The sequence below is a fragment of the Gorilla gorilla genome, chromosome 2, assembly GCF_029281585.2.
Source record: "Gorilla gorilla gorilla isolate KB3781 chromosome 2, NHGRI_mGorGor1-v2.1_pri, whole genome shotgun sequence".
Lineage (NCBI taxonomy): Eukaryota > Metazoa > Chordata > Mammalia > Primates > Hominidae > Gorilla > Gorilla gorilla.
In genome coordinates, this window is record NC_086017.1 from 82,397,986 (window position 1) to 82,470,074 (window position 72,089).

At 44.8% G+C, this 72,089-nt stretch overlaps 1 long non-coding RNA gene and 2 other non-coding genes across 3 annotated transcripts; 2 read left to right on the forward strand and 1 right to left on the reverse strand.

Moving 5' to 3' along the window:
• Positions 1-1,139: 1,139 nt before the first annotated feature.
• Positions 1,140-47,990, reverse strand: LOC134758067 (uncharacterized). Its single transcript, XR_010132873.1, has 2 exons — positions 47,956-47,990; positions 1,140-1,264 (listed from the first exon to the last, which is right to left on the reverse strand). It is a non-coding gene; the product is annotated as an uncharacterized lncRNA (long non-coding RNA).
• Positions 47,991-67,644: 19,654 nt separating this feature from the next.
• Positions 67,645-67,748, forward strand: LOC115934224 (small nucleolar RNA U13). Its single transcript, XR_004070045.1, has one exon. It is a non-coding gene; the product is annotated as a small nucleolar RNA U13 (small nucleolar RNA).
• A 3,643-nt stretch (positions 67,749-71,391) lies between these two features.
• LOC115934250 (U1 spliceosomal RNA) lies at positions 71,392-71,555 on the forward strand. Its single transcript, XR_004070066.1, has one exon. It is a non-coding gene; the product is annotated as a U1 spliceosomal RNA (small nuclear RNA).
• The last annotated feature ends 534 nt before the right edge of the window (positions 71,556-72,089 follow it).

The following is a 72,089-nucleotide window of genomic DNA, read 5'->3' on the forward strand; positions in this document are numbered from 1 at the left end:
GTATTGGCTTTATTTTCGCCCCACATCAGGACAAAGGAGAAGGAGGAAGGTGGCAGGAGATGGAAGGGGAGCCAGCAGTCACTGCTACCCAGAGCTACAGGCTGTCGTCATCGGTTCAGCAAAAGAACAAAAGAAGGTCTCTCTTCCAGCATTTGTGTCTAACATCTTAAGGAAGCACCTTGCCCATTCACATGCCCATGCTTTATTAGCCAGGCCTGGGCCCTGTTGAGGGCATGGCAGGGACAGAGTGGGTAATGGATATTACTGTGATGGGTGCCCCCACCAGAACCACAGGAAATAGGAGATGCTATTACCAGAAGATGGAAATTTTCTGGGCAGACAAAAAGAAAAAAAATCTGCATAGTATAATTTGCCCCATTTATAACAATAAATTGAGGCCCAGAGAAGTTAAGCACCTTACCCATGACACCCAGCAAGTAACTGTTGCAGTGGTTTAAGCCCAAGTTTTCTATGTCTGAGGTCTAGGCTCCTCCCACTGTACCTTGGTTCATCTTTGAAATTATGAAACCATTTTTTTGCTTTACTTTAAATGACAATTCTCTGTCTTTATTATCTTCTGAACTAGATCAAGAGACAACTTTTATTCATTTGTAGGTCACTTTCTATTACTGGAAAGCTCTTCTAATTAACCAGTAATATGCTCAACAAGGCATGGGAGGGGCAGAGATGTGGGGCAGGGCAGCCACTGAGCAGATGTTACCAACGGCATCACTTCATACCATACTTTAGAGGAGACAGAGAGGACGGAGAGCGAAAGGGGGGCTTCCCAAAAGAGCCCTAACAGCCTTTGGTTTGTAAAGTGCCCCAGTGGTCTGGAAATCAGGGAGTGTGATGATGAATGGGGTTTTTCAATGAAGACACTTCCCAAACCTGGTAGATGATTAAAAGGTTGGGAGGTGCTTCAGAGTAATGACTAAGAAGTCTCTGCTAATTGTGCTGAAGGCACAGAACTTGTCACCATGGCAGAAGGCGTTAGAGGCAGAGAGTATGTCCTGTGTGCCCATCACAACAGCTGCTCACAAAACAAGCATCCACGTGCCCCCATTATTGCTAAATGTCTGTTCAGCCCACATCGACTCTGATCTGGAAAACTGCCCCCTGCTTGTGTTCAGTGTTCCCACCTTGGTCACGACCTCTTGCCCTTGTCAACAAAGTCAGCCTTGGAGTTGGTACTTTCTCTTGGCAAGTGGGGAAATTTGAGCAAGAAGGAGAGAGTGCAGGTGGAACACGGTTGGTCCCTGTTCTGGAAGTGAAGAGAGAACAGCCCGGGTTTAGCCCACTACGTCCTTTAGTTGGTCCACACTTCTTTAAAAAAAGGATTTGAAGGTTTTGTTAACCAGGTAGCTCCTGCAGCTCTTCGTGGACATGGGAAGTTCTATCCCATTTAACCAGGCGTGGGAGAATCAGACCTCAGAGAGCTCTGTGTGCTCCTAGCTCAGAACAGTTGGGTTAGGATGAAGCTCAAAGAGGAACATTTCCTGGCCTCCTACAATGTGTCACTTGTTACTCCCTCAGTGCCCCAAATCTTCATCTCTGTCAACCTGAGAGGACCCTAAAGGGGAGGAGAGCACAGTCAGCTTGGCTCCTCAAGGCTTCTTGAGCTGTCCAGCATCACCCTTCACCCCAAAAGCCTCCTTTCCTAGTGTCTTTCTTTTTTTTTTTTGAGATGGAGTTTTGCTCTTATTGCCCAGGCTTGAGTGCAATGATGTGATTTCGGCTCACTGCAACCTCCGCTCCTGAGGTCAGGTGATTCTCCTGCCTCAGCCTCCCGAGTAGCTGGGATTACAGGCATGTGCCACCATGCCCGGCTAATTTTGTATTTTTAGTAGAGACGGGTTTTCTCCATGTTGGTCAGACTGGTCTCAAACTCCCGACCTCAGGTGATCCGCCCGCCTCAGTCTCCCAAAGTGCTGGGATTACAGGCATGAGCCACTGCGCCTGGCCTTTCCTGGTGTCATTTTAAGTCAAATCCCAAATTCCAGGCCTGGAACAGAAAACTAGCACAACTTCCAGAGCCTGAAAGGACAAAGCCCAGCCCCCCTGGACTGACACGAGCCTTTCACTTTCCTCTTCATTTCCCTCAGTCCCTTTTGATCCCCCACAGGGTTCTCTCCACATTCCTGCCCCTTGGGCATCCAGCCTCTGTTTGCATCCTGCCCTTAATGAGGAGCCCACTACCTCCAGTAGCCCAATCTATTTTCAGACAACTCCAATTGTACTGTTTCAAAGGGTTTTCTCTGGCAAACTAATTTCCAAAGATGCCCTAGGGGTGAAGAAAGAAAAAGATTGGTGGATAAACACATTTGGAAAAAGCTGCTTGTGATAATATCTTCCTAGAGATTTATTCCACAACAGTATATTCTGAGTTATGAGAAATACAGCAATTGAGAAACCTGTTTAACTTTGCTCAGCTGAGAATTTCTAAATTTATTTGATTACAGAGTACTTTCTTCAAGAATCATCTACCAAAAAGCTGGGCGCAGTGGCTCACACCTATAATCCCAGGACTTTTGGAGGCTGAGGCGGATGAATTGCTTGAGCTTGGGAGTTCAAGACCAGTCTGGGCAATATGGTGAAATCCCGTCTACACACACACACACACACACACACACACACACACACACACACACACTCTTACAAAAAATTAGCCAGGCATGGTGGTGCGCACCTGTAGTCCCAGCTACTCAGGAGGTTACAGTGAGCTATGATCACAGGCCACTGCACTCCATCCTGGGTGACAGAACAGGACCCCGTCTCAAAAAAAAAAAAAAAAAAAAAGAAAGAAAGAAAAATTATCTACCAACCCCCTGTACGTCTTAGAAATGCTGTGTCACAAAGTTTTTCTGGGGCGGCAATCACTCCTCCTGAGAGTCCCACCTACTGACTTCCTTTCTAAGTTCTGAGGTACGAAGAACACGGCTGGTCCCTTCACAGATTGGAATATTAAGATTTAACCCATATTAAGCACTTAGAAGGAGCCAGGTTGGCCAGGCGCGGTGGCTCAGGCCTGTAATCCCAGCACTTTGGGAGGCCAAGGCCGGCAGATCACGAGGTCAGGAGATCAAGACCATCCTGGCTAACACGGTGAAACCCCGTCTCTACTCCCAGCTACTCAGGAGGCTGAGGCAGGAGAATGGCGTGAACCCGGGAGGCGGAGCTTGCAGTGAGCCAAGATGGAGCCACTGCACTCCAGCCTGGGCGACAGGGCGAGACTCCGTCTCAAAAAAAGAGCTTTTTACAAGTGACCCCACACCTCTTGTCTAACAGAAGGAGAAACTGAGGCTTAGAGAGGTTAGATGACATCCCATAGCTAGATAGTGGCAGAGGAAAACAAACCCAGCATCTAATACAAAGTATACAAAAACAGGAGAATGCTTAGCACATGGTGAATGTTCGATAAATGTTATTTATGTTGTTGCTGTTATTGCTGTTATTATTATTATTATTTTCTTTTACCATCCATCTGGCTCAGAATACTGTTATTATTATCTGACTTAAGAGTAAGTGCTCTTAACCTTGTGAAAAAGTTTTCCCATGTTTAGATGATGTCTCTTTCCTATCCATTTCTCCACACTGTGCAAACCAGGAAGAAAGATTGAACACCCAGGACATCTAATCTTTTCCAGCTGAAAGCAATCTTCCATTTGCTGGTTCCTCAGAAGAAGGACCGTCTAAATCCTCAGAAATACAGTGGAAATGAATCCTTCAAAAAGATCACCGAGGGAGAGCAGAGAAGAACAGGGGACTGGGGAGAATCCATCAGGAGGAGGAGAATCTTCCAGACCAAGGTTGGCAAACCACAGTCCCCAGCCCCAATCCGGCCCAGTCCACTGTGTTTCGTAAATAAGGTTTTATTGGAACACAGCCACACTCATTCATGTATGTATTTATTACCTATGCTGCTTTCTGCACTATAACAACAGAGTTAAGTAGTTTCAAAAGACAGCTAAAATATTTACTATGTGGTCCTTTACAGAATCGGTTTGCCAACCCTTGCTCTAGGTTGTGGAGAGGAGAAATGTGGGCTGGAGAGGGTTTGTGATCAGCTGGGTGTCTGTCTGTCTTTTATTGTTTTCTGGATGCTCTAGGAAAATCCAGCTAAGAGTTGCTAGGGGCCAGAATGAGACACCTTACAAGAAAGTAAGGAAGCTACGGCTCTCCACCAAAGTTAAGGCTCTCCACCAAAGTTAAGCTTTACGTCTATTTGTGATGGCTCAGAGCTGAGACATGCAAAGTCCTCTGAAGGTCACTGCATCACTCCAAGGTGAGACGCATGTGACTCTCAGTGGATCAAGGTGATGGCCTATCTCAAGAGAGACTGACTAGTCAACAAAATGGGGTTTGGTCAGCCTTGTTCACTGAGACAGAGCAGAGGTTATTGTTGGCACGACTCCATTCGGGCACTGGTCCAGGTGAGGGGAGGCCTCCAGTGGATGGAATATCTCGAGTGGGAAGACCATTTCTACAAGGCCTTCTATGTTGAAGGAGCTCTTAGCCTATTGTCCTTGAACAATCAATCACCTACACAATGCCCTTGTTGCAACTCCACAATCTCGAAGCAACCTTCTGGTTATGACTTGGCTCCTTCCCATGTAGGTCTGCCAATACCCCATATGCCTGGATGGGTTTTAGGGTGACTGAGAACTCCTGAAATTGTGTGTGCAATGTTGGGTATATGTGAGAATGCACATTATTAAGGACGAGGTCCCCCATGTTTGTTAGAGTCTCAGAGACAATGAAAGTTTAGAAAAGAGACCCAGCATTTATCTGTGTGAATATTTTAATTAGGGCTTCCTTCCACCCTCCAACTGAGGGCAGGAACTCTGTCTCAGACACCATTGTTCCTCCAGCACTCAGCCCTGTGCCAAGCTCATAAGACATGCTTACTATTTGTTGCAGCAAGAATGGAAGGAAGAAAATAAAGAGGAGAGGCTGGGGACAATGGAGGATGGGAGGGAGGAAGGTTGGGGTTGGTCATACAAACATGAGTGTTCAGGTCGCTGGGATAGAATTTTCATTGTAATTTAGGAAACTGACCTTCTGATTTATACAACAGTCTCGTGAGCATGGTTAATGGATTTTCCCTGAGGCATAGACCTGTTCCTGGTGTGCTGTCAAATCAGGATTCTTAAGCCTGAAAAGTTTATGGCCAGAGCCTGGACCTGGGTGAATGCACAAGCAGGTCTCCTCAGGAGACAGACAGCTGGCTTTTTCCCAGGTGGAGAAGGAGGGCTTTAGTTTTCCCGTAATTGCATTTCTACTGCAATAATAGTGTCTGCTGTCTTCTCGCAGTGCTGGGGACATTCAAAGCCAGTGTGCCAGTGCCCAGGACAGTGCTGGCACCCAGTAGGTGCTCAGCAAACATTTACTGTGCAAAGGGATGTTGTGCTATTTTGGGTAACTGATAAAATATAGATTTGCACAATTGTTTTTGCAATTACAGCTAAAAACATGATTGAATAACCCACAAGCTATAGTCTGCAACTACAGACATTCTAAAGTAATAAGGCTAACAGGAATTCAAAAAACCAAATCATTACTAGTTTTGAAACACAGTGTCCCTAAACAGACACGAGAGCCTAATGCCCAAACCAGCCCTCCTGCCTATGGGGTTTTCCAGGCCTTGCTTGACACCTTCTAGATGGTAGCAGTTTACAACTTGGTAGGCAGCAGCATGGAGCCTTAAAAAAGAACAATTTCAATTTAAGATTTGGTTGAGGATTTCTAGATACTTAGTGAAAATTCATAAAGCTGCGAAGTACTGCTCCATGACAACTGAAAGATGGTCATGTCTCCCGTTGGTGACTTAGGTAGATCTGTATCTTATTCTCTCATTCCCTTCTCAGGGCACACACACACACTCATATACACACACATGCACATACACACAGCTTGATTTCTTCTGAAAAAAAAAAAAAAAGGAATACCTGTGTGGTGCTATATTATTTATCTATTTCTGTGTAACAGTTTACCCCAAAACTTAGCAATGCAAAGTAACAAATGTTGATTATCTCAAACAGGCTCTGACGGTCATGAATGCAGGAGCAGTTTACCTGGGTGGTAAGGTCTCCTGAGCTCTCATGAGGGTGCAGCCAAACTGTCCGCCAAGGCTGCAGCCTTAGCAACGTTCAACTGGGGCTGGAGGAGCTGCCTCCAAAACCACTCATGTGTTTATTGGCTGGCCTCAGTTTCCTGCTGGCTCTTAGCCTGAAGCTTTAGTTCCTTCCCGCATGAGCTACTATATAAGGTACTTATACATGGTTGCTTGCTTCCCTCAGAGAGGAGAAACAGATAGACTGACCAACAGACAGACACACAGATGGACAGGGTCAGAGACAGGAAAGAGAGAGAGAAGTTGCAGCTTTTTATGACTTAATTTTGGAGGGGCATACCATCACTTCTCTATAGGCCATTGGCCACACAGACCAACTGTGATACAGCACAGGGGGGAAATAAACAAAGGTGTGTCTATCAGGAGAAGGGGGCCACTAGGGGCCATCTTGGGGATCACTAAGGGCCACAAATCCCTTGACATTCCTCCCTGCAAAAAGTAGAAAACGGATTTCCTTCCCTTTGAATAAGAGCTAGACTCAGTGACTTTCTTGTTACAACAGGAATGAAGTGGAAGTGATTTTGCACAGATAAGGTCATAAGAAGCATCGCGACATCCATTTTTCTCTCTTGAATCACTCTTTCTGGGGGAAGACAGTGTCTGTGTTGTTAAGACACTCAGGCAGCCCTATGGAGAAGCCCATATGAGAGGAACTGAGGTCTCCTGCCTTACCAGCTGGCTGGTCATAAATAAAACATCTTAAAAGTGGATTCTCCAACTGGCCAGGCACAGTGGCTCATGCCTGGTAATCCCAGCACTTTGGGAGACGGAGGTGGATAGATCATTTGAGGTCAGGAGCTCAAGACCAGCTTGGCCAACATGGCGAGACCCTGTCCCTACTAAAAATACAAAAATTAGCCAGGTGTAGTGGCGCTTGTAATCTCAGCTACTCAGGAGGCTGAGGCAGGGGAATTGCTTGAACCTGGGAGGCAGAGGTTGCGGTGAACTGAGATCTCGCCACTGCACTCCAGCCTGGGTGACAAACTGAGACTCCATCTCAAAAAAAAAAAAAAAAAAAAAGCGGGGTGTAGGGGGGATCTTTCAGCCCCAGGCAAGCATTGAGATGATTGCAGCCCTGAATGCAACCTCATGAGAGACCCTGAGCCGGGGCCACCCAGCTAAGCTCATCCCAAATTCTTGACTTACAGAAAATGACATGATAAATATTTATTATTATATTAAGTCATTAAGTTCTGGGGTAATTTGTTATGCAATGATAGATAATACAAAATGCTAATTGAATTTCAGTGTTCTTAGCTGCAAATAACGGAATCTGCCCTAGTTAGTTTAAGTAGACAAGGAATGTGTTAAAGGATCTACGTAGTTCACTGAGTTCCTGGGAAAACTAAAGGATGAGGCTTGGAGCTACAAAGCCATGACTCTTCCAGTGGAGACCCTTCTGCTGCCATTGCTGGGCACAGACCCCCTATATTCTAGTGACAGAGTGCTGCCATTTTGCTTCTGTGAGCTGGATGTCTCCACCACCACCACTTGTAAAGAATGAACTCCGCATGGCACTTACTTCTAAACCAAAGCCTGTATAAGAATTTGGTCATATATCTGTTCCCTGGTGCAATGGTTCATTTTATGTGTCAACTTGGCTGGGTCATTGTGCCCAGGTATTTGGTCAACCATTATTCTGGATGTTTTTGTGAGGGTGTTTTTGAAGGAGATCAACATTTAAATCAGTGTACTTTGAGTAAAGGAGACTGCCCTCCCTAATGTGGGTAGGCCTCATCCAACCAATCGGAGGCCATAACTGAACAAAACCTGATCTCCTCCAAGCAAGAGGGAATTCTGCCAGAAGACTGCCTTTGGACTTGAACCGTAACATTTTCTCCTTCCTGATCTCCGTAATTGTGTGGGCCAATTTCTTAAAACAAATCTCTCCCTCTCTCTATCTACACATCCTATTGGTTCTGTTTCTCTGGAGAACTCTGATTAATACACCTAGTTACAAGGGAAGCTCATTAAGTGAGTTTCTGGCTTAAGCATGTTCAGACCCATAAGAAGAGAAATTCTACAGTTATTGGAAAGGTGTCCTAGTTGCTAGGTGGCCACAAAGCCTAGCTAATATCCACTATACTTGTTATGTTAATAGTCACACTGGCAGGGTGCAGTGGCTCAGGCCTGTGATCCCAGCATTTTGGGAGGCTGAGGTGAGCAGATGGCTTGAGCCCAGGAGTTCAAGACCAGCCTAGGCAATATGGTAAAACCCCATCTCTACAAAAAATTACCTGGGCGTGGTGGCACATGCCTGTGGACCCAGCTACTCAGGGGGCTGAGGCAGGAGGATTACCTGAGCCTGCAAGGTCAAGGTTGCAGTGAGATGTGATTGTGCCACTGCACTCCCGCCTGTGCGAGTGAGATGCTGTCTCAAATAAATAAATAAATAGCCAAACATCATAGCAATCTTTTATATCAAATTAAACTTATCCCTCAATACCACTTCTTTCCCCAATCCACAGAGAAAAGCAGATAATCATTTGATGTATATCCCTCAAGCTATTTTTTTCCAAGTTGTAGACTTTAAATATGTGTTTGGGGCATGTGCCTGGTGAGATCCCAGGGAGTTCACCTGAGATTCAAGCTTTTGCTCAACAGACGCTATGGTCTTTCTTCTGTATGTACCTTCTTCCTTTAATTATATACACTTGTAAATAATGAATAACATTTCCCTCAAGAGATTTTCTAATTTTATCTCTTGATCCAAATTAAAGTGTGACCATAATTTCTTCTCTAGAGATTGATATTGTGTGCCTGTAAGTAAAGTTATAAGCATTGCAGTCCCATGGGAAGAGGGTGGTAATTCTTTCCTGGCTAAAATTTCGTGAAATCTCATGAATTCAGATTCCTTAAAATCAGAATTTGCGATTATTCAACCTTACCTGGGTTGGAGTTTGCTTTTCATTTTCTCTGGGCAAAGCAATTAAATTTAAAAAAAAAAAAAGACAAATTACAAGAGGAATATTTCAGGAGTACAGTTTTAAAAGGTTTTAGTATCCAATTTATTGGGGCCCAAGTGGAACCTGCTACACAGAAGTAATAGAAGTAATTTCTTTTTTTTTTCTGTAAGCTGAAAGGAGCAAAGAGGAAGACTGATTTTATCATAGGGTCTTTAAATTTTCAAACAAGATCCCCATACAATTTTGTCTCTTACTTTAAACAATAGCAAAGCTGGAATGTATGTGAGACTTTTGATTTTAAAAGACAGCATTCATCTAGGATTATGATTCGGGAACAATCAGTGATCAGATAGAATTATCAAAGAGAAAGGAGATCCCAAAATGATCACCAAAATGGTCCTCTAAAACAGAAAATCTGACCGGGTGTGGTGGCTCACGCCTTTAATCCCAGCACTTTGGGAGGCTGAGGCAGGTGGATCATGAGGTCTGGAGTTTGAGACCAGCCTGGCCAACATAGTGAAACCCTGTCTCTACTAAAAATACAAAACTTAGCCGAGCATGGTGGCATGTGCCTGTGGTCCCACTCACTTGGGAGGTTGAAGCAGGAGAATCATTTGAACCGGGGAGGCAGAGGTTGCGGTGAGCCAAGATGGTGCCACGGCACTCCAGCCTGAGCAACAGAGCGAGACTCCATCTCAAATAAAATAAAATAAAATAAAATAAAATAAAATAAAATAATAAAATAAAACAGAAAATCTTTTTAATAAAGCAAGCAAGCAAAATTCAGGCACAATAAAAGTATAATTATGAGTTCCTTGAATGTTTTAAAATAAAATTAAAAACCTGTAATGATGCTAGTTAAGTTTCTGATGTCGAGGTGGACACAATTCCCTTGGTATGAAGCAGAATGACACTTAAAAATCATGCTTTCTCAGTAGAGAGAGCCTCTGACCTGTAATCTTGGCCTGTTGTTTGTTGGAGAATAGTTTCTGCTTAAAGAAATTGATCCCCTTAGCCCGTGGGACACTGGGCAGCATCTGGGGCTGACAGAGAGTCCAGGAAAAAAAACTTCTGGTTTCCCGTGGTGCTGTTTCTGTACCCCAGTGAGCCATACAGACATTATCATCTTCCAGCTGTCCTTACACGAAAAACTTGGGAAGCTCTGCAGGAAAAAGAACAAGAGAGCCTCTCCTTCGTACCATTTTCTTGGCAGCTGTGAGTAACTTTGAGTAACCATCCTCCGACACCTAACTGAATGTGGTGTAGAGACACTGTTGGGGACACAGTCCACTATCATCCCACAGGCCTTTGGGTCCACACCCTTCCAGATTCATCATTAAAAAAAAATACTACACGGGATTCATGTTTGTTTTTAAATGTGAACATTACAGAAGGTGATGATTAAAAAGTGGCATCCCTTTGTTAACTGTTAAGAGTTGGATGTGTATCTTTCCAATCCTTTTCTCCAGGCATGAGTAAACAGTAACTTTTATTTGTTCTCTATCACTGTCATCGGTCTATTCAGTCATCTGCTTAACCATCTGAAATATGCACGTACCTGCCAGAAATGAAGGAGGCATATATGCCAGGCAGCCATTTGATTGAACACTCAACTGTACAATAGAGGATTCTTCTTGGTGCAAGTAACATAAAACATGATTCAAACCATCTTAAGCAAAAGTGAAAAAAAATGTACAGGCTTTCCTTACACAAAAGTGATGGGGCAGGTCCAATTTAAAGTACAGCATGATGCAAGGGCCCAGTGACATTATCTAAATCCTGTGTGTCTCTGTCTCCCCCTCCTCCCTTCTTTCCCCACGTTGGCTTCCTTCTCCAGGTCCAATGCCAGTGGTTGCAGGGCCCATGCCCTTTCAAGTTCAAGTCCAGGGGAAATATGAAGAGCCCCAGCACAAGTCTCACTGTGTCTTATTGTCTCAGGCCACCCTTTCTGAAGGAGCCGATCCCCTGTCCCTTGTTACTCCTATTTCCCATTACTCTGTTTTATTTTCTTCAAAACACTTATTGCCTATTGAAATTATGCTAAGTATTTGTTACTTGTTTATTGTCTGTCTGTTTCCCACTGGAAAATAAGCTTCACCAGAGCAGCATCCTCATCTGGCTTGATTCTTGCTGTATATCCCAGCTCTTCTCAATAAATATTTGTTGAATGAATGAATGAGCGAGTGGGTCACCGAGGCCAGGAAAATAGCATGCACTACTGGCCAGGCTTGAGTCACATGACCCGTCTGCAAAATACCTGGAATGAGAGCTGGGGAGAAGACGGTACCCCAGAGAAAAATCAGGGTACTGTTAGCTGAAGAAAGGTGACTGGAATGGATGTTCATGGGTAAATACCACAAAGATCCACCACATCAGCTAAGCTTAGACATGGATTTCCCATGTGTGGGATCAAATACTGTAGTGCTGTGTTTGAATGTTGGCTTTGCCACTTTGCTTCTCTAAGGTTTGGCTTCCCTCATGAATAAAATAAGAAACAGACCTAACTCTTCATGTGACAATTAGAAATAATATACACTAAGTGACCAATAAACAGTGGTCAATAAATATTAGCTTTTACTATTTCTGTGGCCCTGGTTATCTATTCTCCATTCCTAGTGATCATATCTTTTTGGTGTTTTAAACAAATCCAATGCAAAACACACCTTGAAGACCCCAAATATAAGGGAATTAAATGTTGTTTAAATGGTCACTCTACTTTTTGAAAGCAAAGTTATCAGAAAATTTGGCCCAGTGTGGTGTCTCTCTGATACTGGAGGCTGCCAGTAAACGATGATTTGAGGGGATTCCCAGCCAGGGTGATTTTTAAAATATTTAACAATTGGCCCAACTGGGCATTGACCTGGGCAGTGATCTGATGATCACTGGATCAATCAGAATGGATATTAGCCTTACATAGCATGTCTAGTTGTCATCGGATGCTTTGATTGGAGGCCAGTCTAGCCAGGAATCACTTTTGGTCAACCCAATCAGCATCTGGTCACAGAGCTTCACATGAGGAGTGGCTGGGGCTATGCTTCACCACTATCCAGGAAGATCTTTTCCACCCCAATTTACGACCAAGGTGTAACTTGGTATTTGTGATGCCAGGGATGATAGCAGCCTAACCCAAGAGGAAGCTCCCGGGCTTTCCCACATTGAGCCACAGACTCTGACCTTTATATCATGCCTGCTCAGCTAATATAGCCACACAATCATTCCTTAATAAGCTTCACTTTCAAACCTGTCCACGTTGTTTCCCTGTCAGAGCCAATGTTTGCTTACAAGTCTCGTCTCATCAGTATGAGAAAGGCAATCCTTAACTTTTACCTAACCCCAGAGAAAGTTTCATTTGGTCAACAGTTTGATGATAAGAGATAAAAGGGAAGAGTCTAGAAATGGATAGCCAGTAGAGAAACATAATTTTCTATTTTATACTTGTTGATATATTCTGTCTTGTCAGCAATGGTCTTGTTTCACTTTCCTGATTTAAGAAGAAAGCAATATAGGTTTTCTTTTTGTTGGTTTTAAAAACAAAGTCATAGCGAATACATTTCCTTCTAAATGAGAGGTCAGCAAACTTTTTCTGTAAAGAGCCAGATAGTAAATATTGCAGGCTTTGCAGGCCATATGGTCTCTGTTACAACTACTCAACTTTGTCTTTGTAGCGCACAAGCAGCCAGAGGCAATACACACACAAATGGGTGTGGCTGGCTTCCAGTAAAATTTTATTTATTGATGCTAAAATTTGAATTTCATGTAATGTACACTTTCTCAATCAGTAGTAAAAATCATTCACAATTTGTAGGTTACACAAAACAGGCAGCAGGCCAGATTTGGCCCACTGATCATAGTTTGCCAGGCCCTGCTCTAAAATAATAAAATACCAGAGATAAGATAAAAAGTCCCCTTTAAACTTGTGGAAAATTTCAGACATATACAAAAGCAGAGAGAATAATGTAATAATCCTCCAGGTATCCATGACCCTGTTTCAACAATGACTAACTCGGCCAGGCGCTGTGGCTCATGCCTGTTACCCCAGCACTTTGGGAGGCCAAGGCAGGCAGATCACGAGGTCAGGAGTTCAAGACTAGCCTGGCCAACATAGTGAAATCCCATCTCTACTAAAAATACAAAAATTAGCCAGGCGTGGTGGCATATGCCTGCAGTCCCAGCTACTCGGGAGCCTGAGGCAGCAGAATCACTCGAACTGGGGAGGCAGAGGTTGCAGTGAGCCGAGATCACACCACTGCACTCCAGCCTGAGCGACAGAGTGAGACTCTGTCTCAAAGAAAAAAAAAGACTAATCATGTGACATCTATAGCCCCACTCGCTCACCCACTACCCTTTATTCACAGTTTATTTATCCAGACATCGTATTTATCCATAGTTATCCATGTGTATCATGTTTATCCATAAATCATATTTAATTTATCCATAGTAAAGGTATCCATTTATGATATTTATCCATAAATACTTCTGTAGACAGTTTTAAAGGTAACACAGTTGACCCTCAAACAACACAGGTTCAAACTGCATGGGTCCATTTATCTGTGGATTTAGTTCTGCCTCTGTCACCCTGGAGAGCAAGACGAACTCATCCTCTTTCTCTTCCTCATCAGCCTACTCAACATGAAGGTGATGAGGATGAAAACCTTCATGATGATCCACTTCTACCTAATGAATAGTAAATATATTTTCTCTTTCCTAATAACACTTTCTTTTATCTACCTTACTTTATTGCATGAATACAGCATATAATACATGTAACATACAAAATACGTGTTAGCCAACTCTTTGTTATCAGTAAGACTTCCAGTCAATGGTAGGCTACTACTAGGTAAGTTTTCGGGGCATTAAAAGTGATACATAGAGTTTTGACTGTGTGGGGTGTTGGGGTCCCTATCCTTGTGTTGTTCCAAGGATCAACTGTACTTCATTTTAAAACATTGCTATCAGCTGAGTGCAGTGGCATACACGCCTGTAATCCCAGCACTTTGGGAGGCCAAGGAAGGAGGACAGCTTGATCTCAGAAGTTTGAGACCAGCCTGGGCAATATAGTGAAGCCCTGTCTTTACAAAAAGTATTAAAAAATTAGCTGGCTGTAGTGGTGCATGCCAGTAGTCCCAGCTACTCAGGAGGCTGAGGTAGGAGGATCACTTGAGCCTGGGAGGTTGAGGCTGCAGTGAGGTGTGATTGCACCACTGCACTCCAGCCTGGGTGACACAGTGAGACCCCGTTTCAAAATAAATAAATAAATAAACACACACACACACACACACACACACACACACATATCATTGTCACACCTAAATAACAATAATTTTAATTTAAAATGTGTTATGAGCAGAATTTCACAAACTCCTTAATTAACACAACATCACCTATGCCTCCATTACAGGGTAGTGGTTTCTCAAGCCAGACAACCTGCTCTTGAAATATGGTGCCACCACTTAGTAGTGATGGGGTATGGGAAAAGGCACTCAACCTCCCTGACCTCAGTTTTCTTATCTGTAAAAGTGAGGATGTTAAAAGTATGTGGCTCATAACGTTGCTGTGAGAATTAAATGCCTTAAAACCCATGAAGCACTTAGAACAATGTCTGCCACATAATAAGTGTAGCCAAGTGTTAGCAATACCATTAACTTTTTGCTCCTGCTTATGTTCTGTTCTTTGTGAGTCCTCATGATTGCAAGTACAGAAGCACCCTGGACAAGCTCAAGTGAAAAGTGTGTTGGGGAGTTGGTGTTAGTCTACAGGGACGCACAGAAGCTAAAAACAGGAAGCAGAGAGCAACTAGCCCTATACGGGAAAACAGGAAAGTCAAAATCAGGGCTATTTGGGACCTCCTTCCTCTCTCCCAGGCCCTGCATTTGCCATTCCCTCACAGTGAATGTCTGCTTTGCTTTCTTTTTTTTCATCCCTGGCCCTGCATGGCTCACAGTCCTGACCATCCTTCCTGACCTCTTAGCAAAGCTTCCACCATGAAGTGCCAATCGTCTCTGTGTTTCTTAGAGTTCAAATCCTTGAGGGAAGAATCGATAAGCTGACCTTTGGTCAGAGGTGAAGCGTCCATCCCTTGGCCTACAATGGGGGATGAGGGCTAAAGGTCATAGTATACCAAGTGACCATTTCAGAAGCGCTGGTGAGCAGCTGAATCAATCCTCGAGGAAGGGCTGGGTTATGCTGTGCTAACAAACAGTTACCTGAAATCTCAGCGGCCTGAAGCAACAGCAGTTTATTTCTCATTCATGTGCACATCTATCAGGAAGGGCTGAGGGTCTCGCTCCTCCAGAACCCAGGCTGCTGAAGCAGCTCCTACCTGGAACCCTGGCAGGGGCAAACGAGTCTCTGGAGAGAAGCCACATTAACTCTGAAAGCTTCTGCTCTAGGCTAGTCACTATCTTCAAGTGGGCAGGAAAGCACAATACTACCGTGTGCCCAGAAGGAGAGAGAGCCAAAGTATTTGTGGACATCCTCATGCATAACACAGAAGCAATGATAAACAGCTACCATCTATGTCCTCATCATATCAGTCTGATCCTGTACATAAAGGCACTCAGAGAAATCCATGCAACCAGTACTGTGAAAGCAGATGATCACTTTCTCCTGGATTGAAATGCCCGTTCTAAGGGTAGTAGAGATTTTTCTTAAGGCAAAAACAGCTGTAACACTATTAACTTTTTCACCCTGGACTCATTTTTCATCTCTTAAGTCATCAACGTTATTTGAGAACCTCTCCTGGTGCCTCTCATTTCTCTTAAGGTAAACAAGTTGAAATTAGTCAGAGTAGTTAGAACAGACCTCGACCCCTGGTGGGTGAGTAATTGTGCACCTTTCTGAATGAGGCTGGTGTTTTCTTTGACAATCATTGCACTGCCTACTCAAATTCTGTCCGAGATCTCAGTGTCCCAGCCGTGCTGCCCCATTAGAAGTATTCACTCAGATTTTCCACATCTTCTGAATATTTCCCCCTAGAAGTCATCCTGTTTTTGATGTACCACTTCTTGAATGTGTGTCTTCCAAAATTTTGGTGTTTAAACCAGTAAGACAACAACTGTTTTATTGCCTGAATAAGCCTAAAACCAGCTCTGTGCACCATTTTTCTTATGAGAAAGTCACACCAGCTCATTGCCTGTGTAGCAAGGCCAAAAGTTACACTCCTCACCTCAGATGTGCAAAAAATATCATTAAAAGAAAAATGTTCCATTAACTGGCCTCATTTAGCTCTGGAGTCCCCATTCCTGCTGATGGTGGGGAAAATGTAAACTTGACAATTGGACATCATTCTGCTTCTTCTGACTTAAAATGGTCATTTTCACGTGGCCAATTCCAGTTCCAATTCCCTGAGGGGTCTGTTTCTCTCATCTTAAGAAGTTTCTAGGTTGGGCGCTGTACTCATCCCTGTAATCCCAGCACTTTGGAAGGCTAAGGCAGGTGGATCACTTGAATTTGGGAGTTCCAGACCAGCCTGGCCAATATGGTGAAACCCCGCCTCTGCTAAAAATACAAAAATTAGCCGAGCATGGTGGTGCACATCTGTAATCCCAGCTACTAGGGAGCCACAAGAATCACTTGAACCCCAGAGGCGGAGGTTGCAGTGAGCCCAGATCGCACCACTATACTCCAGCCTGGGCAACAGAAAAAAAAAAAAGAGATGTTTTCATCCTTCATATTATTTCTCAAGATGGCATCTGTGAACAACCCAAATATCCATCAATAGTAGAGCAGATAAATAAATTGTGGCATAATCACACAACGGAATACTCCCCAGCATCACAGGGAAATGGAACTGCTACCCACAATGGCATGGATGAATCTCAGAGGTATAATGTTGAGTGAACAAAATCAGACAACAAAGACTACACACTGTAGGATTCCTCTTCTATAAAGTTCAAAAACTCACCTATCATGATCGAGTTACAAAATGATTATCTTTGGCAGAGGGTATTGACTGGAAGAAGGCACAAAAGAGCCTTCTAGGGTGCTGGCCTGGCCTATATCCTGATTTGGGTGGTAAGTACGTAGGTGTACACATAGGTGCACACGCATTGAGCTGTATGCTTAGCATTTGTGTACTTCGCTGTGTGTTGCATCTCAATAAAGCAGTCCCCACCACAAAGACAGCTTCTGGATACAGGAAAGAGCTTAAACAGCTTTGGGTGCTGGAGGAGGAACCGCTCATCTGTGGAAATCCACTGGCCTTCCTGGAGAGGTCTTTCCAAGTAGTCGGCTTGTCCTCTGACGGCACCTGCTGAGGAGTGTCTGGTTCCCCTGCTCACATCTCCTTTGCTTTAACCTCCTGCGATGAGCTCCTGAGCTCAACTCCAGACCTCTGGTTCACCAGTCCTCTTAGCCTTTCAGCCACTACCCTCCTCCAGCTTGGAAACCCTTGGGGTCCTAAGGGCCTGTTGACCTGGACGTCTCTCAGCCATTTCTGCTACCCTGGCCTAGCAGCCACTCCCATCTGGGCCTTGTAAAGGAGGGGATGTGCCTCCCCTGTGCCAAAAGGGCTTTCTGCTTACCCCTTTTGTCTGACAGCAACTGCCTGTGATGTTTCCTCTCTAGGCACTGATGTCCTCCCGTTTCCTGGAGCAATCCCGGGAGGAGGGAGGGAGGGAAAGAAACTGTATTGACATGCACAGAAATAAGGCACACTGAGAGGTATTTTAAAATCTATTATGCCCCTTACCCTTGATTTCTTTTAGGTAGAGTCTGGTTTCTTTTCATTATGTGACTTGGGTGATTCAAATCAGCATGGTTAGGATAGAATCACGGTATTTTAGCAATGAAGAGGTTCTTAATCATCATTTCAAATTCCAAGAGGGACGATTTCCAATTGTGTGGTCCTAACTATATGAACACATTTATTATCCTGCTTCCCACCCAGCCCCCAACACACATAAGCATCACTCATCAATCATTATGATCACCAAGAAGATGCCTCCCGACACATCCACAGTTCTAAATGTCCCAAGGCAGGGTTTAGCTTCATTTGTTTATTTTGCAGATAACGAAATTGAAGCCCAAAGCAGAAAAATGACTTATCCAAGCCCCTGACAAAACAGGGCCTGATTTCCAGTTCCGTGAGATTTGTAGGTCACCCTGTTAACTTTTGGTGTAAGTTTGAGGAACTAAAACGAGGCACTGCAAGGGAACTTCTGTTTCTTACTGAATTTCTGCTTTCCTTTCTGGCAGTAGAAGCTGTCCCATGTCACTTCCTCTTTCCCTCCCTGAGAGTTAGCAGATAGCGTGGTGCCAGAGCCATTGCTTCCCTTTCAAGCAGAGGGGCAGTGGAGGCATGTCTGAGAACTTGCTGGCAGACACACCCAGTGTGGACCTGCCCTATTTATCCACACTCTCCACCCTGACCACATTAGACAGATATGCAAACACTCAGTATCCGGCAAACCCTCCACCACCCTCCCCACCAAGTCTCATCACAGATCCATAAAAGACAGTGAAAATACACCAAGGTCTGATTTATTCTACTTTAGATGCAAAGACTGCTCCATCCCATCACCCCGTGTCATTCAGATACAGGCGGCTTGATGCTGGCAGCGTGTGGAGCAAAGTAAGTGAGGAGGAGGTTCAGCACAGTGGCTGGGAACACAGGAGTTAGAGCCATTCGTTCATGCATTCATGTAAGCACTCATTCATTCATGCATGCAAGCATTCAAGCACTGGTTCATTCATTCTCCATTCCAGTGTTTATTGAGCTCTTACAATCACTGGGTTCATTCTGGGCATCAGGTAACATGCTGGTAAACACAATAGATGTGTTCCCAACCTTGTGAACTTACAGTCTCTAGATTGAGCTCAAAACCTGGCCCTGCCACTGAACACCTATGTGGCCTTGGGTGAATTGCTGAATCTCTCTGAACCTCTACCTCTTCATCAATAAAACAGGAAAATAGAAATAGAGTTGTGAAGAGTAAGTATAAAAAAGTATGGGAAGGAACTAGCCCAGTTCCTGGTATATAATAGGTGCTAAGTAGGTCACAGTTACTATTATTGCTAAAAATTTAACATTCGATAGGAACAATCCCTAAATCCGTATACCTAAAACCTGGACATGAAGTTTTGGCTAAGAGCTCTATATTTTACCTAAATTATGTATAATAAACCAGCTTTTTTCAAAGATGTGTAGTTGTATATCATAAATCAAATACACATATATATATAAGGTGTATATCATAAACAGAAAAAAACCCTATGTGTGTATAGTATGTGTGTGTGTATGTGTGTGTATTTTAACTGGCATGGTATCATAATTTCTATATTCTTTTTTTTTTTTTTTTTTGAGGTGGAGTCTTGCTCTGTTTTCCAGGCTGGAGTGCAGTGGCGTGATCCCAGCCTGGCTCACTGCAACCTCCACCTCCCAGGTTCAAGCAATTCTCCTGACTCAGCCAACCAAGTAGCTGGGACTACAGGTGTGTGCCACCACGCCTGGCTAATTTTTATATTTCTAGTAGAGACGGGGTTTCACCGTGTTGGCCAGGCTTGTCTTGAACTCCTGACCTCAGGTGCTCCCCACCACCCAACCTCGGTCTCCCAAAGTGGTGGGATTACAGGCATGAGCCACCGCGCCCGGCTGAGAATTTCTATATTCTAACGTAAGACAATGATACTTTGTATGGATACACAATTTTAAAAGAGGCTTGGGCCAGGTGCAGTGGCTCATGCCTGTAATCCCAACATTTTGGCAGGCTGAGGCAGGCAGATTGCTTGAGCTCAGGAGTTCAAGACCAGCCTGGACAACATGGTGAAACCCCATCTCAAATACAAAAAATACAAAAAATTAGTTGGGCGTAATGGCACATACCTGCAGTCCCAGCGACTCAGGAGGCTGCGGTGGGAAGATCTCTTGAACCCAGGAGGCAGAGGTTGCAGTGAGATGAGATCGCACCACTGCACTCCAGCCTGGGGAACAGAGCAAGACCCCACCTCAAAAATAAATAACTAAATAAAAATAAAAACGAAAGAGGCTTGGACAAAGAAAACATGACATAAGCCATGAGTCTTTTAATATTCTATTCTCTTCCTGGGCCTCCGCTCTTGACAGACACTTTACCTTATTTAGCCTCTGCTGCCTGGTCTTGAAACCTCTAAATAGATGGGTTATTTCAGGCTGGCCAAACCCTCGAAATTATTTGCCAGCAGCATTTTGGAAACATATCCCCTTACTGCGAGAAACAGCAGCCAAAGCAAAGGACTATGTGGTTGCTCCCAACCCCCTTCCGAGCCCCCGCTTCGGCTGCTGGGTTCAGTTCACAGAAGGCGCTGTACGCGAAGGAACGAGTGTGGCTTTGAGGTCTTTGCCAAGTGCGTGACCCATGGAAAGTTACAAAGCTACCAGAGCCTCAGTTTCCCCATTGGTAAAGAGGGACATAAATGTCACTTTGCAGGGTTACTGGCATAATTGACTAAGTCAATGATGAAAATAGTCACTCATAAATGGCAGCTAAGGGTCCAGCACAGTGGCTCACAGCTGTAATCCCAGCACTTTAGGAGGCCAAGGCAGGCAGATCACCTGAAGTCAGGAGTTTGAGACCAGCCTGGTCAACATGGTGAAACCCCATCTCTACTAAAAATACGAAAATTAGCTAGGCGTAGTGGCCATGTGCCTGTTATCCCAGCTACTTAGGAGGCTGAGGCACAAGAATCTCTTGAACCCAGGAGGCGGAGGTTGCAGTGAGCCAAGATTGTGCCACTGCTTTCCAGCCTGGGCAACAGGGCGAGACTGCATCTCAAAAAATAAATAAATAAATGGCAGCTAAGGAATAGATAAAACTTTTCATTACAAATCGGGGATTAGCCTCAATGTACAAACTTCCTGGGAAGGGTGGTGGGCTTTACACATGGTGGAAGTCCGTGACATTCCTGGGCCTTTCCTATAGACCCTTTACATGAGGGAGGGAGGGAGGAGTAGACAGACTCCTCCAGACTTCAGGTGCAGGAAGGGCCCAGGCAGAAAGGAGGTACAACACAGGAGCTGGCCAGAGCACCGAGGAGATATTTCTACCACGGTTTGGCCTTGTCTGCCTCTGGGTTTGGCAGGGTTCCTCAAAGCTCATCACAAATCAACAGGGTAGGTATGGTTCTAAAAAGATGCTCGTCTCATCAAAGCTAAACGTTTTAGGTGCATCAGCTTGCTGATTTCAACTTGGAGACTTTTCACAGGGTCTTCCAAATGGCCCAGAAACTGCCTATGCACGCAAATAGCTTATGACTCCAGGGTTCTGTATACTTTGAAAAGGCTTTCCTACACTTTTCTTTTTTCTTTCAACACTGTTTATCGAGAGTCTGGAGTCTGTTATATTCTAGGTGTCATCTCTGGAGCTGGGAACCCAGCAGTGAAGGGAGGGGGCCAAGTCCTTGCCTTCTTGAGCTTGATCTCTTGGGAGCATTCAGAGTAAATTGTGGTGCAGAGGCCCAGAGGCAGGCCAGCGGCTACAATTCCTACTCTACACATGAGGACATTGAGGCTCAGAATAGTACATGACTTACCTACAGCGACCCATCAGATAAAATGAAGATCTAGGTCTTGAACTTGTTCACTCATTTATTTCAGAACTCTCAGCACTCAGGGAATATTTCAAACATTTCACTCTCAAAAATATTTGTTTATTTTTTAGATGGAGTCTCACCCTGTTGCCCAGGCTGGAGCGCAGTGGCATGATCTCAGCTCACTGCAACCTCCACCTCCTAAGTTGAAGAGATTCTCATGCCTCAGCCTCCTAAGTAGCTAGGCTAACAGGCACATGCCACCACCAGTTGCAAAGCTATTTGTTCCAGCTTTCCCCCAAACCAAGGGTCATCTATTACTGGTTATATAATCATTAGTATTAATGGCTAATATTTATGGAGTGCATGTTACATACCAGGTGCTATACTGAGAGTTTTATGAGGATTATCTCATTTAAATCTATCAAGAAATCTATTAGTGAGTACTGTTAATATCCCCATTTACAGATGAGGAAACTGAGGCTTAGAAAGGTTAAACTTATCCAGGGACACGTAGCTAGTGAGCAGTGGTGCAGGAGAATAGAGATTAGCAGTCTCACCTTCTGCCACTAAATGACTTTTTTGAAACATAATGCCCAACCGAAAATAATTCTAGCAATAAATGAAGATATGGCTTCTCCAAACTGGCCCCATGGAGGGGCACGAGCCTGGGGCTTTCCACCAAAACTGAGCTCCAAGAAACTTTTCCAAGGCCCAGGATTGGGGCCAAGGTCGGCAACAAGGAAGACAGCAAAGACTGTCCAGAAGGAGCACTGGGAGAGCCAAAGAAATGGAATCACCAAGGCCAACTCACAGGGTTGGACAAGGAGGTAACTGGGTACAAGGTTTTGGAAAAGAACTAGAGACCCAGGATGAAGCAAGCAACGGGGATGGTAAAATACTGAGGTTGGGAGAGAAGTGCTGAGAAACCAGAGTGAGGAGCTGAGAGGATGTGCAGCCTCACCTGGGCTGCAGGGAGAACCAGGAAGGACACTGAGTCCCTGTCACCTTCGGGCTCTGAAATTTACAATGTGCTTCCCTACGTGTTCACTTTGCTCTTCCTTTCCACCCTGGAGGGAGGCTTTCCTCAATGCCAGCCTCTTTGGAAGCAGGCTTTCAGGGGTGCAAGAGGAAAGTTATCTTTATTCAAGAGGATTCCAAGAAGCAAAGGCAATGACACACATTTGTAAAGTTTCTGTGGTACCTTTGGGCTTTGAGAACTTGATATAGCTGTAAAGAACAAGGGCTTTGGATTGAGATGGATTTGGGTTTGAATTCCAGTTCTACTTGGGAGCTGTGGGGCCCTGAGCAAGTCATTACTCTGTTGGTGCCTCTATTTACTCATTTGCATAGTGGGAACTAAAAACATCTACTTTATAGGTTATTAGGATTAAATTAAGTATGTTATCCTAAGAAATTTTTAGCCCAGAGCAAGTACTCAACAAATAAAAGGTATTACTATTGTTATGTGAGTTTTATTTTGTTTGTTTTTGAGATAGGGTCTCACCCTGTCACCTAAGCTGGAGTGCAGTGGCACGATCATGGCTCACTGCAGCCTTGATCTCCCAGGCTGAGGTGATCCCCCTACCTCAGCCTCCTTAGTAGCTAGGACTACAGGCATGCACCACCACACCCGGCTAATTTTTGTATTTTTTGTAGACACAGGTTTCACTGTAATTCCCAGGCTGGTCTCGAGCTCATGGACTCAAGCGATCTGCCTGCTTCAGCCTCCCAAATTGCTGGAATTACAGGCATGAGTCACCACACCTGGCCTGTTATGAGTTTTAAAAGCAGATTCTGCAGTTTGGCAGTTTCTTACAAAATAAACATACTTTTACTGTATAATCCAGCAATTGGGTTCCTTGGTACTTACCCAAAGGAGTCGTAAACTGTAAACTTACGTCTACTCAAAAACCTGTACATGGATATTTATAACGGCTTTATTCGTAATTGCCAAAGCTTGGAAGCAACCAAGATATCCTTCAGTAGGTAAATGGATAAACTGTGGTATACATCCACAATACTCTTCAGCATTAAAAAGAGGTAAGCTGTCAGACCATGAAAAGACATGGAGGAACCTACATATTACCAAATGAACACGCCAATCTGAAAAGGCTACATACTACATGGTTCCAACTATATGACATTCTGGAAAAGGTAAAACAATGCCCACTGTGTAAAGATCAGTGGTAGCTAGGGGTTGTGGGGAGAAAAGAATGAGTAGGTGGAGCACAGAGGGTTTTTAGGGCAGTGAAACTCTTCTGTGTGATACTAAAAGTGGGTGCATGTCATTATACATTTGTCCAAATCCACAGAATGTACACCACGCCAAGAGTGAGCCCCACTGTAAACTATGGACTCTGGGTGATAATGATGTGTCAGTGTAGGTTCATCAGTTGTAACACATGCACTACTCTGGTGGGGATGTTGATAGTGGGGGAGGCTGTGCATGCTTGGGGAGGACAGCGGGCATATGGGAACTTTGTACTTTCACTTAATCTTGCTGTGAGCCTAAGAGTGCTCTAAAAGATAAATATATTTTTTTAAACTCCGCAAATAAAATAAACCAAGGCTATAGTTCCTAATTGAGAGGGGGGAGAATTTCCTGATGTCATCTTCTCCCTGAATCCACTTCTGATCACCCCAACCAAATTATTATTTTTATTTTTTGAGACAGAGTCTCACTCTATTGCCCAGGCTGGAGTGCAACAGCTCAATCTTGGCTCACTGCAACCTCCACCTCCCAGGTTCAAGCAATTCTCATGCCTCAGCCTCCCAAGTAGCTGGGACTACAGGTGCACACCACCACACCTGGCTAATTTTTGAATTTTTCGTAGAGACAGGGCTTTGCCATGTTAGCCAGGCTGGTCTCGAACTCCTGACCTCAAGTTATCCACTGGCCTTGGCCTCCCAAAGTGTTGGGATTACAGGTGTCCAGAGTTGTACACTGTGTCCAGCCCCCCAGCCAAATTATTAAAATGTCTTTCCTTACTCAGGATTCTCAGTGCATTGCAACTTATCTGGCAATCATTTTGATTACATGATTAGAGGATTGATCTTATTTTCCTTACTATAATATATTGGAAGATTCTTATAGGAATGACAGTGCACTACTCAGTTCTCTATCTTGCAGTGCCTTCACCATGTCTTGCACATGGATGGTACTTAAAACACATAGTTTTGAATGTAACCAACAGATTTTATTATAAATTTCTGTACTGGCCAATAAGGTAGTCAGTAGCCACATGTGACTATTTAAATATAAAATTAATTTAAAACTAAATTTAAAAATCAGTTCCTCAGTTGCACTGGCCACACTCCAAGGTCTCCATAGCCACATGTAGCTAGTGGTGGCCACGTTGGAAAGCTCAGATATGGGACATGTCCATCATTGCAAAAAGTTCTATTGGACAATACTATTCTGGAACATTCTTGTTCAACTTTTTCATGTGGTTATTGGATTTAGGTTATCTTTGCAATGTTTAAACTTTATTTTTAATTTTTTACTTAAACACGGTTTGAACTGCCCAAATTGTGCTCTCTAGATACCATTTACACTCAGAGAAACCAGCCTCTTTAGATAAATGACTGATTCCAATCTAAGGCAAGAAATATATAAGATAAGCCTCTCTACCTAGTCATATAAGAAAGCTATCAAAGACTACTGGAGTGATGTCAAAAGTACTCAGGGGTCAACTTATAGAGGCTCTCATTGGACACCAGTGGGATAATCTGAGCATCAGTAAGACTCACCACAAAGGATTGAGTTGTATTGCATAAGTAAAATTTCATGACTTCATAATGGCAGTGAAACAAAAATAAACAAACTCTCAATCCCTTTGGAAGATGACAATTAAGTTTTTTAAAACTAGTAAGTAAAAGGGAAAAGTCAAGCATTTATCCTGCCTTTTCTATATGAATTGTTCCTCAGGGTCACCATAAATGGCTGAGGAGAGACCATTTCTGTCTATAGAAGTATTTCAGCTAGTAAATAGAAAAGGAATAAAATAGAGTATGGCATTTTGCAAACCATACTGAAATAATGGATCTAGCAAATGATCATCAGTGTTTGCTAACATCACAGAGAGATGATCAGACCTAAGGAGCCTGCTATGGTAAGAACATAAACCTGTGAAGCCAAATCTAACCTGAGACCAAGCCCAAGGATCTATCAACCAACCATGAGGAAATGCAGGGGAGGAGGAACATGTTAAATGACACTACTGGGATGAAGCCAGAGAATCCAGACCTTGGGAAACTTAATACAGAGGGAAAAAAAATAGGTGAAAAGGGAACTATAGATGAAAAGAAACTGAAGGGACATCTGATGTAGCAACCAAATGCAATGCATAGACCTTGTTTAGATTCTCATGTAAACAAATCAATTGTAAGGAAGAAAGAGGGACAGGAAGAGAATTGGAGACATTTAAATACTGACTAGATATTTGGGTATATTAAGAAATTATTATTGATTTTAAAGTATGGTTATGTATACTGGTCATGTCTTTTATAAATAATTCTTATCCTTTTTTAGTTTAAATTTTTATTTTTTTAATTTATTTTTGCAGAGATGGGTTCTCACTATGTTGCCCAGGCTAGTCTTGAACTCCTGGGCTCAAGCGATCTTCCTGCCTTGGCCTCCCAAAGTGCTGGGATTACAGGTGTGAGTCACTGCACCCAGGAATTTTTGTCCTTTAGAGACACATATGAAACTTTTCCAGATGAATGGTATGATACTGAGATTTACTCAAAATAATCCAGGGTGAAGGCACAAAGTAGGTGGGGAGTACAGATAAGATCGGCCATGAGTGGTTGATTGCTGTAGCCGGGCTTATTGTACATGTGTTACAATTTTCATAATAAAAAGTTCATCTCTCTGATTTAGTCTCAGTGTCTTGCCTGGCTCAACTGTGAGCTTTTTAAAAATAAATTCTCCAGATTGGCATTGTTCTGTTCTAATTTTGACAAGTGGAGGGGCTTAGGCATGAATGTTCTGAGGGAAAACCAGTCTCTGAAAACATCCGAGGGCTGTTTAATGAGAAATCTTAGCAAGTTTTTCCCAAATGGCAACCAGATTACAAAGCCTTAACATTCTGCTGAGGTTTTCTTCCTTCTCAGGGTATTCAAATCCACTAACCAGATTATCATTCCTCAAGAAACGTGCAAATTACATTACATTTTTCCAGAAATTTGCAGGTCATCCTAGAGGGGTTTTGAAGTGCAAGGGGAAGTGTCTTCTCCTCATCTTCATCTTTCTCCTTCTCCTCTTCCTTTTACAAAATGTAGAGAAATTCCTCTTTCCACTGCGCCACTGGCCCCATGCTTGAGAAACACCTCTTTTGAGGAATAACCGATGCTACCTTCTGGAGAGCTTTCTCTGGCCTTTTCCCTTTTCATCTTCCAAACATGTGTCAGGATCAAGACCTAGAAGCTAAAGCCTCTGGGTTGAAGGAGGCTTTTCTTATGGGTCAGACTCCTGGGCATAGGTGAGCATTGTTTTCCAAGACTGCATCTTTCAAACAGGTTAAAACGTCTCCATGGCATGGGACCAGTGTCTATTTTCACTTTTTCTCCCAGGAAGCCTGACCACCTCTTTTGATTCCTATTAAGTAAGTTCCAGTCACTTTCCAGACCCACTTCTGTGATTATCCCCTGTGAACCAGCTGGAGTCCTGGATATTCTGACACTCTTCACTTATACACCTGCAGACACTCTCACGTTGTGGCAGACTGCTAGCTGTCCCCCATCCCCTGCCTCCTCTCTATCCTCTCCTCCTTTCAGTGTAAAGACTGCCCAGTAAAGACTACATTTCCCAGCTTTCCTTACAGTAGGATGTAGCCATTAGACTACAAGCCAATGGGCAGAGAGAATAGCCAATGGTCCTAGCCAATGGGCTAAACAGAATAACGCTGGTACAATTTCTGGATCTTGTCCTCAGATAAAAAAGCTCCCTGTCCCCATCCTACTGGTAGGGAAATGGTGAGAAATTGGCTCCCAAGCAGAAGCCTTGTGATGAGAACAGTGATCCAACCAGCTCTGGATTCCTACTTCTGGACTCCGACGAGAGAGAAATTACTTGTATCTCGTATATGCCACCACAGCTTCAGAACTCTGTAACAGCAGATTACCCTGTATCTCAACTGATACAGAGGGCTAACTACAATCACTGGCTGTGAATTTTACCTGGGCAACTTGGGCAACTCTAAGCATAGCTTTATTTCCATTTACCTGAGGTAGCCCCTCTCCACCACCTTGTCCCAATTTGGTGTCTGCACATCCATTCAGTGCAGTCACTTTGATGATGTGTCCATAGCTATAAACTCAAGGAGCACTTCTTGAGGCAGAAATTTCCAACATCTTCTCTTAAAAATCAAGTGACGAGGGTTTTGAAATACCTAGCAGCACTGGGCTCTATTCCTATTTTCTCAAGTCCCTAGGGCTTGTGTCTTTATGGCTCTTTCTTAGAAAGACCGTTTCCTACCAAGAGCCAACAGATTGGCCAACAACGGCAGATGTACTCCATTACAACTAATAATGGGACTCAAGCACTTTAGAAGCTTTTACTAATTGAGCCGCTGAATATCCCTATGAAGTAGGTAACTATTATTGTCCCCAATTACTGTCAAGACGCTGAGCTGCAGAGACATTAAGTGGCTTGCCAGAATCGTGCAGTGGAGTCCCAGGCAGAGCAAGCTCCTGAGCGGAGGATGAATTTCAGCCCCAATCAAAGGAACCAGGATTGGCCAGAAAGTCAATCAGGAGACCTGTGTTCCAGTGGCAGCTCTGTCATTAACCACCGAGTGGAAGTCATTTCCTTTGTCTGTGTTCGTGTGCGTGTGTGTGTGTGTGTGAAGAGAGTGTGTGTGTGTGAGAGCGTGTGTGTAAAAGAGAAGATATGCCTGTGTCTTTGTGTGTGTGCCTGTGTGTGTGCCTGTGTAGTAGTGTGTGTGTGGTTTTGTGTGGGTGTGTGTGATTGTGTATGTTTGTGTGTGGTTGTGTGGGTGTGTGGTTGTATGTGTGGTTGTGTGTGGGATTGTGTGTGTGGTTTTTTTGTGTGTGGTTGTATGTGTGTTTGTGTGGTTGTGTGTAGTGTGTCTGTATGGTCTGAATGTTTATGTGTGTGATTGTGTGTGTTTGTGTGGTTGTGTGTGTGTTTGTGTGAGGTTGTATGTTGTGTGTGGTTTTGTGTGGGTGTGAGATTGTATGTGTGTGTGTGGTTGTGTGGATGTGTGGTTGTATGTGTGATTGTGTGTGGTTGTGTGTGTGGGGTTCGTATGTGTGTGTGGTTTTGTGTGTGTGTGGTTGTATGTGTGGTTGTGTGTGGTGTGTGTGGTCTGTATGTTTATATGTGTGTGTGTTTGTGGTTGTGTGTGTGGTTGTGTGTGGTGTGTGTGTGGTTGTGCATGTGTATGGTTGTGTGTGTATGTGTGTGGTTGTGTGTATGTGGTTGTGTGTATGTGTATGATTGTGTGTGTATTTGTGTGGTTGTGGTTGTGTGTAGTCTGAATAATCCACCCTCCCTTTGGGATTTTTTCCACTGAGGGTGGAAGTGGAGTTTCCCCTGAAAGAACAGACATTCCCACTGCTGATCCTTCTGGGAGAAGTTAATCCTGAGACAGGAAATAAAGATTTAAAGAAGAGAAAAGTTTTTATTGGGCCAAGACTCTAAGGTGAAGAAAGGCCTGGAGTGAGTGGTTTCAGAATGGAAATGGGGGAGAATGGCCTGCATCTGGTTGTAGCATGGTCTCCAGGGGCTTTGAGGAGTTGGGAGATGGCTCAGGACGCAGGGTGAGGGAGGACAGGGAATTCGCTGCTCCTCTCTCGGCCAAGGTGCAGACCTCGACGAAAGTGGTGATCAGCTAAGGCCAATGCAGGAATGTAGCAGGGCCAGCAGCCTGGAGAAGGAAAATGTGAGGGACTGTGCCCAAAAGTGCAAACCAGTACCCTGAGAAATGTTCTGAATCTACAGGGAAACTGGGGAGAGGAAATTTCACACCGTGAACCCACTGTGGACTATGCCCTAGCAATTTGGGAACAAACAGAAGGCACAGGTTGTTGTGGCCTGGGACACAGGGGTGCTTTATACAAGGAGATGGAGTACATACAAGTGGATACCTTCTAAGGCTCCTTCTTGCTGAAATGTATACTCCATAGTCCAGTTGGGCTAGAAACTCTGCCCCTAGGCCCCTGGGAGGGTCTGACCAAGGAATTTCACCCAGGTGTTGGTTCACTCTGGCCCTGGCCATTGTCTACACCCACCCTGAGTCAAGTATGACCAGCTAAGGTTGGGTTTAGGGCCTGCATTTTTGGGCAGATGAAAATGGCCAGGGGTTGGGGGGTGAGAGTCTGTGGTCTCTCCCTTCTGTTCCCAGCTTTTTTTTTTTTTTTTTTTTTTTTTGAGATGGAGGGAGTCTTGCTCTGTCACCCAGGTTGGAGTGCAGTGGTGTGATCTCAGTTCACTGCAACCTCTGCCTCCCAGGTTCAAGCGATTCTCCTGCCTCAGCCTCCCGAGTAGCTGGAATTATAGGCACGCACAACGACTCCTGGCTAATTTTTGTATCTTTAGTAGAGACAGGGTTTCACCATGTTGGTCAGGCTAGTCTCGAACTTCCTGGCCCCAGCACGCACCTCAAGTGATCCTCCAGCCTCAGTCTCCCAAAGTGCTGGGATTACAAGCATGAGCCACTGTGCCCAGCCCCCAACTTTTAAAAATGAATTAAAATTAATTGTCTAATTCATTGTTGTCTACAGTTCGATGGATTTTGACAAATGCCACCACCACCCCAATCGAGAACATTTTCATCCACCTCCCAAGACCCCTTATGGCTCTTTCCAGTTAATCCCCTCACCCTTCAACAGACAACCAATATTCTGATTTCTATCACCTTAGTTCAGTTTTGTCTGTTCTACAACTTGCTATAAGTGGTACCAAACTCTATATTCTCCCTCTCTCTCCACTTTTAACATGCAAATGATGTCTGCAATTACTTTCCATGAGTAAGCAGGTCACATGAAGAACACACACCGCCTTGATCCAGTGGCTCTGCATCTCCCCCAACACACCAGACTGTGCAGCCGTGAGTGTGCTAAGTCTAACCACATGAAATGTCATTTTTGGTTTAGTGGCAGCGGGGCCAGTCTCTCCCTTCCCCTCTTCTGAAGTCCTCCAATCTCAGGGCCTGCTGACCCCCTGCTTCCTGGCCCCAGCACACAGCAATCGCTCTACCCTGAGAGTCCCAGCATCCTGAGAGGTTCTATTTTTGGCTGGAATAACAATCTCCAATGCAGGCACAGAGCTGTTCAGCTTAATAGCTAATAATAATATTAGCTACCATTTACTGAAGGCTCTCTCTTCAAGACACTGAGCTTAGTGTTTGCATACATTATCCCATGTAATTTTCACAGCCTCCCAGTGAGGCATTATCTCCATTTTACCCACTAGGAAACAGGCTCAGAGAGGTTAGAAAGCTGCTTCGAAGCTTTTTGTGGGCGAACGGTCACCTGGGGATCTGTTAAAATGCAGATCCTTACTCAGTAGGTCTGGGCTGGCCTGAGATTCTGCATCTAGTAATAAACTCCCAATTGGTGCTGATGTTGCTGGTTCATGGACCACACTTGGAGTAGCAAGGGATGAGATAATCCCTGTAAGGTCAATTACCAGCAAGGGGACATTCAACAATATGAATGTCTTCTTTCAAACCCAATGTTTTTTAAGTCTGTTTATGTAGTGGGGAGAAGAAAACAAACAAACAAACTGGGGCAGAATTCCTTTTCCAGGAGGCAAGTGCTTTTGTTCAGCAAAACCTCCTGATGAGATACTTACGTTGTGGAAAGCGCTCCCTCCAGGCAAGGCAGGAATGGGCTACAAATTAGACAAAGAGATAGCTAAAGTACTCTTCAAGGGAGATGAACAAGTAAATCTAGGGGCTGGAAGCTGAAGAGAGAGGAGCAAGATGGGGGTGGGTGCTGGAGCCCACGAGGAGAAGAGGAAGATGAACTTCCCTGGAGGTGGGAAGGCTGTATGGACTCTTACAGTTTTAGGTGTTGGCTCTGTTGGGCTAGAAGCATTTGATGTTGTTAGGATCGTTCAGCCAAGTCTGTTACACACCATAGCCTTGAGTTGGTGGAAGCTTGGAAAGAGGAGAGATTGGGGTGGGGTTTGAATGACCCTTGAATATGGAATGCGCATGTGCAGTGGGCAAAGATGGAGACGTCAACCTAAAAGGAAAGTCAGAGGCAGTGACGAGAGAGGAGCCCCTCCCTCCGACACTGCCTCCACCCCAGTCTCCTGAGAGAAATACGGGGTTTTCCCTGTTCTTGAGCTCGAGGTTCAAGCCCAACTTGTTTACAATTTTAAGGGCAATTACCATAAGATTTTACATCTTTTATTTAATTTATTGCATGTGACAACCTTGGGAGGTGAGAGGCTAGGATCATCATCCCCATTTTACAGATGCAGAAAGCAAGGCTGGGAGGGTGAGCTTTGGCACTGTTCCCACAGCCACACAGCTGAAGGGTATCAGAGATGGGACCAAAAGTGTGCTCTGAACCCTCCCTGTGAATCAGAATCTCCTGGGGAGATTTTAAAAAGTACCAATTTGCCTAGATCTCCGCCAGGCCATCTGCATTCTGTTTGTCTGAGTTGGGCCCAAGCATCAGGATGTTTCAAAAGATCCTCATTGCCTCCAGTGTTCAGGCAGGAGGAGAACCTTGCACTCGATGGTTCATGTAAAGTGCGTAGCTCAGCACCGGGCTCAGAGCCGGGCAGTAATCAGCCCAGTTAGCATCAGCTGCTGTGGATATTTTTACTATGCAAACTCAAGCCCTATGACACCATGCTGTCGCCCACTGGTTCTCAAACTCTACCAAGCATCAGAGTCACCTGGAGGGCTTGTTAAAACACAGAAAGCTGGGTTCACCCCCTGAGCTTCTGGGGTCTGGGTTAGGAATCCAGAAGGTGCCTTTCTGACAAGCTGCCTTTCTTAATGCTGCTGTTCCAGGGATCACACTTTGAGAACCAGCTCTGTAAACAAAGCAAGGCAAGACGACTCAAAAAGGCACATGATTTTCAATCTTTCCAACTTGGGATTAAGTGGCCAGACTGAGTGGGGCCCTTCCAGTGGCCTGCCATGACAGATGGCAGGACTGGGTGTTGGGCGACCTTTGGCAGGTACATCGCCTAGCAGGTGTGACTAAGACATTGCTGGTTCGTGGCCGACATTCTGGGACCCGGTCCTACATTCAATGGCTGACAGGAGCCTGAAATGGATATAAAACACCTGTAGCCTAGGCAACACAGTCTGGCTCATACAATTACAGACTACTTGAAAAAGAGAACAGTGAGGAGGAAGGGAGGAAATGAACATGTGTAAGAAAAGAGCTCAGCATCAAATGTTCTGTATGCTTGCATGCTCATACATGCTCTCACAGACACACGTAGACACTACTGCATATTATACATATTCTTTCAACCTGGGCTGGGAAAGAGGAACCAAGACAAGGGTTCTGGAACCTACTTTGGCTTTTCTGCTCTCAGGCAAGAAGCCAGACATTGTCCCATTTGAGTTGCCATAAATTGGGTCACGGGACCACCCCCTATCACCATCACCCTGACCACAGTCTGGTCAGATCTGCTAGCCCCAAACTGCCACGTGTAGACATAAGGGAGCCTGGCAGCCAATGAGGAGGCCTGGTGCAAAAACTCTGACTGACAGAGAAGCCCTGCAGTAGACAAATGGGAACTATCCAAGTTAGGGCTTACCCTCTGGGTACCCTATGTGTCCACCCAGGCTGGACACATAGAATGGAGGGAAAAAAGCTGAGGTGGCAGAAAGGGAAGACAGAAAGGGTAGGTGGGGCTGAGTCACCACTCAACAGTCTTTTTTTTTTTTTTTAATCATGGTGGTATTTTTTCTACCATAAGCATTTTTATTGATTTTTTTTTATTTATTTATTTTGTAGAGACAAGGTAATGTTGCCTAGGCTGGTCTTGAACTCCTGAGCTAAAGTGATCCTCCCTGTTTGGCATTCCAAAGTGTTGGGATTACAGGTGTCAGCCACTGCATCTGGTGGTGGCTGATGCCTGTATTTCTATTTTTAAATTTTAAACAAAATTTAATGTTTAATTTGATTTATATTTATGTACTTCTTTATTTAAGTTTAGAGACAGGGTCTCATTATATCTCCTAGCCTGGATTTGAATTCTTGGGCTCAAGTCATCCCGCCTCAGCCTCCTGAGTAGCTAGGATAATAGGCATATGCCATCACACCCTGCCAGGACAGTCTTAGAGTAGGCAGTCCCTTCTGAGGGAGTGACAAGATGGCCAGGTCGCTGGAACTGCTGATGTAGCCTCACCCACATTCCGTACTGGCTTCTTGACCTTAAAGCTTTTTGAATAAGCAGAGCTCATTACCTCCTTCTATTCCACCCCATGGAGCAGGGATGGAGGTTTGGGTCTAATTCAAATGCTCTGATGGGCCATCAGCTCCAAAACAGATAGAACACTCACTGAGTTCAAAAAGTTATGCACACATGGGGGTGGTCTCTCCTTGCCCCCTTCTTCTACGTGGCTGAGCAGGAAAAGCAATGACCACCCCAGCCATTTCTGCCTCTTTAGATTCCTGTTCTACTCCCACATAGAACCCCCCTCACCCTACCTTTGCACACATATTCTCTCTCTCTCTCTCTGCTCACTGATGGGTGGGTTCTGCCCTTTCCTTTCATTGCAGTGGTAAGATGGGGAAGTCTATATGGGCTGCTTTGGTTCTAGATCACAAGTGTTGCCTCGGCTCAGATAAAAAGGTTCTATATCAGAGCTCACCAGTCTGCATTGGACATGCATAGGGAGCCCCAGTTAAATAAAAATGTATTTCATTCAGGACTCTTGGTTGCCAACAAAAAGAAGCCCAATTCAAATTGGCTTAAAAATTTAAAAAGATGAGAGAAGGGAAGAGGGTGCTCTTGCTTCAGTGGCTTCTGATATAGCTGAGTCCAGGAGCTCAACAATCACATCAAGACTCACTGTTTCCCCATTTCTCACCTCAACTTGCCTTTATTCCTGAGTGGTAAGCACCACTATCAGCTACTCAAGGCTCACGCTCTACCAGTAGAAACAAACAAAGCCCTGTGATTCTCTTAGATTCAAGCCAGAGTCCTGGAAGACCTAGGTCAGCCAGGCCTGGGTTGCAAACCTATCAATGCACCCTCTGCTGGACTGGTCAGGCCTGGGTTCTGTGCCCACTCCTGGACAGAGAGTGGGCGAAGTCTGGCTCCCAAAGGATAGTCAGGGTCCTGTTACCAGAAGAATGGAGAACGGATGCTGGGAAGGCAAAACCAACAAATGCTGACCACAGTATATTTCATAGTTTCATTCTCTGCATCTTTATCTTTCTCAAGCAGAGATGTTCTAAAGCAGGATTTGGGTATGCCAACGTCCTGACCAAAACCATCTCCTTAACACCCTCCAGCATCACCATTTCCCATGAGCCTGGCCATGTGTTTGCTGGGATGGTTTATTTCATGTCCTCACTTCTTCCTATAAATTGTAGGACTTACTTATCCTTGTCAATTTCTTTTCTCTGCTTTGTAAGATGGCATGCGGCTTCATGACATCGCTCCAAAGGGCCTGAAGGCTGTGCCCCACATGCATCGCCTCAGGGCAAAAGCACATGCAAAACAAGCCACTCTTGGAAGCTGCCTCTTAAAGCAGAGCATCTCGGGTAATTCCCTGAGTCCCTAATAACACTGCTTCCTTGAGCACCAAGGCTTCCAAAAGCTACAGGAGCATCCCAGATCTAATTTCCTAATAATATCTGTCTTTCTATTCTCTGCTATAACATAGCTTAGAACAAAAGCAAAAATATAGGGGCTCCTTTTTGATAAATTTTTCAAGGTAATACCTATCCAGAAGAAAGTAATCCCAGATATACAAATTAAGCATATTACAATCACTTCTATGCACAAGCACATGGATACCTATGTCATTTCTAATGAAAAAAAAGTGGAAATCATCTAAATATACAGCCAAATGAGATCAGTTAAGTGGCTAATGGTTCATTCACACAGCCATTCTGCAGCATTATGCAGGAACACTATGCAGCCAATAAAAATAATGTAGAAGAATATTGAATAATGTGAGAATATAGTCAGGATATGTTGCTCAGTGAAAAGAGAATAAAATCCTACCTTCAATTTCTTTTCTTTTTTTTTTTTTTTTTTTTTTTTTGAGACGGAGTTTCGCTTTTTTTGCCCAGGCTGGAGTGGTGCAACGGTGCAATCTCAGCTCACTGCAACCTCCACCTCCCAGGTTCAAGCAATTCTCCTCCCTCAGCCTCTCAAGTAGCTGGGATTACAGGAGCCCACCACCACACCTGGCTAATTTTTTGTATTTTTAGTAGAGACAGGGTTTCACCATGTTGGCCAGGATGGTCTTGATCTCTTGACCTCGTGATCTGCCCACCTCGGCCTCCCAAAGTGCTGAGATTACAGGCGTGAGCCACTGCGCCCAGCCGCTCCTACCTTCAATTTCTAAAAACTTGTACACACGTTGCTATGGATTGAATTGTATCCTTCCCACCACTACTCAAATGCTGAAGCCCTAACCCCTAATGTCACTGTGTGTGGAAATAGGGACTACAATGAGGCAATTAAGGCTAAATAAGGGTATAAGGATGGGGCTTTCTTAGAATAGGATTGGTATCCTTAGAAGAGATACCAGAGAGCTTACTTGCTCTCTCTCTTCACATGTATGCAACCCAGGTGTCAGCTGGGGCTGTGGTCTCATTAGAGGCTTGACTGGGGAAGGACCTGCTTTCCAGCCCCCTCAGGCTGCTGGCAGAATTCAGTTACTTGTGGTTTAGGACTGAAGGTCTCAGTTACTTACTGACTGTTGAACAGACGCCACCCTCAGCTCCTAGAGGATACCACTGGGGTGTCCTTGTCGTGTGGGTTTCCTAAAAATGATGCTTGCTTCTTCAAAGTTAGCGGGGGATGCAGAAACCACACCAACATCTATGTCATGTAATCAGGTACATATAACTGCACACATTCTGTCACGTTTGCTGTATTCTATTGGTTAGAAGCAGGTCACAGTTCCATCCACACTCAAAAGTGGACCCTCACAAGGGCATGACCACAGGCAGATCATGGGGGCCATCATAAGCTACTGTCACAAAAGCTGTAAATAATTTTATTGATCATATTTAAAACATTTAAAATGCTAAATGATGAAAGTTTTTTTACATCCTGCCCTAGAGACCTATTTTCATAGGACTTCAATTTTCTCTCATCTTATTTTTGTGACTGTCACTCATATCTTTCATATCCTATTTGCTTTACTATGTATACTTTTTTTTTTTTTTTGAGATGGAGTCTTGCTCTGTCACCCAGGCTGGAGTTCAGTGGCACAATGTTGGCTCACTGCAACCTCCGCCTCCCAGGTTCAAGTGATTCTCCTGCCTCAGCCTCCCAAGTAGCTGGGATTATAAGAATGCACCACCACGACTGGCAAATTTTTTTTTTTTTTTCTTTTTTTAGTAGAGATGGGTTTCACCATGTTGGCCATGCTGGTCTCGAACTCCTGACCTCAGGTGATCTGCCTGCCTTGACCTCCCAAGGTGCTGGGATTACAGGCATGAGCCACTGCACCTGGCCTATGTACACTTTTTTTACATTGACTTTTATGCTTATTAGAGATGAGGTCTTGCAGTTCCATTCAGGCAACAGTGCAGTGGCATGATCATAGCTTGCTGTAGCCTCAAATCCCTGGGCTCAAGTGATCCTCCTGCTTCAGCCTCCCAAGTAGCTAGGACTACAGGTGTGCATCATCATGCCCAGCTAATTTTTAAATATTTTGTAGAGACAGGGTCTTGCTATGTTGCCCAGGCTGGTCTCAAACTCCTGGCTTCAAGTGATCCTCCTACCTCAGCCCCCCAAAGTGCTGGGATTACAGGCATGAGCTACTGCACCAGGCGTATGTAAACTTTTTAATAAAATGTAACATACCCACGGAAAAACAAACAAATCGTAAATGTATACAGTTTGACGACTTTTCATAAAGTGACTGCACCCACATAATCAGTACCCAAACCAAGAATCAGCATATTTCAGGCTCCTGGAAAGCCCCTTGTGCCTCCTGGCAGTCACTGTGCACCCCCCCATCCCCACCAAGGGTGCCCACGCTCCTGGCAGGGCTGCATATTTTAAGTTACTCTCTTCCTCCTCTAACTTTTTCATGCCTGTCAATCTCACTTACAAAGTTGTCCCAGAATAAGGATTAAGGATTTAGATACCAAACCTGCTCAGCCAACCAGGACCAAAAAGAACCTTTGCTACAGACCCAATTCTGATAGAAATGATGTTTTGGCTCAAGTAGGATTGAATTGCTGGAATTTGCTGGGTGATGGCATCCTCCCCACCAGAGAAATTGGAAGGGGAAAACTCTACTTAAGGGAATTGAAGGCAGAGAGAGGCAAAGCTACTGTTAGGTGCTCGTTTGTCCCTTAAAGTACGTCCCTATTTCCACACCTAAGTGAATTACTCCCCAGGGAAGTGAAGAAAACTGCAGATGTGATTGAGAAACTGTTAGAATTCTCTAAAACAGCACTGTCTAGAAGAAATATAACACAAGCCGCATTATGCAATTAAAAAATTTCTGGTGACCTGGGCCTGGTGGCTCATGCCTGTAATCCCAGCATGTTGGGAAGCCTAAATGGGAAGATCATTTGAGGCCAGGAATTTGAGACTAGCCTGGGCAACATAATGAGACACCATCTCTATGAAAAAAAAAAAAAAAAAAGTAGCTGGGCATGGTGATGCACACATTTAAGTCCCAGCTACTCCAGAGGCTGAAACAGGAGGATCCCTTGAGACCAGGAGTTTGAAGCTGCAGTGAGCTCTGATCACACTGCTGCACTCCAACCTGGGCAACAGAGCAAGACCCCATCTCTCTAAAAAAATAAATAAATAAACTGAAATACATAAAAAAATTAAAATTTTTCTCATAGGCACATTTAAAAAGTCAGAGGAAACAGGATTTCATAATTTTAATAACCATTAATAAATATTAAATAATAGTAATTTAATTTTAGCAATATTTTATTTTCACATACTATATCCAAAATATTATAATTTTCACCTATAATCAATATAAAATTATGAATGAAATATTTTAAATGCAATAAGACATTTTACATTTTTTTCATTCTAAGTCTCTGAAACCCAATATTTTACATCTAATATTTTACATGTCAGTTCAGACTAGCCACATTTCAATTGCTCAGAGGCATATGTGGCTGATGGTTACCATATTGACCAGAGCAGTTTTAAGCAACCAGGAAGAAGTGTCAGGAAATGAGCAAAAAAAAAGAAAAAAGAAAATCCAAGTTTTCAAATGGTCCAAGAGTGGGTTGCAATAATACCCAAATAACAAATACGTATTCACTCATCAAACATGTTTGATGTAGGAGACTGAAAAAAGAACTCAAAGCTTCCGCCCTTAAGAACCTCATAAGGGAGACAGATGTATAGACCATTATAACATCAAGTGGCAAGTGCAGTACCAGAGATAAGCAAGAAGGAGCAGAACGATGGCCCAACAGCTGGGAGGGTGGAGGGAGAATACACATTCTAATACTACCCTCCATTACAACTAGTTACAGTGCCTGAAATGCTCATCATGCAATGAATTCTGGGTCATGAAAACAGTCTGGTTAAAATGCAAATACGTACTCAGGCAGGGTAAACACATAAACGTATGCATGCCCATTTACATTCATTGTTTTTTAAAAACCAGATTTATTTGTGTTCTCTAGTGGAAAACAGAGCTGGAGGTATAGGGAAGAGATACGGGACTCAAGGCTCAACTGTGAAGCACTCAGGCCCTGAAGGCTTCTGAGAGGAGACCTCGTCAAGGAGAAAGAGCATTGAAAGTGAAGATTTAGGTGTCAAAAAGAGAGGCTGAAAACTGCCTGAATTTGCCCATGGAGAAACCAGTCCAGACCAATGCCTTTCTTTATCTGAACACATGGCCCTCAGACCTCCTGCAACAGACTCACCTGCATATATTGTTAAAAATGTGCAGCCCTTGGCTGAGTGCAGTGGCTCACTCCTGTAATCCCAGCATTTTGAGAGGCCAAGGCATGAGGATTGCTTGAGCCCAGGAGTTCGAGTCCAGCCTGGGCAATGTAGCAAGACTTCACCTCTATAAAAAAAACTTAGAAAAAAATTTAAAAAATGCATAGCCTTATAACCCTGGGCCCCACCCCAGACCTCTTATGGTAAACAGTATTACAGTTGCCAGTCATTTGTTCCTTCTTTCCTATAAGACAATGATACATGGTTTTTTTTTGTTTTTTTTTGTTTTTTTTGAGGAGGAGTCTCGCTTTAACACCCAGGCTGGAGTACAGTGGCACTATCTGGGCCCACTGCTGCAACCTCCACCTCCCAGGTTCAAGCGATTCTCCTGCCTCAGCCTCCCAAGTAGCTGTGACTACAGTCGTGCACCACCATGACTGGCTAATTTTTTTTTTTTTTTTTTTTTTTTTTTTGGTAGAGACAGGATTTCACCATATTGGCCAGGCTGGTTTTGAACCCCTCACCTCAGATGATCTACCTGCCTCGGCCTCCCAAAGTGCTGGGATTACAGGCGTGAGCCACCACACCCAGCCTGATGATACATCTCTGATGCAAGTGTATGTCCCCTATGGGACTGTTCCGACTGTTCCTTCTGTGTGAGTCCTTAAATGAAGAAAGTGTGGCAGATCTGATACAGAGCCAATACGAAACGTCAGTAAAAAACAAACCTTTTTTTCATTATACGCCACTGAGATTTGAGGAATCATTTGTTACTGCAGTATAACCAAGCAAGTGCCAGCTGATAAAATACTGAATCAACATTTCTAGAGGAGAAGGTAGATCCTGTGAATCTCCATTTTTCCCCATGGGACCCTTATTCTCACTAATGTCACCCAAGCAAACAAATAAGATATATTCCGTTTGAGAAGTGAGCCTTTCATCAGACTGAAAGTTGAATGCTGGCCACAAATCAAATAGACACTTAAGAGTTTCGGGTTTCCATAAGGCAGAGTGTTCTGTGTAAATACAAGTTTGTTTGTTTGTTTGTTTGTTTGTTTTTTTTGAGATGGGGTCTTGCTCTGTGTGGCCCAGGCTGGAGTTCAGTGGTGCGATCTCGGCTCACTGCAACCTCTGCCTCCCAGGTTCAAGTGATTCTTCTGCCTCAGCCTCCCGAGTAGCTGGGATTATAGGCACATGCCACCACACCTGGCTAATTTTTGTATTTTTAGTAGAGACGGGGTTTCACCATGTTGGTCAGGCTGGTCTTGAACTCCTGACCTCGTGATCTGCCTGCCTCTGCCTCCCAAAGTGCTGGGATTACAGGCGTGAGCCACCACACCCGCCCGTAAATACAAGTCTTAATTGCTCAGCCCATTACAGTCCTAGAAATTAAGGAAAAGTAAAGCTAGACAGAAGCAGCCTTGCTAGCTCATCTGCAAGCTTGGAGTTCTTGTTCTATGCAAGGCCCTGGCCCTGGCCCTGAAGGGAGCTCCGTGCTGCAAGCCCGAGCATCCCTGTCCCTGTGAGGCTTTCATCCATGGTTCCCTGACAATCAGGATTCTTGTTTTTCTGAGTTGGGCAGTGCTGTGGTCTGCATGTGCTCTCCAAAACTCCTGGGTTGAAATTTTCTTTTTTTTTTTTTGTGGAGTCTCACTCTGCTGCCCAGTCTGGAGTGCAATGGCACAATCTCAGCTCACTGCAACCTCTGCCTCCCAGGTTCAAGCGATTCTCCTCCCTCAGCCTCCCAAGTAGCTGGGATTACAGATGCCCACCTCCACGCCTGGCTAAACCTGAAGTGATCCGCCTGCCTTGGTCTTCCAAAGTACTGGGATTATAGGCGTGAGCCACCACACCCGGCCCATATGTTGAAACTTAATCGACAATGTGATGATATTATTAGGTGGCGTCTGTAGGATGTGATTAAGTCGTGAGGGTAGAGCCCTTGTGAATGGGATGAATGCCCTTATAAAATGGCTGGGAAGAATTCCCTAGACCCATTTTGCCCTTCATGTGAGGACACAGCCTTTGTTCCCTCTGGAGGAAGAAGCAACAAGGCGCCATCTTGGAAGCAGAGGCCAGGCCTCACCAGACATCGAACCTGCCTTGATCTTGGACTTCCAGCCTCCAGAACTCTGAGAAATGAATTTCTGTTCTTTATAAATTACTCAGCCTCAGGCATTTTGTTCTAGTGGCCCCCATGCACTAACTAAGACAGGCAGAAGTGGTTTTTCCCTATACTTTGACCAAGCAAGGGTTCTAGGTAGGAGGGTGAAGGCAATTCTACTTAGAAGGTCAGCTCTTGTTCCAGAAGGGGAGGCTGGCATTGCTCACCCAGGGTAACCATCCATTTCTAACAGACATGGCAGTCACCACGTACTTCTAAAAGGAAGCTTGGGACAATATAGCACCCCTCCCTGCTTGCCATCCTTCAGTGGCTCTCCATTGCTTTTAGGAGTGCAGCCAGACTCCTTATCTGGGCATAGAAGGCCCTTTGTGAACTGACCTTGGCTTACCTCACTGGTCTCTCCTTCTCTCTCTCTCTCTGCACTCTAGCCATGCAAATATTTCTACAGTTCCTCAAAGTCATCACCCTCTCTTTCTCACCTCTGGGCTTTTGCATGTACTGTTGCTCTGCCTGGAATATGCTAGATTCAACTAACTCTGGGGCTCAGTTTATGTGTGACTTCTTTCAGAAAGACTTCTCTGACAATTACCAGTCCCCCAAAAGAAAAAAAAACCCACTGGGCAGAAGGACTCCCTTAGGGGCTCAGCCACACTCTATTTCTCCAGCCTTGTTCTTAGCCCAGCGGATGGAGTCCACCCCATTAAATGTGCACTTCTCTGGCAGTCTGTAAGCCCTGAGAGAAGGGACTCTGTCCTCCCAGTATTCCCTCAGCTAGTGCAGTGCCTGCCACATGGCAGGTGCTCAATATATATTTCTTGCATGAATGAACAAACAAGGAATTTAAAACCATTAGCATAGCTCCTTTCTGAAACTACGCTGGCCTGGGATGCAGATGATTCTTAATAAATTTCTCACTTTCCCATGAATTTGGCAATAACTTATCTATCTCTTCCTCACTCCACTGCCAACTGCCACTCCCTCTTCTCTTTTATGTTCTTCTTGGGGTTCTGAGCCTTACCAACCACTGAGCTCTCCCTTGGCTGAATAACGACCAGGGAAGAGCCACCCCAACCCTGTTCTTTGAGCACCTACTAGGTGCAAGGGCACTGGATGCATGTCTGAAAGAATGCACCAACAACCCTGGGAGGTAAACTGTATTATTTTTGAACATTTCCGAAGTTGTGAAATATAACATTTGTATTCAGCCAGGTGCAGTGGCTCACACCTGTAATCCTAGCACTTTGGGAGGCTGAGGTGGGCAGACCACCTGAGGTTAGGAGTTCAAGACCAGCCTGACCAACATGGAGAAACCCCATCTCTACTAAAAATACAAAAAAAAAATTAGGTGGGAGTGGTGGCATGCACCTGTAATCCCAGCTACTTGGGAGGCTGAGGCAGGAGAATCACTTGAACCTGGGAGGCAGAGGTTGCAGTGAGCCGAGATCACGCCATTGCACTCCAGCCTGAGCAACAAGAGCAAAACTCCATCTCAAAAAAAAAAACAACAAAAAAACAAAAAAATTTGTATTCACAAACACCAAAAGCATAAACGTAGAGTTTAACAAAGTATTATCAACTAACATCTGCTTCCTCACTGCCCAGGTCCAGGTAAGTTGTCCATATCCCAGGGGCCTCACATCCTGTCCAGGCCACCACCTCTTCCCTCCCAGTCGGTAATAGCTTCCTTGCTTTGTTGAAGACACCTAAGCAGGCACCCCTAAACCATAGAGTGTTGTGCTTTTGAAAACCTCTTGATTAAAGTGTACTTGACATACAGTACACTGCACATATTTAAGGTATGATTTTAAGGTAGATATTATTATTGTCTTGATTTGTGAGATGAGGACAGTGAGGCCCAGAGAGGGTAAGTTGACTCTCCCAGGGCCCCACACCATCTGTGACGCTAATGGCAGCCTGGGCAAGGCTGGGATGGGGGCGTCCCAGGTTGGAAGGGAGACTCAGGGCAACTGGGATGAGCTCTAATACAGACCCAAAAAAGTCCGGGGGAAGAGCAGAAAGGAAGTAAAGAAGTAAGCTCATGCCTGGGCTTTGTTTCCCAGACATTCCCATCAGAGTGCATTAAAACCTCCTCCTTCGCACTGTTTCCCTTCACCCCTCCTTAGCGCTCCTCATGGAGACAGCTGGGTGTAGTTGCTATGAATGGAAGAGAACTCCTGGGGCTGAGAAGCCCAGGGAAGAACCATTCAGTTCCTCATTTTCCCAGCTAACAGCTTATAAAAATCTGTTATTTCACTAACAATTGAGTGTGTGGAAACACACTGGAGTCGAGGATCATCCTCATTCAAGGCATGCACACAGAGAGGCAGCAGAGCACAGGGGGCAAAGGGCAGCCCTTGGGGTCACATTCTGAGCCTGGCTCTCACCTTCCAGGGTCCTCGGGGAGGGTCTTTTCCTCCCTGATCAGCGTCCGTTTCTCCTTTTAATGTGAGGTCGCAGCAGGTGCAACCACGAAGACAATGCCTGTACAGCACTCGGTACTGCACCTGGCACAAAAGGAGGGCTTTGAAAATATTGGCTATGGTGGTGAATAAAAAATAACGTGACATGACAGAGATAGAGAGCAAGAGACTTAGTCTTTATAGAACCCCCAAGGATGTGCCTTTGTTCTGGAGCATTCAAGGTGGAGACTCTGACGGTACCAACTTCAGAGGGGGCCACGCAGCCCTTGGTGGGGCTCAACAGCATTTGGAGAGGGTCCCGGGGGACCTCTGCAGTGAGATGGAGGGATGCAAGGAGTGAAGAGCCGCCTGTCACCAGCACGCCCTCCCCATGCATCCCATATGCACTGCTGGCAGCAGCCACCCCACTGGAAGCCATCTGGCCTCAGTCAGCATCCCTGCCCCTGTCCCCAGTGCCAGCCTAGGGCTGCCTAGGTGACAGAGCTCAATTGCAGGGCTGCATCCCTCACTAGGGGGCTTGCTAAGACCAGGATGTGAGGGGTAGACACACTCAAGGAAAAGGGTGGAAGGTGAGGAGGTAGTGTCACAATAGGCACCTAAGGCCAGGTCCTCAGATGAACAAGGAAGTCCAGGGGCAGGTACTCTGGGGAGGAGCAGGCCACGGTCTCACCTCTGTGCCTCTGCTTCGATTTTCTCTCTCCTCTTCCTTCCTGCTTTCACTTTTGCTTTCTTCCCTTGCCCTCCCTCCTCCTCCTCTTGTCCTTTCCCTCTCTCTCAGGATGAAATAGATTCCTAGGGCTGCCATAGTAAGTCACCACAAACTGGGTGGCTTCAAACAACAGAAGTTTGTTTTCTCACAGTTCTGGAGGCCTGAAGTCCAAAATCAAGGTGTTGGCTGGGTTGGTTCCTTCTGGAGGCTCTGAGAAAGCAGCCTCCGTCCCCTGCCTCCCCCAGCTTCCGGTGGCTTCAGCAATCCTTGGCATTTCTTGGCTTGTGGCCACATTACTCCAATCTCTGCCTCCATCTTTACATGGCCCCGTCGCTGTGTCTCTGGGTGTCATGTCTCCCTCCTTTCCCATATGAAGACACCAGTCATTGGATTTAGGGCCCACCCTAAATCCAGGATTATCTCATCTCTAGATCCTTAACTCAATTACATCTGCCAAGACCCTTTTTTCCAATAAGGTGTTTTTTCTTTTTCTTTTTAAATTTGTATTTTCTTTTTTTTCTTCCTGGTTCTTAGTAAGTGTGCACCAAATAAGGCCTTATTCCGAAGTTCTGGGTGAACATACCTTGGCGGGGAGCACTATAACCAACTAAACTCTTTCACTTTCTCTTCAAACCCTTACTCTTCATTCCCCTCTCTGGACCCATTTCTCTCCCCCTGCTTTTCCCTTCCCTCCTTCCTTTGTCTCACCCTCTCCCCTTTTCTCTCTTGCTCTTCCTCTCTTTCTCCTCTCCTCTTCCTCAGCTTACTCATTTCATAAACTTCTGTTTTGTGCTGCCCCATTACTTAGCCTTGCACTGATCATAACCCCATGTAAGTTTGTAGCTCTGGTGCCCAGCAACAGCTAGTCTAGAATTTTTACTCTTATTTAAAATTCTGGTGAAAACAGATTTGATTGGCTCAGCCTGGTCAAGTGTCCAACCAGCTGTGGGTGGAGGAGTGTCAGAAAGTGAATATTGAGTTACAAGCAACCAACTGTGTCTGCTGCATCTTCTTAGGGGCATTCCTCAGTAGTGTTTTCTTCCGTTTAATTTTCATTACAGAAATGTTCAAATATACAGGAGAGAATAGCACAATGAACCCCATGTACCATTGCCCAGCTTCAACAACCATATTTTGCCATTCTTATTTCATCTCTCTCTCTCTCTCTCTCTCTCTCTGCCCCAGCCCCCTTTTTCATCCCTCCTTGGATCATTAAAAGCAATTGGCTGGCAGATCACTTGAGGTCAGGAGTTAGAGACCATCCTGGCCAACACGGTGAAACCCTGTCTCCACTAATAATACATTTAAAAAATTAGCTGGAGGCCGGGCACGGTGGCTCAAGCCTGTAATCCCAGCACTTTGGGAGGCTGAGGTGGGCGGATCACCTGAGGTCAGGAATTCGAGAGCAGCCTGGCCAACATGGCAAAACCCCGTCTCCACTAAAAACATAAAAAATTAGCTGGGCATGGTGGTGGGTGTCTGTAATCCCAGCTACTTGGGAGGTTGAGGCAGGAGAATTGCTTGAACCTGGGAGGCAGAGGTTGCAGTGAGCGGAGATTGCACCACTGCACTCCAGCCTGGGGGACAGGGCAAGACTCCATCTCAAAAAGCAAAACAAAATAAAATCGATTGTGTAATATACTTTATTTTTTAGAGTAGGAATAGCTTCAGGTACACAGCAAACTTGAGCATAAAGTACAGAGAGTTCCCACATACCCCCTGCTCCCCATGCACAGCCCCCCCCCCAACTATCAGCATGTACCAGAGTGGCACATTTGTTATAGCTGATGAACCTACATTGACACAGTGCCATCACTCACAGCCCATTTGGGGATGGCTATTGACAGGTGATCATTTCTTTTCTTTTTCCTTTTTTTTTGAGACAGGATCTCACTCTGTCACCCAGGCTGGAGTGCAGTGGCACCATCATGACTTAGTGCAACCTCAAACCCCCGGGTTCAAGCTATTCGCTCACCTCAGCCTCCCGAGCAGCTGGGACTACAAGTATGTGCCATTGCACCAGGCTAATTTTTCTTTATTTTGTACAGACAGAAGTCTCGCTATGTTGCCCAAGCTGGTCTTGAACTCCTGACCTCAAGCTGTCCTCCCACCTCAGCCTCCCAAAGTGCTGAAATTATAGGTGTGAGCCACTGCACCTGGCTCATTTCACTTTTGAATACTACAATGTATATCGGTGACAGATACAACCTGATATTATGACATTAGAAACCTCTCAATGGGATGCAACGGCAAGTACAGGCACCATTTATAAGAGTCTTGCCACAAACACTGAACCTGAATCTCATCAAGCCTCTGGAGCTCATCATTAGTTTACAGGAAATACCACAGACTCACAGTGATACAAATGCCTTCCAACTCCGTAGAGCTGCTTGACTTTTTAAAGCACATTTACGTGGATTATGGCCTCCTTTTATAACCATAGTCACCCTAGATTTGGGTTGACAAGATAAACATTCTTATTGCCATTTCAGAGACTGAATAATTAAGGTAACAAGGAAGTGAAATGAGAACTTAATTGAGGGCCACCAAGCTTGGTTTCAAGTCCTGGCTCTACCACTAATCACCTTTGTGACCTTGGGCAAGGCTGGGACCCCACAAAGCTACAGTTAATGCATCCAGATTTGCCCAGAACAACCCTGGTTTACACCTGCTGAACCTGTGTCGTTATCATCTGAGACTTCTTTTTCTCTAAAATGTGTTCCAGTCTGGGTGTGGTAGCCCAGGCCTGTAATCGCAGCACTTTGGGAGGCCAAGGTGAGCGGATCACTTGAGGCCAGGAGTTTGAGACCAGCCTGGCCAACATGGTGAAACCCCGTCTCTACTAAAAATACAAAAATTAGCCAGGAGTGGTGGCAGGTGCCTGTAATCCCAGCTACTGGGGAGGCTGAGGCAAGAGAATCACTTGAACCTGAGAGGCCGAGGTCGCAGTGAGCCGAGATCATGCTATTACACTCCAGCCTGGGCGAACAGAGCAAGACTCCATCTAGAAAATAAAAATTAAAAAATAAATAAAATAAGATAAAATGTGCTCCAGCTTGGACAATAAATTGTATAGTTCCCTTACCTAAAGCCATAGATGACGAGGAGTACGGACCAAGCCAGTGGTTTTCTATCCTGGTTGCACAACAGAATCACTAGGGGAGAGTTTCTAAGCTTCCAATGCTTCAACCAATCAAATCAAGATTTGCAGGGGTGGGACCTGACATGGAATGTGATTGGAGCTTCCTATGTGATTCTAATGTGCAGCCAGGGTTACAGCCATGCCATTGGGTGCTCCTGTCACTGAATAGCAGCCAGTTACTAACAGTGACAAGCATCACCTGGCAGCTTGTGTAAATGAGGAAGCTCAGGTCCCACCGCATTCCAACTGTCTTAGTCTGTTTGTGCTGCTGTAACAAAATACCACGAATTGGATAATATACTAGCAATAGAAACTTACTTCTAACTGGGCGCAGTGGCTCACACCTTTAATCCCAGCACTTTGGGAGGCCAAAGCAGGCAGATCACTTGAGGCCAGGAGTTCAAGACCAGCCTGGCCAACATGGGGAAAACCTGTTTCTACTAAAAATACAAAAATTAGCCTGACGCACTGGTTTCCCAGCTACTTAAGAGGCTGAGGCACGAGAATGGGTTGAACCTGGGGAATCGAGGTTGCAGTGAGCCGAGATCACATCCACTGTGCTCCAGCCTGGGTGACAGAGCAAGACTCCATCTCAAAATGAAAAAAAAGAAAAGAAAAGAAAAGAAACTTACTTCTCACAGTTCTAGAGGTCAGGATGTCCAAGGTGGAGGTGCCATCGGTCTTTGTATCTGGTGATGCCTTGAACACTGCGTTCTCCAGATAGGAGGAACGCTATGTCCTCACATGGCACAAGGGATGGAAGGACAAAAGAGCATCCCTTTCAACCTTGAGCCCTTTTATAAGGGTGCTAATCCCATTCATGAGAGTGGCAGTCTCATGACTTAATCACCTCCCAAAGGCTACACCTGTTAATACTCTTGCATTATGGATTAATTTTGTTTATTTATTTATTTATTTATTTATGTTTTGAGACAGAGTCTCGCTCTGTCACTCAGGCTGGAGTGCAATGACATGATCTCGGCTCACTGCAACCTCTGCCTCCTAGGCTCAAGTGATTCTCCTGCCTCAGCCTCCCAAGCAGCTGGGACTACAGGCGCCTGCCACTACGCTCAGCTAATTTTTGTATGTTTAGTAGAGACAGGGTTTTGCCATGTTGGCCAGGATGGTCTCAAACTCCTGACCTCAAGTGATCCACCTGCCTCAGCCTCCCAAAATGCTGAGATTACAGGCATGAACCACTGTGCCTGGCCAGATTAATTCTGAACAAGAATTTTGGAGGGGACACAATCATTCAAACCATAGCACCTACAGACTGATCAGAATTTGCATTTGAACAAGATCCCCTAAGGATCTTGCACTTTGAAGTTTGAGAAGCACCTCTCTAAAAGCCCTAAAAGCTGACTACTTCTAAATGACTTGGCCAATATCACTTGGCTGGTAAGAGTCAGACCCTAACCTGAGCAACTGGCTCTCGGTTTCTTATTTTGTTTACTTTTTATCTTTGAAGATGGGGTCTCATTCTGTCACCCAGGCTGGAATGCAGTGGCAAGATCATAGCTCACTGCAGCCTCAAACTCCTAGGCACAAGCAATCCTCCCACCTCAGCCCATCTTACAGATGAGAAAAGTTGAGGCTCAGAGAGATTAAGTCATTTGCTGGAGGTCATGGAGGAGCCAGTTATGAGCAGCAGGCCACACCGAATTCAGAGCCAGTCACTGGGCTAGTTGAAAGGATCCCAATGCAAGCAAAATGCAGATACTCTGAGACCAGGGAAGAGAAATTAAATTCAGTTTCATTTTGCTTTTTAGGGCAGAAGAAAGGGCTAGAAGAAGTAAAGCAGAGATGAGAAGGATGTAAGAGGAATTTGATCATCTAAAAATTGGGGCACACTTTATAATTCTGTCTTTAAAAAACGATTCGGGGCTGGGTGGGCTCACACTTGTAATCCCAGCACTTTGGGAGGCTGAGGTGGGAGGATCACTTGAGCCCAAGAGTTTGAGACCAGAGTGGGCAACATAGCAAGACCCCTATCTCTACAAAACAAATTTAAAAGTTAGCCAGGTACGGTGGCACACACCTGTAGTCCCATCTACTCGGGAGGCTGAGGTGGGAGGATAGCTTGAGCCCAGGAGTTTGAGGCTGCAGTGAGCTATGATCTCACCACTGCACTCCAGCATGGACAACAGAGTGAGACCTTGTCTCAGAAAAAAAAAAAAAAAAAAAAAAACAAAAAACAGATTTGGGGTGTGTGCCCCAAGCTGCTGGAGAAAAAGAGGACCAGGTTAACCGTAACCCTCTGGAGGCTTCAAAGTGTCTCCCTGTGTGTTGGACGGTGTCACTTGAGGTCAGTTTCCAGGAAAGATAGCAAGGTGTACTATAAGAAACCACCTTGATATGTGGGGGCTTAAGACAAGCCTTTGTTAATGCTCTCAAGTCTATTTCTCAAATTAGGCATGTCCACTGATCTGGGTCCAGCGGAGCTGACCTCCACTGGGCTCACTCAGACATCTAACATCAGTGACAGGTTGTCTGGGGCTGTCTAGTCTTAGATGGCCTCACTTACACATCTGGAGGCCAGCAGGCTGTTGGCTGGGGTGATGGTGGAGTTTCAGCCTTGTGTCTCTCACCATCCAGCAGGCTAGCTCAGGCTTGTTCACATGGCAGCAGTGCAGTTCCAAGGGAGGGAGCAGAAACATGCAAGGACAGATGCAGTCAGCCACACACTCAATCAGCTGCGTATTATCCATGGGGGTGCCAGCAATGATTCAAGAGGTGGGAAAATAGGTGCCACCTCTTGATAAGGTCTTGCTGCAAGGAGTGGGACATTGTGTCCATTTTTGAAAAAAAAATTTACAGATTGGTTTATGGAAGCAGAAATATAAAACAATAGGGACAAACAATAGATAAATAGTGAGGGTAGAGGAGAGGAGGTGCGGGGAGGAAGATTTTTTTTTAGTGCCAAAACACTGGTTTATTTATTGGTTGATTCTTTTAACAAATACTTAGTGAGCGTCTACTGTGGACCAGGTGCTATGCTGGCCCTGAAGGTATAACAGGAGGTAGACCTAGAACCTGCCCTCCTGGGTCTTACAGTTTAGAGCAGGAGACAGAAAAGGAAATCTACCCTACAATTCACCATGGCAAGTGCTATGTTAGGGGAAGTGCGGACAACTTTGGGGACTCACGGTAGGAATACCTAACCGGTCTCAGATGACAGAAGGAACAAGGGAAGGCTTTAGTCATAAACTCTGAAGCAAAATCCATGGTATGAACCATGCCAAAGAGGAGCTGGAGAAGAGAGAAAAGCAACTGAGAAAATGGAATCCCAGAGACAAGGGAGAGTACAGCTTGTATGGCTGGAGTAAAAAGCTGGAAGATGAGAGTTGAGAGAAGCAGATAGAGACTTATGCAAGAGAAGCAAAGGAGGCCGGGCACGGTGGTTCATGCCTGTAATCCCAGCACTTTGAGAGGCCAAGGTGGGTGGATCACTTGAGCCTGAGTTCGAGACCAGCCTGGCTAACATGGTGAAACCCCGTCTCTACTAAAAATATGAAAATTAGTCAGGCGTGGTGGCGCGTGACTGTAATGCCAGCTACTTGGGAGGCTGAGGCACAAGAATTGCTTGAACCCAGGAGGAGGAAGTTGCAGTGAGCCAAGATCGCACCACTGCACTCCAGCCTGGGCAACAGAGAGAGATTCTGTCTCAAAAAAAAAGAAAGAAAGAGAGAGAAGTGAAGGAGTTAAGACTTCACACGGAAAGATTTTTTTTTTTTTTTTTTTTGAGACGGAGTCTCGCTCTGTCACCCAGGCTGGAGCGCAGTGGCATGCGACCTCAGCTCACTGCAAGCTCCGCCTCCCAGGTTCATGCCATTCTCCTGCTTCAGCCTCCCAAGTAGCTGGGACTACAGGCGCCCACTGCCACGCCCAGCTAATTTTTTGTATTTTTAGTAGAGACGGGGTTTCACCACGTTAGCCAGGATGGTCTTGATCTCCTGACCTCATGATCCACCCGCCTCAGCCTCCCAAAGTGCTGGGATTACAGGCGTGAGGAAAGATTTTTAACTTGCCAGATTAGATTGGCATGTTACAAAGACCACTTGCTCATCTTGGTACGGAAGGTGGACATTTTGGGGAGAGGATTTTTGTAGGAATGGGGAAGATGAGATTCAGGAAGTACAGTTAGGAAATACTGAGCAATCCAAGCACAAAATGATGGCTGAACTAAAAGGAGACTATAGGAATACAGAGTGGTGAACACACTGGAGAGATCCTTAAAAGGAAAATGCTCCAGGATTGTGTAGGAGAGGGCAGACTTTCCCTCTACCCTATGAGGCACTTGATAATTGCATCTATGAAATCAGCTGATAGTAGGCAGATGAACAGGTGATATAGTTTGGATGTGTCCCAGTCCAAATCTCATGTCGAATTGTAATCTCCAATGTTGGAGGTGGGGCCTTGTTGGAAGTAAATGTTCGGTGCTGCCAAGTGAAAATAGCACTCAGGCAAAAGTTCTCTCAGCAAGGCAATTTACTTCTATAGAAGGATGTGTCTCACAGATGGAGGAATGGCGAGAGCACACCAGACGATGGAGGGGAAGGGGTTCTTATTCCTGACACAGGTAGCCCCTACTGCTGTGTCTTTCCCCTATTGGCTAGGGTTGGACCGCACAGTCTAAGCTAATTCTGATTGGCTATTTTAAAGAGAGCAAGGGTATGAGCCAGAGTGGTGGGGTGAGTAGTTTTGGTGGGAGGGACAGTTACAGAGCAGGTGACTAAGGATTACTAAGGACAGAACAGGCGACTAAGGATGCCTAAGGACAGAACAGGTGATAGAGGCTAGGAGGGGGTTGTTTACTGAAACTACGGGCAAGGAAGGTAAAGAACGAGGAAGTTAACTTTAAAATGGAGAACAAAGAACAGGGAAGCTGAACATACTGACATATTGGTTCTTTGAAGAAGAACTCAGAACTTATTGTACTTAACAATTTTTCTCCCTCTTGAATTTTAAAGGAAGTTAACAGGCTAAACTTGGAAGAGGAATTTACTATATCCTACAGCCTGGTAGGAGGTGATTGGATCATAAGGGCAGATTTCTCATGAATGGTTTAGTACCATCCCCCTGGTACTGTCCTCAAGATAGAGATAGTGAGTGAATTCACAAGCAATCTGGTTGTTTAAAAGTGTGTAGCACCTCCTGCCTCTCTCTCTTGCTCCTGTTTTCACCATGTGACCTGCTGACTCCCTTTTGCCTTCTGCCATGATTGTAAGTTTCCTGAGGCCACCCCAGAAGCCAAGCAGACATCAGCATAATGCTTCCTGTACAGTTGCAGAGCCATGAGCCAATTAAACCTCTTTTCTTTATAAATTACCCAGTCTCAGGGGTTTTTTTTGTTGTTTTGTTTTGTTTTGTTTTGTTTTTGTGGCAGGGGTCTCACTCTGTTGCCCAGGCTAGAGTTCAGTGGCGCAATCTCTGCTCACTGCAACCTCTGCCTCCTGGGTTCAATCAATTCTCATACCTCAGTCTCTTAAGTAGTTGGGATGACAAACATGCACCACCATGCCCGGCTAATTTTTGTGTTTTTAGTACAGATGGGATTTCACCATGTTGGCCAGGCTGCTTCAGGTATTTCTTTATAGCAATGTGAGAATGGACTAATACTAAAGAAGAAAAGGTGAACACATTTATTACATGCACAGAGGCATTACATGAAAGAAAAGTGAATACCCCCAAACCCAGTAAGATCTAGAAGTTTAGATCCTGTCTTCGTGTATGACAGGGGAGGGGGTTTTGGCAACTTAAGGGAAAATGGATGATTTGGGGGAAAGATAAATGGGCCCTCAGAAGAATACACAACAACCTGTGACAAAGTCTGTCTTGGCATGGCATCGACCTCCTGTCCCCTCTCCTGTGATAGAAGCCAATCTTCCCTGGTTGATGAGAGTCCAGGGAGGGGATTCATGACCACTGAGTTTCTTTTGGGGAGTCCACTTCAGGCAGATAAAGGGAACCCAGAGAAAGCTCTGCCTGTATTGCTATTCCCTGAATGCCCTCAGGCCAAAGCAATCAGAATACCAAACCAGCATGTTTTGGGGTGACATTTCCTGAATGCCTTCATCTGGTAATAGCTGCAAGACGGCAGAAAATTCTAGAATGTTGTCTGGAATTTCTAGCTTCAGTGAGATGGATAGATGGTGGTACTATTCAGCAAGATAGAAAACCTTGGTTAAGGATAGTTGCCTTCACTGAGCACAAAATTTGATTCTAAGCTTCCCAGCAGCAAAGGCAAAAGGAAAACAAGATAAATGAACTCATCTCAAGATTCCCTAACATGAGCCACACCAGTGCACTATAGAAACCAAACTTCCTCATAAGGTACACAAGGGGAATTGACTGAGGGGATCTCTGTAGAAAGGAGTGTGAACCAAATAAAAGAAAAGGCCTTTGGCAGTAGTTCTATAAAAGATGCAGAAATGTTCTTTGCAGGCCTGTTCGGTATATCAGCATCGACCCCTGATAAAAGCTGAGAGCAAGATATTAAATCACAGCTCTGTAATTTGTTCAAAAAAATCAGTGTAATGGCCTCTGGGTACCTAACTTGCTAAAGAGTTTTGAGCTCCCAGCATCTAGAGAATTGAGAGATTGGACAAATGAAAGGCACTTGCACTAATTAATACATTTTATAAACTTGAAATTAGGAGTTCAAGACCTACATGTGTAACTTAGTGCCCCAGGATAATTTTAAAGGGAAAAATATGAAAGTCCCAATTCCAGCAAATACCATTAACAACATAATCAAATAACTTAGGGCTTCATTTTTAAAATGTTGAAGCAATTAGAATCCATTGTGGCCTGGGCGCGGTGGCTCACGCCTGTAATCCTGGCACTTTGGGAGGCCAAGGCAGACAGATCACTTGAGGTCAGGAGTTCAAAACCAACCTGGCCAACATGGTGAAATCCCATCTCTACTAAAAATACAAAAATTAGCCAAGCATGGTGGCATGCGTCTATAATCCCAGCCAGCTACTTGAGAGGCTTATGCAGGAGAATCGCTTGAACCCGGGGGGCGGAGGTTGCAGTGAGCTCAGATAGAGCCACTGCACTTCAGTCTGAGCAATAGAGCAAGACTCTGTCTCAAAAAAAAAAAAAAAAAAAGAATCCATTGTGGGTTTTTTTAAATTAAATTTTTTCCTGATTACTAAGGTAATTCAGGTTTATTATAGAAATTAGGAAATTTTGGAGAAATAGAAAGAAAAAAGTCATCTCTAATCCCAGCAAAGATATCTAACTGCTGTTAATATTGTGAGATATATATATATACACACACACATACATATATGTCTTTCCAATCATTTTTCTAGGCCTACATATAAGTAAATATTTTTCTCTTAAAAGAATTAGGATAAGGCTGGATCAACTGTTTTACATCCTGCTTTTTTTCACTACATTTGCTAATGACAAATAGAAGCCTTTGTTTTAAAGGAATTTAATGTTCCAATGACCTCTCAATTTCTCAAAATCTGTGTTTTTGTCACTCGTGTGGACTTTGGTGTAGTAACTCTGCTTGTCCTACTAGCTTTCTGAAAAACAGAAGAGAGGCTGGTGAACTTGACTTTTCCTTGCCAAGGACTTAATTGTGTCATTTATAATAGAGATCTTGGGGCCTGGCATTTTAGCACATTGAGAAAGAAATATGCTAATGTGTTGTCCTTCACAGAGAGCACAAGAATAATTAGCCACCCCAGGGCCACTCCTAAACAGGTTGTTGCAGCCTTGTTGCCTCCCTTCCTGGGGAACTTTCCAGAGGGAAATTCTTCCCTAGTAACTATTCTACTGGCATGCAACTTCAATGCTTCCTTTCTCTTCCCTGCAATGTCATTGTGGTAGATTGTAAAAAGGGACACAATACTACTTCTCTCATCAGAGATTAAGTTTATTTTCTAAGCCCTTGAATCAGGGCTGACCTTGTGATTTTTGTTGATCTGTAGAAGTGGCGGATGTGACAATGTGTCAGTTCGAAGCCTAGGACTTAAGAGGTCTCACTATTCTTGTTGCTCCTTTCCACCAACATGCAAACAAGCCTGGGCTAGCCTGTTGGGTGAAAAAAAAAAACACATGGAGAGAGGCCCCATTCATTCCAGCCAAGACCATTATAAACCAGCAGCCCCAGTGACCATGGGGGAGCCCAGTGGAAACTAGCTAAACCCAGACCAGACCAGAAGAACTGAAACTGATGACTTACTCAACTGAGAGCTAAATAAATGGTAGTTGTTTTGCGTTAGTAAGCTTTAGGGTAGTTGATTACACAGGAAAGGCTGGCTGATAGAATCACTTGGGGCGGGGGCAGAGGTTGCTTTATTCTGTTTACGATAAAGTATTAATGTAAAAGCATTAATTGCATAGCACCAGGTATGTAATAAGCATTCAACAAGTGGCATTAGTATCAAATGAGATGAGGGTATTGGCAGGGCTGGTACCTTCTGGAGGCTTCTGGGAAGAATCCATTTCCCTGCCTTTCACAGCTTCCAAAGGCTGCCTGCATTCCTTGGCTTATGGACACTGGATAAGACACAAAGACACAAAGGCAAAAACTATATCTATTTTGATTATGGGCACTAGTAGGTGGTCCCTAAATGATACTAATGCCATTTGTTGAATGCTTATTCCATACCTGGTGCTATGCAATTAATGCTTTTACATTAGTTGTTACTTTATCATAAACAGAATAAAGCAACCTCTGCCCCCGCCCCAAAAAGATGTGCACATTTCAATACCCAGAACCTGTGAATATGTTTTCTTACATAGCAAAAGGAATTTTGAAGATGTGATTGAGTTAAGGCTCTTTAAATGGAGAGATTATTCTGGATTATCCAGGTGAGAACAATGTAATCACAAGGCTCCTTATAACAGGGAGGCAGGAGGATCAAAGACAAAGAAAGGAGATGTGACTATGGAAACAGGATGGAGTGATGTGCTGTGAAGATGAAGGAAGGGGCCACAAGCCAAGGAATGCAGGCAGCCTTTGGAAGCTGTGAAAGGCAGGGAAATGGATTCTCCTCAGAAGCCTCCAGAAGGTACCAGCCCTGCCAATACACTGATCTCATACTTCAGACCTCTAGGACTATAAGAGAATAAATTTGTGTTGTGTTAAGCCACAAAATTTGTTACAGCAGGAATAGTAAGCTAATACAGATTTAATTCCCATGAAACCTTATAAAGTACACACTATGGTCATCATTTCCATTTTACTTATGAGGAAACTGAGCCTCAGACCAGCTAAGTAGCTTTCCCAGCAGTTAAGTGGCAGCACTATGTCAAAACTGGCCTCCTAAACCTTACACTCTAGAGCCTCCCACTGGGTCAGAGAAAGACCACAGGATTTGGAGTCCAGATGGGAAGCACCTCTATAAAAAAATGGAAATGAGGAGTTGGATCAGATGACTTCAAACGATCCCTTCCTGTCCTAATTTTCTGTGACTTCTAAACACTGAATCCTCATCTTTCAGTGCCAGGTTCCCAAACTTGCAAGAGGAGCAGGTAGGACTCAGAGGGGCTCAGTCACATCTGAAGAAGGAGTCAAAAGAAATCTCCAGAAGTGGAGTGTGGACCACAGCAAACCAGGACCTTTAAAAAAGATAACAGGGGGCTGGGCGCGGTGGCTCACGCCTGTAATCCCAGCACTTTGGGAGCCCAAGGCGGGCGGATCATGAGGTCAGGAGACCGAGACCATCCTGGCTGACACGGTGAAACCCCGTCTCTATTAAAATATATATATATAAAAATTAGCTGGGCGTGGTGGCGGGTGCGTGTAGTCCCAGCTACTTGGGAGGCTGAGGCAAGAGAATGGCATGAACCTGAGAGGTGAAGGTTGCAGTGAGCCAAGATCGTGCCACTGCACGCCAGCCTGGGCGACAGAGCGAGACTCCGTCTCAAAAATAAAAATAAAAATAAAAAATAACAGCTGTCAGAATTCTAGTAGATAGTGCCACAGCCCCCTTAAATCCACAGAATGAGCACTGTGGTGGCCTCCCCACCCTCCACCTGCCCAGCTCTGATGTGTAGTAGCTCAGGGTTTGTATGAGTTCCACTTAACTGCTGGGAAAGTTACTTAGCTGGTCTGAGGCTCAGTTTCCTCATAAGTAAAATGGAAATGATGACCGTAGTGTGTACTTTATAAGGTTTCATGGGAATTAAATCTGTATTAGTTTACTATTCCTGCTGTAATAAATTTTGTGGCTTAACACAACACAAATTTATTCTCTTGCAGTCCTAGAGGTCTGAAGTTTGAGATCAGTGTATTGGCAGGGCTGGTACCTTCTGGAGGCTTCTGGGAAGAATCCATTTCCCTGCCTTTCACAGCTTCCGGAGGAGAAGCAATTGAGCCAGCTCATCTCCAGGATAAGCTGTGATTGGCCCAAGTCCTTCATTATAATCTCATCTCCCTTGCCACAGTGATTAATAAGAATGATGTTCAGGACTTCTGTTTGGTGATTGGAGAAAGAGAGCTCTCTCTTATTCCTGAGAGTATAGTACGCAGATATGAGGCCTGGGACAGCTGTAGCCACTTTGTTACAATGAGGGAAGCCAGTATGAGGATAAAGCCAGTTCACAGAGAAGGGCAGAACAGAGAAACTTACAGAGAAACTGAGCCACGTCCTTGATCAAACTATTCCTGAAGTCTAACCTCCCTCTGAACCTTAAAGTAAATAAAACCTAATAAATTCTCTTTATTGGTTCAAGACAGTTTTAGGAGCTTTGTTTTTTATGCTTTACTTTTAAAGCAAAACTATCCTAACAGACATCAACCAGTCACCTCTATAGTACCTAGTTACAGGGGCAGATATAGGCAATTTTTCTCACAGTTTAGCTTCCTGGGAGAACCACTTGGCTCTTGGCCATTTCTCTCCTTACACTTCTTATCTTCCCTACAATCAACTTTAGCTTCCTGTATCCTTAAGCACCTGTTTTGATTCTAGCTAGCTCATGCAGATAACTATTTTTTGACTTTATTTCAGCCTGTATTTCTTTGCTCTCTGCTCTACTACTGGCCTTCATTGTTGTCTTGAGTTTCTTTATAATGAATTCTGGTCTGTCTGATATGCCAATCTCATCACCCACAAATCAGTGGTCAAAAACTCTGGGCCCAGTCCTCCCTTCTCAGAGGACCAAGGAAGCCATAACCTTCCCACTACTTGAACCCTCTGGGTGATGAAATGGCCCCAGGGATAGAGGCTTCCGCTGAACCGCCCAAACTTGGATGAAGTGTCAAGCAGGCTAAAGCAGTGAAGGAAGGGTTCTCGGTCTCTGAACATCACCAAGCAGAGGCTATACTGGCCCTGACTCACGGTGCTGTAAGGGAGGCCCCTGATCAAGGGAAGAAACCAGAAACGTGAAAGTAAAGAGATCTGCATTACAGTCCCAGCTCTTTCACCACAGGGCTCTGAGGCCTTGGCCCTCCTCTGGGCCTCATTTTCTTCATCTGTAAAAAAGGTTGCAGAAGTCTTTAGCCCCGGTTGATATTTGAGCAACCTCATGAGAGACCTTGAGCCAGAACCACTTAGAAAATCAGCTCGCAAATTCTAACCTACAGAAACTATGAGATCATAAATGTCTGTTTTTTGAAGCCTTTAAATTTGAGGGTACAGTCGTCCCCTGGTATCTGCAGGGATTGGTTCCAGGACCCCTTCAGATACCAAAATCCATGGATGCTCAGGTTCCTGATATAAAAGGATATAGTCCCCAAAGTTATTTTGTGCTGGTAATCTGTTTAGGGATTTTGAACTTGGAATTCATGTAGGAATTTCAGGTGGCCAAAGTTTTCCAGTGAGATTATCCGTAGTTTCCATTATATTATCAAAGGAAGAGGTAACACAAAATTTTTAGAAGTACAGGCCTACATTACCTTAAAGGTTCTTCTCAGCTTTGGCAATCTGTCATTCTAGATGCCTTACGACAGTGGATTCACTATAAGGAATGCATTCAAATGCAGGCACATAAGGTGCGAATCAGGGAAGTCAGAATTGCCCCAAGCCTTCCAATTTTATCTAAAATTCAGAATTGTATGTAAATTCCAATTGCATCTTCCCTGTACAATAATTCTTAGGTATACTAACCTTTGAGAACCACTGAGCTAGACCGGAGGAAGACACAAAGAGAAATTCTACAAGCTCGTATTTTGGGCACTTAAACCATTCTCCTTTGAAAGAACTACCATCTAGACCAAAAACTACACTGTAAAATAAGGTTTGTCGTTCCCAGGGTGTGCAAAGCACTCGTGGAACAGAGGAGAAGCAATCAATACCGCCTGGAAGGGACACAGGAAGCTGAGGAACGCTCCAGAGAAGGTGATGTCAGGGCATGGCAGGGCGTCCTGGGCAGGGGGAGAGCATGTGCAGAGACCCGCAGGCTCAGATGCCAGTGTTCACCATGCAGGGGGGACTGGGAGGCATGTAGAGAGGTGAAATGGTGGGAGATGGGGCTGGGGAGAAATTGGGACTGGATTTTCAAGGCCTTGTGAGCTGTGTTAAGGGCTTAGCGCCAGCACTGGCAGGCAGGGCAGAGGGTATATACACACAGGTGGGATGTCAAACAAAGCTCTGGGCAAACGCACCCCTGAGCTGCATGGAAGAAGAGCCTGGCTGGGTCTCAGGTAGCCTGGGAACAGCCCCCTGCATATTCTCTATATCTCAGCCCAGGAGACTGGCTGGAGGAAAATAAAGCCTTCTTGGGGAAGCTAAGTTCACTTTGTCCAAGGGTGGCTTATTAGGTTAATAGTGTAGCCCTGCAAGAAATGAATGGAAACTGACTTTTTACACATGTATTAGTTATCTATTGCTGCATAACAAACTACACTATCCTTGGATTCCACATCTGTGGATTTAACCAGCCATGGACCAAAAATATTCAAAAAATAACAACAATAATAATACAATAAAAATAATACAAATAAAAAAGAATACAGTATAACAACTATTCATACATAACATTACATTGTATTAGGTATTATAAGTAATCTAGAGATAATTTCAAATATACAGGAAGATGTTCATAGATTATATGCAAATACTATACCCTTTTATATCAGGAACTTGAGCATCCATGGATTTTGGTATCTGAAGGGGTCCTGGAACTAATCCCTGCAGATACCAAGGGATGACTATACCCTCAAATTTAGAGGCTTCAAACAACACACATTTATGAGCTCACAGTTTCTGTGGGTTAGAAATTTGGGAGCTGATTTTCTAAGTGGTTCTGGCTCAAGGTCTCTTATGAGGTTGCTCAAATATCAACTGGGGCTAAATACTTCTGAAAGCTCACGTGGGGTGAGTGGGGCCTCCAAGCTGCTCACTCACATGGCTGTGGGCAGGAGGCCTCAGTTTCTCACCACCTGGGCTTCTCTGTAGGGCTGATTGAGTGTCCTTAGAACATGGCAGCTGACTTCCCTCAGAGCAGATGATCCAAGAGAGAGCCAGGAGGAGGTTAAAACCCCTTTTATGCTCTGATCTTGGATGTTACTGTCAGATCCTCCACAGTATTCATTACAAGTGAGTCTCTAAGTGCAGCCCACACTTAGTAAGTCCCTAAGTCCAGCCGACGCTTTTTAAAAATGGAGTGTCACTCTGTCGCCCAGGCTGGAGTGCAGTGGCGTGATCTCGGCTCACTGCAACCTCTACCTCCTGGGTTCAAGCGATTCTTGTGCCTCAGCCTCCTGAGTAGCTGGGATTATAGGCAACCGCCACCATGCCCGCCTAATTTTTGTATTTTTAATAGAGATGGGGTTTTGCCATGTTGGTAGGTTCATCTTCTGAAGGGAAAAGCGTCAAAGAATATTGGACATATTTTTAAGCCACCATAAGCCAATCTAAAGTACTAATTTTAGGAATATTCTCAGGTGTGACAGCCCAGGCAGACACATTCCTAGGTTAATGATTATCAGATTCATTGTACATACAAATCATCTGGGGGTGCTTGGTAAAAGGAAAGATTCCTATGCCTACCTCCAAAATATTCTATATTAGGAGCTTGGGAGTACGGCCCAGAAATTTGCCTATTTTGCTAAGTTGTCAGGGTATTGTAACACAGATGAGGTCCGGGAATCTGCATTTTGGTAAGTCCCCAAGGTTATCTGGTGCTGGTAATCTGTAAAAATACCCACCTCAGAATTGACAATAATTGCCACTCGGTATGGCAGTTTAGAAATTCCAATACATTTGGGAATAACTAAGTGGTTAGAAGGTCAGCCAAGGACAGAGGCCACAATAAAGTAGCACATGGGCCCAGCTCTCCATGAACACCCACACGGAGAGAGGGCAGCAATCACAACACGTTTTCTACTCTCCTGGACCAAGTCCCTGGGAGCTTCTCAACACAACACTCCAGGCAGCTACCTCTAACCATTCAGAGCTGGCGTAGGACTTCTGACCTATTTGCAATCCTTGACCTAAGGTCACATGCCCAGGAATCCACTAGTTCTGACACGTGACAGCGCTTTAGAGTTCTGGCCAGACAGAGATTTCTTCAGCATGCACTGAGAAGGAGCTGGGCACAGCTATGATCAATTTTATAAATGAACGTGGATAATGGGGTGGAAAGCAGGGATAGGATCTTGGAGGATAGGAGGTGTTCTTGGCCAGCACTCATCCCTGGGAAACTTTGGTCTGGTTCAAATGTTGAGACACTCAAGTAACAGGCTCAGGATAGAGGCCTGTACTTCCCCCTGCTGAGGAACAGGGTTTAGGAGGTGGGCCAGGGGGTGGCCCTTTGTTTAGTTAGCCTTGTCTGGTTCTTCATGGAGCTTGCAGGAAGATTGCCAGGACCCTCTGTGAGTTTCCAGGCATTGTCTGGGCCCCTCTTGCTCTTTTTATGGGATGGTTTATGTCTGCTCCTCGGCCCTGGGAGGGAACCCGCACAAGAGTTGCTAAGCAGCTGCTGGAGCCTTTCTGTTTTAAGCCAGGACACTATTGTCTCTCTCTTTATTTCCCATAAGGAACCGTGACCCAGGTGGTTACTGAGCTGCCGCCAAGTCTGCAGCGCTATTGGTCCAGAAAAGGGCAAAGAGCGAACAGAGCCATCAAACAGCGTGAGGAGCAGGTGAGGGGTATGAGAGCCCAGTATTAATAACTGTGGCAAAGCCTGGGCCTCACACCCTCGTGTACACATCACGCCCCTGCAAGTTCACCTCCACTGTTCGGGGTCTGATCGCCTGGAGGATGGGTGTGGCTTTTCGGGCAGGGACCCGCAGGCTCAGACCTATTTCCCCAGGGGCTTCTGTGGACTGCAGAATCAGGGAAACGTTTCCCCAAGAGGCTTGACATGGCATTGTGTCGAACCCCTGGAAAACCTTACCCCCCAAACCTTCCTCCCTCTGCTGCTTGTCTCTAACTGAGCTGTTTCTAAGGCAATTGTAGCTATATAATTTTCTATTTTTTCCCCACACTTAATCATGCTCCTTGTTAAAAAAAAATTAGAAAATAAAGATATGAATTAAAAAAACCACCCCACACCCAAAGATAACCACTGTTAACATTCTGAGATATTCCTTCTAGACTTTTTCTCTCTCTGCCTGCGTGTGTACGTGCGCGTGTGAGTGTATTTATATATATGCGTGTATATATATAAAATCAGGCACCATTGATATTTTGGATGGGATAAATCTTTTTTGCAGGGGGCTGTTCTGTGAATTGTAGAATATTTAGCAGCATCCCTGGTCTTCCCACCCACTAGATGCCAGTAGCACTCCCCACCCCCACTTGTGATAACTAAACCTATCTCTAGATATTATCAAATGTCCCCAGAGGGACAAAATCACCCTCTGTTTAAAATCACTGCTTTGGGCAGGCATGGTGGCTCACTCCTGTAATCCCAGCACTTTGGGAGGCTGAGGTGGGCAGATCACTTAAGGTCAGGAGTTTGAGACTGGCCTGGCCAACATGGTGAAACCCCGTCTCTACTAAAATTACAAAAATTAGCTGGGAGTGGTGGTGAGTGCCTGTAATCCCAGCTACTCGGAAGGCTGAGGCAGGAGAATTGCTTGAACCCGGGAGGCAGAGGTTGCAGTGAGCTGAGATCACGCCACTGCACTTCAGCCTGGGCAACAGAGTGAGACCCCATCTCACTCTGTGAGATAAAAATAAAATAAATAAAAATAAATCACTGCTTAGACACACACACACACACACACTCACTAAATGAAATCATATTGTAAATACTTTCTTGTCTTTAAAAAAATTTACCATGCCATGAACTCTTTCTGTTGCCAGCTATTAGGTATCTACACACCATTGTTTTCAATGGCCACCGAGCTCTCTGTCAGTTGGGCTCAACGTGAAGTAATGTACATCACCAGTCCCGTTACTGGACACTGTGTATGTATACCGCACAGCCTGCCTTATAAGCTGCTTTTTAAATTTAAAATATCGTGAACATCTTTCCATGTCATAGCTGTGGGATGTTGACCAAGTCACTTCACCTCTCTAAAGCTCCATTTCATCCTTTGCGGAATGGGGGGTGTACTGTGAGAATCAATGACCAGGACAAGTGTTCTGTGCTTAGCGCAGACTCTGGCACAGGAGGCACCCGCAATAAAGGGCCACAGCTGTGTTTAATGTCCTTGTTATGGTCCCTACGTCATGATTTTTAAATGGCTTTTTATGGCCATCTCTCATATGCAGACACCATACATTATTAAATTAGGCCCTATAGTTGGACTTTTAGGTGGTTTCCAAATTTCCACTATCATAAATCACTCTACCATTAATACAATTATGCATCATATCCACTGATGTCTGGGGAAATTAGTAAAAGCGAATAAGCCGATCCACCTATCCTAACCTGGGACTTAGGAAACAAAAGACAAATTATTTTCTTCATAACCCAGTTTTAGACAAATTGTATCCCCTTCTTCCTGTTAAGCTCTGCCCCCAGCGCCTCTAGCCCTGCTTGTTTATCTGGTCCTGAGTCACGTGCTAACCAGCACCGTAGGGCATGGTTCCTAGGCTAAGCCCAGGTTGGTCTTTTACTGCTCTTATGCCAAGCCCAAGTCCCCTTCTTACTGCCTTGAGACCACCCAGGGTTGTATTCAAGTGCCTGCAGGATTCCTCTTCTATTTGGTTTTTAAGTTACAGGTATACAATATGTGATGTATATAATGCATGTGTACAGATTAAAGAGTGATAATAAAATGAATATCCCTGGACAAGCCTGGTGGCACACACCTGTCATCCCAGCACTTTGGGAGGCCGAGGTGGGAGGACTACTTCAGCCCAGGAGTTCAAGACCAGCCTGGGCGATATAGTGAGACCCCCATCTCCTCACAAAATAAAATTTTAAAAAATTAGCCAGGGGTGATGGCACATGCCTGTGGTCCCAGCTACGGGAGGTCAATATGGGAGGATTGCTTGAGCCTGCGAGGTTGAGGCTGCAGTGAGCCATAACTGTGCCACTGCATTCCAGCATGGATAACACAGCAAGACGCTGTCTCAAAAAAAAAAAAAAAAGAAAAAAAAAAAAGAATATCCCTGTGTCTACCACCCAGGCCAAAAAATAAAAGTCAATACCCAAAAGTGCCTAACAGCGTGTGTGTCTCTCCTGCTTCCTGGGTGTCTGGGGTAAAAGGGGAGGGTCCACTGGGAACACCCCAGCTGGCCCCTTACTGGCTCTGTGGCCTTGGGCACATTAGTTAACTCTGGGAGCTGATACAGGAGTATCTTCTCTTTGAAATGGAAGATTGACCCACAGATTAAATGAGACGCTTCTTTTGGTAAACCCTGAGCCCAGAGCTTGGCACCAAGGAGGTGCCCAAAGCACAGGAGCTAATTGTTTTTATTATGGAGGGGAGTTTCTGGACAGGGAATTCAAGAACATGGTTGTCGCCTGGCACTGCCAGCCCCTTAGCTCTGTGAGCCTAGGCAAGGCAAGCCCTGGGCCTCAGTTTTCTCAGGTGGGAAATGAAGGGGCTGGACTCACTAGGAAAGCTCTAACTTCCTTTCCAGCTGTGACCTGTTGAACTTCTACTAATCATTAAGCCAAGGAAAATGGGTTACGATGAAGCAAGAACTTGACAGAGGGTCACTGTTTACAGTGCCTTTAGCTGGCTCCTGGAAACAGACAGTGTGACTGGCCCAAAAGAACACGGTCAGAAGGTAATAATCGGATTAATAATGACAATACTTCCAACACTTTTTCTGGGGGATGCTGTACTAAGAGCTGCGTATATGTCCTTTTATTTAACTCTGAAGTTAAACAAATCTATCTGATAGATTGTATTTTTATGCCTATTTTATGGAAGTGGAAACTGGGGCTCAGAGAGGGTCTATGGCTTCTCCAAGGTCATGGAGCCCTGGCCTTTTCCATCTGTAAGCCTGTGCTTAAACCAGCACTGCTCAGACCTTAACGAGCACCTGCGTCACACGGGGATCTTGTGGAAATGCAGATTCCGATGCCGCAAGTCTGGGGTGGGGCCCGAGATCCTACATTTCTAACAAACTCCCAGATGATGCTGAGGCTGGTGTTCTTCTCATTACCCTTTGAATACTGAGACTTGGCCACTGTTGCACTCTCCGGGAGCCAAGCTGAGCAGGGACACAGGGTCTCAGACTCTTTGGTTTCAGTCAACATCAACTTCCTGGCTATTTTTATCACATCCCAGGAAGAGAAACTGTGGGCATCACATACCAAACAAGACTGCTTCTGGGTCAGACATACCAGAAAGGAAATGTTTCCTGTTGACAATAAGGTCCTAGTTTCTCCCTCTGGCAATGTTTATTTTTCCAGGCATTTGTTGAAACCTTCATATCTTGTCCTACTGAGGACGGTGATTCAAGACACAAACTCACAGTTGATTTCAGCCACACACCTTCATGCTAGCATTGGGCATTCAACCTATCCCAGGTGCCCTGTCAGATCCCAAACACGGCATAACATTTATTTTGGCTGCCACTAAGGGTCTGTGCTTTATCCTGTTAGTCGTGCCCATCAAGTCTGGAAGGGATTTTATATATAGGCTACTCCCAGAAAGGAAGCCTTTTACTTGTAGAGTCCAGAGGGAGACACAAAACATTTCTTTTTCCCCACAAGTCATCATTTAGTCCATAAAAATGGGCATTTGGGAACCCCTCCTGGCTCTGGTCTCCCTGGATCCCCTTCTCCTGTCTCTCCTCTGTCCCCAGTTCTGCTGAGGTCCTGGCATCATTTTTCTGTCTCTCTGCTCTCCCCCTCCCAGGGTCGTGGCTCCATGCTGAAATAGCCTGTCCTCCAGCGTCTTCAGAGGGGAACATCCAGACAGGACAAACACGTGTTTCTCTTCCAGAACTGTGATGCGTTATTCTGCCGACAGTGCCTCAGTTTCCTCTTTGGGGAACTGCATCCGTGTCGAAAAGGACCAAGGCGGAGGGATGGGCAATCTCAACTTCTGATTCTGCTGATACCGCTTCTGCAATGTTCCATGCGGTGTGAGGCTGAAGGGGGCCATCATGGGATGGGAACGGGGTGCAGCTTGCCCTGAGTAACAGGGAAGGGGAGTGGCCTCACGTCAAAGCAGCCCGAACAGAAGAGGGCAGTTACAGCACGCGCGAGAATGCCTGTGTGATGCCGTAGAAATGCCTCCCAGACCTGACATTGGGCTGCAAGGTGACAGTGAATATGTGACAACTGCAGATGCATTCGTAAGAACTGCAGATCCTTTTGTAGTTCTTGAGTGTGATGATCGGGTGCTCACACTCATGCGTGAGATATGCCACCCTCGAACCTCATTTTGAAGTCAGCACGTTACCTGTCTGACATGAAAACAAACCAAAAAACTGTAGACGCTGTTCTCTTGAGGAAATAATGAGTTATAATTGTTGCTGACCAGTTTGGCGTGGGGCTAAGTCTTTCCACCTTAATTTCTTCCCGCGTGCTGCAAGACCTTCAAGCCTTTGGTCAATATTCGCTACTTCAAAGTCCAGAAAGACCTTCTGTGAATCCAGGCTGCACGCAAATACCCACAGAGCCAGCGTCACAGACTTGTGACCTCTGAAGTCACACGCGGCCCCACTCTCAGAAGGGCCCTGCGCTTGTCACAGTGCTCTGCCCACACCCTCTGGAAATTCACAATACATTTTGAACAAAGGATCTACATTTTCATTTTGTACCGAGCCTGGCAAATTACGTAGCCAGTCCTGAATTCCAAGGATAGCCACTGGGTTCTCAGACCTGACTTCCTTTTCCTTCCAATTAAAACAAAATTTCAAGTCTGTTGCTGGTCATGGCAGAACCATCCAAAGTCAGGAATTGGACTCAGAGCTGCAAGCTTGGTCTACCTGTAGGAGGAGTTCCTCTCCCTAGGCCAGGACTCTCTGGAAAAAGACTCTGGAGAAGAGGGTGGGGAGCTGTGGTGGGGCCCAGCTCTGCACCTTCAGATATTTTAACTAGGAGTCAGGGAACCCTGCCATGCCCCATAGTCTGGTGGCAATATTTGTCCCTCTGCCAGAAGCACAACTTAAACGTCTCTGTCTTCCGGTCCTAGAGAAGCTATTTCATTCTGATCAGTTTGGCCGGCATATATGGATAGTCCTGTGTTCAGAAAGGTGTTGTATGAGCCCCAGTGACAGAAGGGGCTAGCGGTAGCGTGTGAAGACACAGTGTCCCACGGCTCTCAGGGACTTTATTGGGACAACTGGGGCAATTTGAGTTTAGACTGTATATTTGACACTATTATTGTATCAATGTCTGTTTTCTTGGGTGTGATGATAGTCTTTCTGATTATGTAGGAGGATGCTCCTTGTTTTGGTAGACACATTCTAAAGAATTTACAGGTGAAATTCCATGAAGTCTGCAACTTACTTTCAAATGTTCTGGGAGAAAATGATATATGTAATATATATATTTACATGAGAGTTTTCCTCTGAAATCTCTAGATTCTAAAGTCTAAAGATTCTCTAATAATGGATTTATTGTGAATTGTGCAACATTGGAGCTTTGAGGTTGGAGTAATCTCTATTTCATGCTGGCTTTAGTCCACGTTGACTGTGGAAGTTTGCAGTCATTTCTTTATTAATGAAAACTGACAGGTGGACACTATTACCACCTTGTATTGGTCAGACTTTACCAGAGGAAATCCAGGATTCTTCGCATGAACAACTGTGTCAATAAAAACAAATTCCCTCTGAGAAAGTAAAAATAAGTAATAAAGACTCAGGCTGGGCATGGTGGTTCACACTTGTAATCCAGCAGTTTGGGACACTGAAAAAGGAGAATCACTTGAGTCCAGAAGTTCAAGACCAGCCTAGGCTACCAAGCAAGACTCCATCTCTCTAAAAAATAAAAATAAAGACTCTCTCTCTCTTTCTCACACAGCTTCATCTATCTAATGTATCTTATCTATCTATCATCTATCTACCTATCATCTATCTATCTATAAACAGAGAGAAGAGGGAGACAGATAAATAAAGCAAATATGGAGAAATGTTATTGGTTGGTGAGACTGGTTGAAAGTGTATATATTTTTTCAATTTTTCTTTGGCTTGAAGTCCTTCTAAATAAAATGTTGAGAGGGAAAATACACTATTTCTCCCAATGAGGTTGTCATCACTGGGAGATAAGATGTCTATCATCTTACTTTGGGTTACCCCAGAAGCAAATCCTGAGATGAAGGTTCAAGTGCAACTTGTTTATTCCGTAAGTGATCCAGGAAACAGCAGTGGAGAAGTGAGGTGGGAGAAGGCAACCAAAAAGGAGAATATCATCAAGTCTCCGCCATCTCTGAAAGTCAAGGGGACTTCACACCTGGGAAACTCTGGAGTCACATAGAATGTCTCGGGTGAGAGCCGGGGTATTTATACCCAGTGCAGTCACAGGATGGGGGCTGCCCCCATGGGTGTGGCAGCCAGAGAAGGCCCCGAGCGGTAGGTATTCGGGCCAAGCACTAGTAAGGCCTGGCATCTGCTCCACAATCTTCCATCCATTCATTCAACCAACTTCCACCTAGTGGACTCAGGGCCAGGCCCTCGCTAGGCGCTGGGGAAATAGTCCTCATGAAGAGAGATGCAACCTCTGCTCCCACAGGAGAATGAGAACAAGTGGGGAAAACAAACAAAAACCAGGTAAACAAAAATTGACAACAGAGGGGAAATTACAATTCACCTGGTCATCTAGTCATTGAACTTTTAGTAAGCACCTATTGTGTGTTGGTCATAATTGCAGACATAGGGAATATATAGATGAAACAAGAACTGTAGGGCCTTAAGCAATTCATGAATTTTTTTTTTTTCTTGAAGGAAAACAATCTAGTCGAAGTCCTCACAGCTCCAGAGGGGTGAGACACTGAAATCCAGCTGTAAGGATATTTAAAGAACAGGCCCATTGCTTACATTTAGCTAGAAAAGCCCCTCTCTCCACCCCATCCACCATCCTCCCGGGGTGCTAACTCTAGCCTGAGAACTGACCCCGAGGACTGTCCTTCAATTAACTGAATTTGCTCCTGAAACAATGGCAGCAGAAGGGTACACTCTGGGCGAAGCATGGTGGCTCACGTCTGTAATCCCAGCACTTTGGGAGGCCGAGGCAGGCAGATCACTTGAGGCCAAGAGTTTGAGACCAGCCTGGCCAAAATGATGAAACCCCATCTCTACTAAAACTACAAAAAGTAGCTGAGCATGGTGGTACACGCCTGTAGCCCCAGCTACTTGGGAGGCTGAGGCAGGAGAATCGCTTGAACCTGGGAGGAGGAGGTTGCAGTGAGCTGAGATTGTGCCACTGCACTCCAGCCTGGGAGACACAGACTCTGTGTGTAAAAAAAAAAAAAGAAAAAAGAAAAAGAAAAGAAGGGCACACTCTGGCTCTGTTCTCAAGTCCCAGGCTCTTTTGGATTTTGTGGTGCCTGTAAGTACCTTGATGTTCCCCAGAGGAAAGAGTGGACCTGCGGTCCACCTGTGAAAATCACACTACCTCCCTTTCTGCCTGGCTACCTTGAAAACTCCCAGACATTGCTCCCTTGTCATCTAAAATTAGAGACATCCACAAAATCTGGTTCAACTCCCTCCTGAACACCAAATAATTTGTACTAGATTCATCATTTAACTGATGATGGCAATATGTTGTGTGATTTCAGCATCAAACACATTGCACTTCCGTCATCGTGTCCATTGGGCAACAAAGACAGAGATGAGGTTACTTCTCATCTCATGCCTCTCAGAGATGAGGCATGTGTTACAAACATCAAACGCTGAGCTTTGGGTAGTTGCTGCTGTTTTTTATTTGTTTTTCTGTTCGTTTTGTTTTTAATGTCAGGCACAGTGGTTCAAGCCTATAGTCCCTGGAGGCTGGAGGCTGAGGCAGGAGGATATTTGAAATCCTTGAGCCCAGGAATTCGAGGCTGCAGTGAGCTATGATCATACCACAGCACTCAAGCCTGAGCAATATAGTGAGACCCTGTCTCTAAAAAATTTAACTACCTGACAGAGGAGATACTATGATCATGAAAGTGGTTTTCCTAGGGCAAGCCTTATCCATTGCACTCCAGATGTGCTGACTCATGCAATTTCCCCAAATGTGGGAAACTCGACTACATAATTTCTGGTGGTAGGGGACTGCGTTCATGTTCTCCCCTACTAAAAAATAAAAATTAAAAAATAAATAAATAAAAATTCCACTGAACTAAAAACAAACAAAAAAATCCAAAAGGCAAGAATTAGCACTTTGAGAATTGCAGACCTATTGTTCTGAGCTTGTTTCTCCAATGTGGTGTGGAGTGAATCCTTTTCTTTCAGTCAAGTCTCTGTTGCTTTCCTATAACTTCGATGAAGGAGAACTCACACTTTTTAAAAGGAAGGCCTAGGAAAGCTATCCATCCGGGCTGTGTGTTGGTTCCTGAATGGTGCCAGGCCGGCAGTAGAGGAAGCTCTGGCCTGAAGGTTGGCTCAACCCCATTCTTCATTGGGCCAGCTTTGGGCAACCCACACCCACACCCACACGCTACATTGTTCTGTGTTCAAGAGCTTCCTTGAAGCCTGTCTTCTCTCTCTCCCTATTTTTTTTTCTTTTTTTTTTTTTTTTGAGATGGAGTCTCCGTCTGTCATCCAGGCTGGAGTGAAGTCACACGATCTCGGCTCACTGCAGCCTCCACCTCCCAGGTTCAAGCAATT